At 33.7% G+C, this 72,089-nt stretch overlaps 2 non-coding genes and 1 pseudogene across 2 annotated transcripts; 2 read left to right on the plus strand and 1 right to left on the minus strand.

Annotated features, from left to right (window-relative positions):
* Positions 1-8,938: 8,938 nt before the first annotated feature.
* LOC127900183 (small nucleolar RNA R71) lies at positions 8,939-9,042 on the plus strand. The gene has a single exon (XR_008052197.1). It is a non-coding gene; the product is annotated as a small nucleolar RNA R71 (small nucleolar RNA).
* A 29,342-nt stretch (positions 9,043-38,384) lies between these two features.
* On the plus strand, positions 38,385-38,488 carry LOC127900133 (small nucleolar RNA R71). The gene has a single exon (XR_008052154.1). It is a non-coding gene; the product is annotated as a small nucleolar RNA R71 (small nucleolar RNA).
* A 15,904-nt stretch (positions 38,489-54,392) lies between these two features.
* Positions 54,393-59,226, minus strand: LOC127899865 (uncharacterized; annotated as a pseudogene).
* Between the last annotated feature and the right edge of the window lie 12,863 nt (positions 59,227-72,089).

Genomic DNA, 72,089 nt, shown 5'->3' on the forward strand with positions numbered 1-72,089 from the left:
GAACCACAGAGACTCCTCAGAACACCAAAAAGCTGCGAACCATTTAAAAATCGTCACAGCCCTACCACTGACATACCATGTCTGCCTAACCCAAATTCGGGAGTAATCTTCCTCCAAATGAAGCCTAATCAAAACATGGCGATTATCAAGCAAGGAGACCAGTGTACTTCCTTTTAAGCCTAAGGAAACAAAAAACTTTCTAATCACTTCTATTGGAGGGCGGCCAAAAAGAACTTACCTACTAACTAGAGACATCTTAAACAGTTCAGCTATGTTTGACACTTCAGCAGCAGTAAAATGGATAGCAGGCTCGCCTCGATCGAGGGTGCCCGTCTTAATAGATAAAAAGGATGAATCTGCAACAACATCATCAAAGAATTTAGAGGCTCTAGAAGCAGCATTAGGATCAAGGATAGATACAGGATTGACTACAGAAACATATGATGGCTAGGAGGTGGTATTGCAATTAGGGTTGAGAGGACTTGTGGTGGTGAAACGAGTTTGAGTGGGACCACGAATAGGAAGCGCACCACCAGAGATTGGCTTGTCTCGATTGAGGGTTTGAGAGACGTTACATGCATGGTGTTGCACAGAGACATTAGGCTGGTTCTGTGTAACATGGGTGGAGGGGGGATAACAAGGGTTCGGTGTTGTGGTGGAAAGCAAAGGCTGTGGTTGTTTGTGCAAAGGTGGTTGATAGGAGGGGGCTGGCAGTGGTGTATAGCCATTGGTGGCAGCTAACAGAGTTGCAGCACGGGGTTGGTTAGAGATATGAGAGTGGTGGCTAGGGTTTTAAGAGATCACGGATTGGTGGGCATCTGACGGCCCACTGATGACGTAAGAGGGTTCCAGCGGCTGAGAAACGCTGTCCAAGGTTGCTAGTACGGTGGCGTCGGCTGTTGAAATGGGAACACGCAAACTAGGGTTTAAGGCCGTGGTTGATTTAGTGGCTTGGGATGTCAGTAACGCTTGGGGATGCTCGTGGTGTGTCATTAAGAGTTGTAGCGGCGGCTGGATGGCATCGCCGATGGCTGGAAATCCAATGGCGGCTTCGGATGCGTTTTGAGTAGAAGGCTGCGAGCTTAGCGCCAAGGTTTTGCGGTTGTTGGGAGGTTAAAGAAGACGGGACACCATGGAGTTGGTTGAGGATATGGTCGGTGGCATCTGGGGGTCATCACCGACGGTAGCAAGTGTGATGGCGATGACGGGCGGTATTTGAGATCTTGGTCTCGGATTTGCTGTCTAAATGATAGACACTCCAACGATAAGTTGTTCAATGTATTATTTTTCAAAATGTTTGGACTATTGGATTCAAATCTAAGAGTCCCAAAATGGGATCCTGCATTTAAAGTGCGAGATTCTGCACTAGACCCTAATGATTATATGTTCTAATAAATCAATACTTCATGTTGATATGAAATGTCTTATATTATTAATGTTTTAGTTATGGATTCACACTGGAAATCCATTTTTCGAATCCTTTTAATCTCTAGTGTCAGATAATCTTTTGTTTTTAACCTTTTGAAGAAAATAAATTGTGGACAAAATTGGATTTGTTAGTGTTGTCTTTCATCAAAAATAAAATTTAATTTTGTCGAAAATTTTAATTTAATAAATGATAAATTTGATCAAGAAGATAACGGCTCATTAGTCAATATATCTGAGGATAGTTTAGGAATATTAAATTTTAGACAAAAATGGGTTTTAACTTTGACAATGAGTAAGGAGCTAACTGCAAGTTTTTGTTATACTAGGATAAATAATATAAATGAAAGAGAGAGTAAGGAGCTAACTGCAATTTACCAGTGATTAACTCACAAAAATATAAAATGCGGAGTATGGTGTCACCGGGCCACCATAGTCGGACTCGTTTATGGAATTTAATTTTTCCCTACATTTCAGATTTTACAATTTTTGAATAATATCATTGAAAGAAATTTTGATGAACACAATTGTAGATTCAAAAAAGTTCAAAGTATTATTGGTTTCTCATGTTTAAAAAGTAAAGAACTTGGTGTATATATACACTTGTTTGTACTTGTTTTTACCCTTATCTTTTTAAAATTTTCTTAGCTTCTTTTTATAAATATTCCACTTTCCTAAGTACAGTAATTCTAATGTCATTAATCTTTTATGCAAGAAGATGGTTTTCTTACAACTAAGACAAGAATATATATCTTTATTTTAGGAATATTAACCTTATTTCTTTGTTTTGAGTACTGATGTCAGATGAAAGGCTTAGTGATCACTTCATATTTTAATAGATTCCAAAAGATTTTGTAATATATAAAAATATTACTTAAAAAACTTATATTCAATGAAATTATCCAAATTTTATCGTGATAATTGTAGTGATATAAAATGAGATATAGATTACACAATAAAAATGAGGGAATGATGAAAATTTTGGTTGAAATAGGAGAGAATGAACATAGGTATTAAAGGGAAAAAAGCTTTGTCACAAATAATTCTTTTTATCCTTACTACTTAAATAATAATTTATTTCATCCATGTTTTTTAAACAATAGCTCAAATCATCCTTTCGTTAATTTATAATCAGTTTAATTTTATTGAGGGCAAAATATGATTTTAAGAATATACAAACATTTAAAAATAAACCTCTCAAATATAATTAGATAATATCTCTATATAAATTTAAAATTTATAGATAACTTAATGAATAAACAATGATAACACTAAATATGTAAAATATATATTTAGGAAAAAAATAAAAAGACATAAATTTAACAGGCACTAGAGTGGGTTTTATTTTTATTTTTTTATCTTTTAACTTATTCCTGACTTTAATATGATTACTTGTCCCTGATTGAAAAATTATTATAGATATATATATATATATGGTGTGTGTGTGTGTACACACACACACACACCATATATATTCACTACTACAAAACAGGACAAAGATGACATATAATACATGACAAGCATACTATTAATTGTCATATATTAGTTTAGATGACTTTTTTATTTTTATTTTTGGAAGTCATATATTATAAAATTATTTTTACTTGTGACATAAAAATGACTCACCACTAAATAAGAAGTTATCTTTAATTAATTAAAAGGTGACTCTTATTTTTAAAAGAGTAATGATAGACCCACAAACTCTTGTACAAACTCATGTGGCATGATAAGATTGGTTGAATTAAATATCACTTGGCCCACATGATTTGTTTTTATTATTTCATATTTTCATTCAACCAATGAATTAATTCCACGTCAGTTTGTACAAGAATTTGTGGCTGTATCATCACTCTTTTTAAAATGTGTCATTTATTTTGTAGTATAAAAATGCTACTTTCCGTCTTTATTTTCTTTGTCTACCGCGAAATATCATTGTCTCCCTATTTCAACCTCCATTCTTCTAGGACTTTCTTTCTCTGTAAAATTCCCCTTCGCCCATACAAAACATCTTCATATCTTCTATTTCAAAGTTCCAAACTCACTCTTAATTTCACTCATTATTTATATAGACCCAAAATCGTAAACCCTAACTGTTCACACATAGTCGAAGTCAAGACAAATTGAGAAGAAATCTTGAAGCTCTGGACCACACATGTTGGCAAGAAGATTATAAAGCTTGGGACCACATCACTATCAAGTAAATTGTTGAAGCATTCGGCTACCTTGGATATTGGATTTTAAAAATTTTGGTCCCCACATTAAGTTACTTTCTTTCCTTTTGTTTAATCATGTTTGTGAAAGAAAATGATAGATTGTTTGATTGTGGGTGGCCTACATGTGTTGTTTTTTTTTTCTTTTCTTTGTCTAATTTACTCTATTTGAATAGCAAATGTTGACAATATGGATGAACAGTAAAGTAATTTCTAGGGATTAATATTTTAGGGAAGTTACAAGTTTGGTCAAATCATGTCATGCTCCTTTGAAATTTAATCGGGTATCAATCTCAGAACCTCACGACTTCTATTCTTGTTCTTCATAATCGTCAACTTGACCTCTGTTGTGCAAATTTTAATGTACTCGCAAGCGCACAAATCTATTATAGTATAGACTAATGGTGACGAGTGTCGATCCCACAAGGAGATGGATTTTAATTATGTGTAGAATTAGTTTTGTAAATGGGTGGTTGGATTTGTGGTGGAAATGATTTGGAATATGCTAAAACTTAAATTAAAATGGCGAGAATAAATTCTAAAATTAGAATTGAAATGACAAGAATAAATTGAAGAGAATTCTATTGAGATGACGTACTTGGGTATCTGGATCCATATCAACATGCATCATGGGCTAAATAATCTTTGAACAATAAATGGGCTAGACCAACGAGAGCGTAACTTACCTGGGAATAGGTGCAAGCGAGAATTGAATAAAATTACTTTCTGACCTGGAGTGAACGATTTTCTCATAATTTGCTTATCATGGAAGACTTTCATTCGTTGCTTGTAAATCTTGGCATTTTCGTATGCATCATTGCAAATTTCTTCAAGTTCTGCCAGTTGTAATCTTCTTTCTGAGCTGGCTTGCTGCATGTCAAAGTTGAATTTCTTGATGGCCCAATACGCACGATGCTCGAGTTCCACAGGTAGGTGGCAAGCTTTTCCATACACTAGCCTGTATGGTGACATCCCAATCGGGGTCTTGAAAGCCATTCTGTATGCCCATAATGCATCATCAAGTCTTAATGACCAATCTTTCCTGTCTGGCCTCACCGTTTTTTCTAATATGTGTTTTATTTCTCGATTGGATATCTCAACTTGGCCACTGGTTTGCGGATGATAAGGGGTTGCCACTTTGTGTGTGATTGAATACTTTGTCAAAAGAGCTTTGAATGCTTTGTTACAAAAGTGGGCACCACCATCACTGATTATTGCTCGAGGGAATCCAAAGCGTGAAACAATGTTGCTTTTCAAAAATCCTATCACCACCTTGTGATCATTGGTTCTACATGGAATTGCTTCTACCCATTTCGATACATAGTCAACAGCAACCAATATGTATTGATGGCCAAAAGAAGGGGGAAAGGGTCCCATGAAGTCGATACCCCATACATAAAAAATCTCAACCACTAAAATTGTATTTAGTGGCATCATGTTCCTTCGTGTAATGCTCCCCATTCGTTGACACCTATCACATGAAGAACAAAAAGTGTAAGCATCTCGAAATATAGTTGGCTAATAAAAACCACATTGTAAAACTTTAGTTGCTGTTTTCTTAGCACTGAAATGGCCTCCACAAGCTTGTTCATGGCAGAATGAAAGAATATTCTGAATTTCATTTTCTGGGATGCATCGTCTAACAATTTGATCAGCACAATACTTGAACAAATACGGGTCATCCTAAAAGAAATTCTTTATCTCTGCAAAGAATTTAGCCTTGTCTTGCTTGGTCCAGTGCTCTGGAAGTTGACCTGTAACAAGATAATTAACTATATCAGCATACCATGGTAATACTTCCACACTCATTAATTGTTCATCTGGAAATGACTCATTCAATATTAATGGCTCTTGTAATTGTGTCAAAATGGAGACGAGAGAGGTGGTCCGCCACAACATTTTCTGTCCCTTTCTTATCTTTGAATTCCAAGTCAAATTCCTGCAAAAGTAACACCCAACGAATTAGTCTAGCTTTTGCATCTTTCTTTGTGAGAAGATATTTAAGAGCAACATGATTTGTGAATATAATTATCTTACAACCAATGAGATAAGATCGAAATTTCTCTAATGCAAACACTACTGCTAGCATTTCTTTTTCAGTAGTTGAATAATTCAACTGTGCATCATTCAATGTCATACTAGCATAATAAATAACATTGGAAATTCGATCAACTCTTTGTCCTAATACTGCTCCTACTGCATAATCAGATGCATCACACATGAGCTCAAATGGTAAGCTCCAGTTCGGGGGCTAAATGATGGGTGATGATGTCAACAAATGCTTTAATTTTCCAAACGCAACAAGACATGAATCATCAAAGACAAAAGGTACATCCTTAGCAAGTAGATTGCATAAGGGTCTAGAAACTTTGCTAAAATTTTTAATGAAACGTCTATAAAAACCAGCATGCCCAAGGAAAGATCTTACTTCTCTGACTGTTTTGGGTGAAAGAAGATTAGAAATGAGATCCACCTTGGCTTTGTCAACCTCAATACCTTTGCTCGAAATGATGTGACTGAGAACAATACCTTGTTTTACCATAAAATGGCATTTCTCCCAATTTAAGACCAAGTTCTTCTTAATACATCTCTGCAGAACTAGTGTTAGATGATGTAAACATTGATCAAACGAATCACCAAAGACAGAAAAGTCATCCATAAAGACTTCAAGGAATCGTTCAACCATATCAGAAAAAATGCTCAACATGCATCGTTGAAATGTAGCAGGTGCATTACATAATCCAAATGGCATTCTCCTATATGCAAATGTGCCAAAAGGGCAAGTGAAAGTAGTTTTCTCCTTATCTTTTGGTGTTATGAGAATCTGATTATATCCTGAGTAGCCATCTAGAAAGCAATAAAATTCATGGCCTGCTAATCTATCTAGCATTTGATCAATAAATGGTAAAGGAAAATGGTCTTTACATGTGACAGAATTCAACTTTCTATAATCAATGCATACACGTCATTCTGTAGTTACTCTAGTGGGTATCAATTCATTATCAGCATTCGTAACTACTGTGACTCCTGACTTTTTGGAGACAACTTGCACATGACTGACCCATGAACTATCAGAAATGGGGTAAATGATACCTGCGTCTAATAGCTTAAGGACTTCTGTTCTAACAACTTCTTTCATGTTAGGATTTAACCGACGTTGCATCTCCCGAGTAGTTTTAGCATTTTCATCAAGGTGAATGTAATGCATACAGTCTACTGGGTTTATACCTTTAATGTCTGCTATGGTCCATCCTAATGCCCCTTTGTGCTCTTTCAAAACATCCAACAATTTATCTTTTTGTTCGTCATTGAGGGATGCTGAGATGATTACCGGTAGAGTACTTTCTTCTCCCAAAAATGCATATTCTAATGTGTTGGGTAATGGTTTGAGCTCGAGTTTCGGTGGTGATTCTGATGATGGGATGAGTTTCTTCTCTAATAGTGCTAGTTGTTCAACTCTTGACTTCCATTTATTAGTATCCATAGATGGTGCTGAGTCAAGCAGGGCGTTGACCTCATCAACTAATCTGTCAATATCAAAATCCAAACCAAAGTGAGTTAAACATGTTTGTAAAGGATCATCACTAAGGTTTGAAAGAAAAATGTTATCAACTATTGTTTCTATTAAATCCACATCAACAATTCCATCATCTGCATTGTGAGGTTGTTTGGCAATGTTGAAGATGTTCAGCTCCATAGTCATGTTGCCGAAGGACAACTGCATATTTCCAGTCCTGCATTGAATGTGAGCATCCGCAGTTGCCAAGAAAGGTCGGCCTAGAATAATGGGGATGTGCTTCCTTGAATCCTGTATTGGTTGAGTGTCAATTACAATGAAATCAACAGGAAAATAGAACTTGTCTACTTGGATAAGCACGTCCTCCACAATACCATGAGGTATTTTCGTGGACCGATCTGCAAGCTGTAAGACCACTGGAGTTGGGTGTAATTCTCCCAGTCCAAGTTTCAAAAATACTGAGTAAGACAACAAATTTACACTAGCTCCTAAATCCAACAAAGCATTCTCAATTGTGTGGTTCCCTATACTACATGAGATAGTGGGGGAGCCTGGGTCTTTGCATTTTAAAGGAATTTTATGTTGGAGTATAGAACTAATGTTTTCTATTAAAAATGACTTCTTTTGAACATGCATATTTCTCTTTTTAGTACAAAGGTCTTTAAGAAACTTGGCATAAGATGGAACTTATTTAATAACATCAAGTAAAGGGATGTTAACACTTACCTGTTTGAAGATTTCAAGAATCTCACCTGTGGATTTTCCCTTCTTGCCTTTAGCTAACCTCTGGGGGAATGGAGCTTTCGGAACATATTCTCGTGGGTTGGTTTCTTTTTTCTCCTCCGGTGATGAGTCCTCAACATTCACAGGTACAATTTGATTTTCTTTTGTCACCGGCATCTCTACTTTGTTGTCGACTTCTTTTCCTTTTCACAAGGTCATGACTGCTTTGACCTCTCCATGCTGCTGTGGTGAACTGGTACTTGCTTCATGCACTCCTTTAGGATTAGGCACTGGTTGACTTGGAAACTTACCTTTCTCAACAGTCATTGCCAAGGTTTGAACTGAAGAAGCAAGTTGTCCCACCATCTTCTCGAGGCTTGAAACTGATTGGGCTTGTGAATTGAAGCCTGCTCTCAACTCATTTCGTAGTCCATCAATGGTGCGGTTCTGTTGCTCAATCGTGGAGTGAGTAACATTCTTGAAATTCTAGAATGCATCCTCCCATGGTCTGGGTTGAGAGTAGTTCTGGTTTTGATTGTATGGTATAAATGGTGGCTGAGAGGCTTGAGGAACTTGAGGAATTGGCTGCATTGGTGGAGCTGGAGCTGTTGGTCCATTATGTAGGAATCCTTGAGTCTATGAAAAATTAGGGTGGTCTCTCCATCCAGGGTTATATATGTTGGAGTATGGGTTGTAATTTGATGGCTTTCTCATTGCACCTATGGCATTGGCTTGATCTGGATATGAGTCAGGGTCATGTGGCTCTGTTGATTTAGCAGTCGATAACGATGCTATTTGCCGAGCAAGACCTTCAACCATCTCCTTGACTTCTTTGATTCCCGAAGTTGACTCGCCAATGTGAACCTCATTCACTCCTTTAATTCTTCTAGTATTCCTGAATGATCGACTCCGTTGTTGGGAATTATCCGCTTGTCGCTGAAAGAATTCCCAAATCTCTGATGCACTTTTTGACATTAGCTCTCCTTCACTTGTTGCCATTAGCCATTCTTGCACATTCGGCAATAATCCCTCCAAAAAGTATTGGCATTGGTGCCATTTCTCATACCCATGATGTGGACACTTAAAGAGTAGCCCATTGAATAGCTCCCATGTTTCAAAAAACTGCTCGTCCTCTCTCTGGGTAAACTCCGAGATTTCCCTGCGAATAGCGTTGGTTTTATGCACTGGGAAATATTTATTCAAAAATTTTGTTACCATTTGTTCCCATGATGAAATGCTATTAGCAGGTAAAGTATTTAACCATGAACGAGCTCTATCCTTTAAAGAAAATGGGAATAATCTGAGTTTAACATCATCGTCTGAAAAATTTTCATATTTAAAAGTTTGACAAATTGCATGAAAATCATTCAGATGATTATATGGGTCCTCATTTTCTAGGCCATAGAATGTTGGGAGACAATTTAGCACACTAGGTTTTAGTTCAAAACTCCTAGCAGCTACATTTGGGTATCTTATGCATGATGTGCTCAAATTAGCTAAAGGACTGAAATAATCCTTAAATGGCCTCTCCTGTGGTGCTTGTAAATCCATTCCAAATTTATTTTTAATGTGCCTGTGTGTGCGAAGTGTTTTTTCTAATTCAAGGTCTATAGGTTCAAGATTAGGTAATAATGACCTACGACCATGCATGCAAAACAAATAAAATAAAAATAAAGATGGGAACAAAACAAATAAAAATAAAGAAGAGGGAGAAATTACGATACTAACCTTATTGCGCTATTACAACCTTTCTATAAAAATACACAAAAATAAATACGTGAAATAAATTAACTAAAAATTAAATTAATAAAATAAAATAAAAATTACAAAGAAAAATAAATTGAAAATTAAATTACAGAATGTTAAAGAAGAGAAAAAGAAAAGAAATACTAACCTTTATATGTAGATTCACTCTTTTTTTTTCTTTTTTTTAATAACAAAAAAAAATACAAGAAAACAAATAAAAGAAATTATTCACAAAAATTAATTCTATTAATTAAAATTACTTACCTCCCTGGCAACGGCGCCAAAAACTTGTTTTGCAAATTTTAATGTACTCGCAAGCGCACGAATCTATTGTAGTATGGACTAATGGTGACGAGTGACGATCCCACGAGAAGGTGGATTTTAATTATGTGTAGAATTAGTTTTGTAAATGGGTGGTTGGATTTGTGGTGGAAATGATTTGGAATATGCTAAAACTTAAATTAAAATGGCGAGAATAAATTCTAAAATTAGAATTGAAATGACAAGAATAAATTGAAGAGAATTCTATTGAGATGACGTACTTGGGTATCTGGATCCGTATCAACATGCATCATGCGCTAAATAATCCGTATTAATGCCAATTAAATCATGAGGGGGGAATCCACACCTCATGAACCACGCTCTAATCAATATGGTGCTAAGGGCTTATCGTGCCAAATGATAATAACCTTGTACTAGAGGGCCGGTGAAACCAAGGCGGTACTAGACAAGATTAGTATTATTTGTCGACAAGAAGTCAAAACATCCACAAAAACTAGAGGGGAAGAGAAAATAAATTTACCAAATTAAGCCCATGACACATGTTGAGACTTCACCTTCAACCCAAGCTTGAAAGAAAATTAGCCACTCATAATTGAACTAGGAGCAAAATAGAAATTTATTAAAATAAGAAGAAAATACAAGATGAAGAGGGAATTATAGAAAACAGAGTCCAAAAATGGATTCAGAGGTATCAAATTAGGTGGGGGAGGCCCCCTTTTTATAGATACATGGAGTAAATCATGGCCAACGGATTAAAAACAGTTTGGAAGCTCAGGATTGCGCCACGTCATCAGTCAACAGTACGCGGTTTGACCACGCGGATGAACAGTAACATGGTTTGGTTGAAAATAATCCTGTGTGATGCATGTACCGTACGCGAGATTTTTCGTCCACTGATATGCTGCCACGTCACCATCAACAGTACATAAGAATTTTAGCCCAACAGGATCGTGACACCTCATCAGTTAATGCCACATCATCGGTCAATGCCACGTCATCGTCCGTCTATGTGAACAGTGTCGTGAACAGTAACGTATACAGTACCGTACACGTGAATAGTACCATACATGTGAACAATGCTATTTTTCCTTTTATGCTCCTCCTAAGGTTTTCGACCGTCCTGAGTTCAAAAGTGATGTCCGTTTTGTCATCTGATCTCTCGTTTATTGTGAAATGACTATGATGCCCCTAAAATACATAAAATACTTAATTAAAATAAAACAAACGGAATTAAATCAAAAGAAGGTTAAATTCATAAAAGTAAAGGTGTTAGTAAAGCTTGAAATGTAAAATGATGGTTTTCTCCTTTATAAATATGCATTTTCTAACACTCAACAACCTCTCCTCTTTCTTTTAATTGGATTATCTTTCTTTTCTTTTCCCCTTCTCTTTTCTTTCATCTCATCTTTTACAAAATTGGGAAACCAAAAACAACATGCGCCATGCGGGATTTGTTGCAAAATTATAAATATTTCAAATTCTTCAAATAACTAAAAATTAATTTATATACACACTTTCTTATTAAAAAATAATAAAAAAATAATAAAAAAGTAAAACTAACGGAGAATTAATAGAATGAGCCTTTATATAATATTATGTGATATTACAATGTTAATTAATCATTTCATCCTCTTTTCTTTAGCATCATATAGAATATTGTAAAATCTACCTATAATTATAATCATATTATTAGAATCAAAATAATTTTATTACTATAAAGATATTATAATTTAATAGATATAAGTATAGAAATTATTATTTTAACTTATTTATTTTTAATATAAGTAATATAGAAATAAAGACATTAAGTATATAATTTAATAATTAATTAATAAAACATCTTGAATCTAATATATGAACAAATATTAATAAGAGAAATAATGTTAGTTTTAGAAACTAATACATATTTTTAAAAAATTCAGATGTTTAGACTTGTTATCATATATATGCTTAGCAAACCAAAGTTGGTTGGTGTGAGTGGTTCGGTAGTCTCACTCCTTAAGAGAGGTCAGGGGTTCAAGCCCTGCTCTCGTATGGAGTCACCACTTTGGCCAGCACTTTATCCCTTACGGGTCGACCGAGTGCGAGCAGGGATTAGTCTGGGTTGTGGTATGGGCTTAAAGGTGCCTCCCACAGTTGGGGCCCACTCAGGACCACCTCGTGGTTCAGACCAATATATATATATATATATATATATATGCTTAGCACTTAATACAAATGCTCTCACCATAGCAATCCATTTTGTTGTGCTTTTGTGTTTAGTCCCTGGCACTTCATGTCCATTAAGCTTTGGTTAATTTATTATGCTATGTGCTTTAGTAAATTAATGTTTTTATTGATATTATTTTGATAGAATAATAATCTTAAGGTTCTATGTTTTACTTTTTCTCAAATTAGGATATAGATACTTACGAGGAAATTATGGAAAATATTTTAGAATGATATATTTATATTTTACATTTAGAATGGACAAATCTTGGATGTCTATGGATCGAAGATCAAAAGATTATGAGATTGGTGTTGAAGATTTAAAAATTTTGCAATAGTTATATTATGTCCATGTATGGAATGTGGAAATGTGAAACATCAGACTGTTGATGAGATTAGGGATCATTTGTATTTGAACGGTATAGACGAAAGTTACAATAATTGGATTTTGCATGGAGAAAAGCTTGTTAAGAAGCTATCAACTACTAGCAACACTCAATCTACAAGAGAATTTGAAACAAGAGCCTTTGAAACTGAATCTGTGGCCAGCACTGTAGAGATGATTCAAGGACCTTATGATCATTTTGAAAACAATCCTAAACAATTTGAGAATTTATTGGCTGATGCCGAGAAAAAGTTATATCCAGGTTGTAGTAAGTTCACAAAATTATCTGCATTGGTAAAATTGTACAGCCTAAAAGCAAGAAATGGGTGGTCAGACCGAGGCTTTTCAGATTTGTTGAAATTGTTAAGAGAAATGTTGCATGACAATAATAAAATGTCTTGTTCAATGTACAAGGCAAAAAAAACCTTAAATGCATTAGGGATGGAGTATGAAAAGATACATGCATGTCCAAATGACTGTATACTTTATAGAAAAGACTATAAAGATGTTGTTATATGTCCTAATTATGGTGTAGCAAGGTGGAAGTTGAAAAAAAAATTCAACTGAGATGAATATTGGTGTTCTAGCAAAGGTTTTATGGTATTTCCCACCAATCCCAAGGTTTTAAAGAATGTTTTGAAGTGTTGAAACTTTGAAAAATCAAACATGGCATGCCACTCAAAGGGAAACTGATGGACTATTACATCATCCTGTAGATACCTGATAAGTCTAGGAAATGAGAGTTATTACATCAATTCTAGACTTAAATCAAGATCACTTAGAGAACAAATAAGGTGTTTTTATTACATTTTGCTTGAATCAAAATAGTTTGTGCTAAAACCAGGTGCATAATTGTAGGTTTTCAGAAAGTCTTAATTTATGAGGGGATGTTGAGACATTAGATGAGCAAGAGGAGGAAAGAAGATGGCTGCAAAAAAAGTAAGCATAACTAGGAATAGTGCGGTATTGTTGCGGATGTCAGAGCAACCAGTGCTGTAGCAATCTGAGAGCAATGTGGGAGAAAATTTAGGCACGGGTCAGCTGCAAAAGTCGTGATTTTCATGTTTTCTAATTTAACTCATGCACGCCTATGGACTTTTATTTTTACCCTAGTTTGCAGTATAAAAGGGAGGCGTGCACCACATAGAAAGGCGAAAAAGGAAAAGAAAGATCATAATTGAAGAGTGTTGTTTCAGCAACATTGAAGAATCTTGTAGAAGTATTTGGATTTGTCTTTCACCGTGCTCAACTTATATTTATCTTCTTCCTGTGATTGTTTTGATGTATCCCGTGAACAATACATTTATGTTATTTTTCTCATTCAGAATATGAACTAGATTTGCTTGTAGTTGAGTGACAAACAATCCAATGGGTTCTTGAATGTTCTTATGTGTTGTTATGTCATTACTGTAGCATTTTACTCTAGTAGCTATTATGAATATAACTGTTATTTCGGTTGACCACCCATTTAATAGTTCCAGTCAAGATAGAGCAGCAAAAGGGCATGTCTTAGCGGACATTATTAGAGTATTACTTGATCTTAATTTAAGTTTCCTGGATTAAGTTATCTTGAATCCCATAAGGGCTATACTTGAAGTTAAGATTTGTGACACACTAGACATAGGTGTTCACCTTGTAGGGTGGAGAGACTAAAGATCATAATGTCATACCATAAGTAGATTAGCAACTGGTCATTGTTAATAGATTTAAGGGTATGAGACTTCCAATATGCGATAGTTGAGAATGCAAATTAATTATGCCTAGTGCTGCAGCACTTGGCGTAACAACTGGTGTTAACATGATGAAAAGTAGTCAGCCCATAAGGAGAGTTTGATCATTCAACTACCATAATCTCAATTGAATCTTAGACACATTTAATCTAGTTTATTTCATTACGGTATTGTTTTACTTAGTTTTCTCACAATCATCAATTACGATAGAACTTAATTTACAATTGTTAACTTTGGCCTTAAGTTGATTTGCACTATTGTGATTGCTGTAGTATTTCGAGTAACATCAATCTCTGTGGAGACAATCTTGAATATTCATTACTTTAATACTTGTTGTGTATACTTGCACATTGGCATTGGTAGCAATTGATTATAAAAATAACCAACAATACCCCAGCATGGAAACTAATAGATCACTTATGGCCTGATTTTGGAGCTGAACGAAGGAACTTGCGACTTGCATTATCTGCAGATGGGATTAATCCATATAATTCTCTTAGTAGTAGGTATAGTTGTTGGCCCGTGATAGTAGTGACATATAATCTTCCTCCATGGCTTTGTATGAAGAGGAAATTTATGATGCTGACATTGTTAATTTCAGGTCCTAAACAGCCTGGTAATGATATTGATGTCTACTTAGCTCCATTGATTGATGATTTTAAAATATTGTAGGAGATAGGCATTGAAGCTTATGATACTTATTGTCAAGAGTCTTTCACATTGAAAGCTATTTTAATGTGGATGATAAATGATTTTACTGTTTATGGAAACTTGGTTGGTTGCATTGTAAAAGGATATAAAGCATGTCCAATTTGTAGTGAAAAAACATGTGCAGTTCAGCTTGACCATAGTAAAACAATGTCTTATATCGGTCATAGAAGATTTTTACCACGATATCATCCATATCAGTTTCAGAAAAAGGCATTTAATAATGAAGAGGAAATTGAAATTGCTCTAGAACTGCTGAAAGGAGAGGAAATCTTGGCACAAGTTCAAAGATTAAATTTCTGGTTAGGGAAAAAAAAACAAATAGTCGTGCAACTGATATCAATGAAAAGTTTGCTGGAAGAAAAAATCTATTTTTTTCGATTGATTATTGGAAGTCTTGATATGTTAGACACACCCTTGATGTTATGCATATTGAAAAGAATGTGTGTGAAAGTCTTGTGGGGACTTTACTTGACATTCCAGGGAAATCAAAAGATGGTTTTGCAACTCGTATGGATCTAGATGAAATGGGTGTAAGGAAAGAATTACTACCAAGAATTGGCCAAAATGGAACAAAATTGCCTCCTGCGTGTTATACTTTGTCAAGGGAAGAAAAGAAAAATTTTTGTAAGACATTGTTTGAAAATAAGGTTCCTGATGGTTATTGTTCAAATTTTAGAAATCTAATCTCATTGCAAGATTTGAAACTCTATGGCTTGAAATCTCATGATTGTCATGCTTTGATGCAACAATTGCGTCCTTTAGCAATACGATCCTTGTTACCAAAACATGTTAGATATGTAATAACAAGATTTTGTGCTTTTTTTAGCAACCTGTGCAGCAAATTAGTGGATGTGTGAAAAATTAGATCAAATGCAAGAAGATTTGGTGAATATTCTATGCTTGTTAGAAAAATATTTCTTGCCAGCTTTCTTTGATATTATGATTCACTTACCAGTGCACCTTGTTAGAGAAGTCAAACTCTGTGGACCTGTTTACCTCCGATGGATCGATCAATTTGAGAGGCAAATGAAAATATTGAAGGATTATGTACAAAATCGGGATAAACCAGAGGGCTGCATTGCTGAATCATATATAGCTGAAGAGGCTATTGAGTTCTGCATAGAATACTTATATGAAGTTGATGAAATTGGCATTACACCTAAAAAATACAGATTTGATGTTGGATTACTTTTACCAAGTGGATGTGTTGTTAGAATAGATCGTAAATTGTGGGTGCAGGCACATAGATATGTACTAGAAAATACAAATGAAGTTCAGCCGTATATCATGTTAGTAACTATTTCCTTTATCTTATATATATTAGTTATATTTTCTGTAATAGTTATAATCATTATTATTTCATCTTTAAGATCTTAGAGAGCATATGGAGTTCTTGAAGAAGAAATATCCAGCAAAGTCAAAGAAGAAAAAGTGGCTACAAGATGAATATAATAGGACTTTCATATATTGGTTGCGTCAAAAAGTAATTAACTATATAGTTCATCCATAAACATTTTTTTGTTATTCTAAGATATTTGTGTATTATTTATATACATTTTTATTACTATCATATAGGTTGAAATTCAACTTAACGAATCAAGGAACAATATCTTGGAAGCCTTTAGATGGATTGCACATGGACCTCGCCTTGAAGTGATAAAGTACCAAGGCTATGAAATTAATGGTTATCGTTTTCATACTAAAGAACGTGATGACTTACGAGTTGTACAGAACAGTGGAGTCTATTTAGATGCAAACACATTTCAGATTTCAATTGCTAAAGATAAGAATCCTGTGGTGGCAAATATGTCATTTTATGGAGTTATACAAGAGATATGGGAGCTTGATTACAACAAGTTCAAGATTCCTGTATTTAAGTGTGATTGGGCTGAAAACAATCGTGTGATAAAAAAAGATGAGCAAGGACCTACGTTGGTAAACCTTAATAGGATAGGCCATAAAGATGATGGTTTTATTTTGGCTTCTCAACCGATACAAGTATTTTATGTTGAAGATCAACTCGATCCAAGGTGGTCTATTGTGATAGTGACTCCACGTGGGGAATATATGTATGATTCAAGAGAAGATCTAGGTGACATCATGTTAGAACATCAAAATTCTAGCAATTTAATGCCATCTGTTGAGTCATTTGATAAAAATGAGTGATAACGATTTAGCTTACATCAGAACTGATATCAATGAGGAAACATTGGTTGAAAACGTTTATTAGAAAACAAACATAAGTTTTTTTTCAACAAAGTTGGTGTATTGAATTATTATTTTAATGTATAGCATTGTTTAGCTTATGTGACCTGTTATTCTTCTATTAAATTCTCATCAATTTTTTTCTTTTCTTTTTCTTTAGTTATTTTGCAGCAGGTTTATAAAACATTGCTACAGAAATGAGTTCAACTGTCAAAAAAAGAAAAAGTAGAGGTCGAACGAATTTACCTCAGCTGGTCAGAAATAGAAACAATGGATAGAAGCTTATAGTCGAGTATAACAAAAGAGGACAACAACACGACAAGGTAGCAACATGATTGTTTAGCTTTTTAGGTGTCTTGGCACGCACCATGGTTCTAATTTCTTATAAAGATTGGAGCAAAGTGCCATCAGAGTCCAAAGAAAAGATATGGGAATGTGTAAAAGTATGTGTTTACAGCCCTTTTCCTGAAATAATACACATTTATTTAATTTGTAAAATTTTTTTAAACATGCTATGCATATTGCAGTTCTCTTTTGAGGTGGATGATGAGCTTCAAGGCAAATTCTTATCTTTAGCTACGAATAAATAAAGAACCTTCAAGAATAAACTCACCACTAAATATATCAAGAGATCTAAACATAAGCCAGAGGCACTGAAGTGCCTGCCTAAAATGTATGATTTTATCGAGCAAGAAGATTGGGAAGTTTTTGTACGTTATCGAACTTCTAGTGCATTTGAGGTATTAACTAACTTTTTTAATTAAATGTATGTTTGTCATTGTTTGTGTACTTACCTTGATTATTGAATGCAGGAAATTAGCCAAAAATATAGAGAAAGAAGGGCAAAAAATATATACAATCATTGCCTTTCAAGGAAAGGCTATGTGGGATTAGAGGATGAACTGGTATGTACACAAATATTTATATGTATGTATAACTTTCCTTTTCAGTCTATCACCTTAATTAAGAAAGTTATGTATGACTTTAATTCATTTAAATTTATATATAGCAACAAGCTGCTGGAAACAAAAAAGATATTAGTCGCTCTACCTTATGGAAAACAGCACACAAAAATAAGAAAGGTAGACACACGAACGAGGTCATTAGAGGAAAGGCTAATGAAATAGTAAGTTTATAAATATATGATTTTGAATAATTTAACATATGAACTAAAAAGTTGCTGATTTCTTGTTATTATTCAAATGTAGGATGAGATAACAAAGAAAAGTGAGGAAGGGGTTATAGCTACTGGTGGTAGGAATGATGTTCTAACAATAGCTTTAGGAACCCCTGAAAGTTCAAGTCGAGTAAGAACTGGAGGACGTTTTGCCACACCTTCTTCATACTTTGGAAGGAAAAAATGAAGTTTCTCATCCAACAATGAGTTACAAGAGCGTATAACTCAACTAGAGGAAAATTATGAGAAAATTTCACAAGAAAAATTTCTATTAGAGCAAAATGTAGGGAAGATTGTATAAGAACAAATGATGCATTTTTTTGAAGAATTCCGAAAGAATGGAGTCCTACCGATCCAGTCACCAAAAGTTCCCTCAGAAAAAGGCAGCTGCTCCAAAGAACCAAGAATGAAGAAAAAGTGCTCCAAGAAAAAACAAGTACATATGCAAAATGAGTGCTTCAAGAAGAAAAAAGTATACATAAAAAATAAGTGCAGTTCTATATTTTTTTTTAATTCCAAATCTCAAAGTTTAGATTTTAATCACTTATAATGCTATGATTAATACTTTACTCATAGATGATGCAGGGCAAATCATGTATGTTAGCAGTGGGCAGCATAAATAGTATTGTAACCAAAGGTACAATGTTAGAAAACAATGATCCTAATTCTACTATGCATGGAGTACCATTGGCAGTCACGGATGTTCGTGTGGCTATTAATATTGCAATTAAAGGGGATGCCTTTTTACCAAGGCCTGTCAGGGATGAGTTAGTTATTGTTAGCCATGCCATTGGATCCCATGTTGCGTGCCTAAGCAATTTGTCATCTTGAATGATTTTGAGGTATATATCTATAATTAATTGTTTGCTTTTGATTCGTCTTAAATTATTAATAATTTTTTTTTTATTTTGGAGTAGGGAATAGGGTATCAAACAAATAAACAACATTCGTGAAGTGTTGTTTATTTGTTTGATACACATAATTTATCCCGCAGCTGCCTAGAAAATTTTACAAACTGCAGTCAAATACAACTCTTGTAGCTAAGTAATGTTTCGAAGATAGAAATATGTGTATTGTAAGAAAATGATAGTAATGTTCATGCCGCGGTAGTTATTATTTCTGTCTTGCCACTGTTCAAATATCATTTTCCATTTAATATGTGGTCATCACAAAGTCAAAAACACCCCAAATCATATCCGAAATTATATTCTTGCTTAATGAATAGTGAACATTAACCCTTTGAAAAATTGCGTTGAAAGATTTAAAAAATCACATAGAGTCTAAGTATTCTACCATTATATGTCGCACTCGTGTATAAATTTAGCATTTAACTGAGCATATCATTGACGCCTATAATGTCTTATTCTTCTTTTTTTTTAGTTAATTAATTTCTGTTTTTGCTTGTAGATATCTCATACATATTTGTAGTTACATAAAAAAATCTATTGAGAATTGTAGGAATACAAAGCGCCAGCAAGAATAGATGCTCTTTGCAAGTACGCTCGCCGAGTGTTGACTAAAGTATTATTTATTGAAATTTATCCAGGGATCTTCGACAATGAACAAGTTGAATTATATTTATCAGTTGATGACATTGTACAATTTTGTGGCATGGAAAAGATTGGGGTCGCAACAATAACTTGTTACATGAAGTAATTTAATTAAATTACTTATTTTCTTGGCAAAATAATTAGTTATAATTTTTATTTATGCAGTGAAGTAATTATTACTTGTTTTCTGTAGGCATCTGTACGAAGTCTTGAAGGATCATCCCCTGGAACATATTTACAAATTTGATAATCCTTCAATCTTTTGTGATGAAACTGGAAATAATTACGAGACTAGAGCTCATGCAATGGTATTTAGAATGGAAATACTTGATCCAGAACAACTTATGATGTTTCCTTACAATACCAGGTTTGTTATTTTAGTAATTGTATATAGCATTTGGAGTTTATTCTCTTTTTCTTTTACAAAAATATGCAAGGCTGATATTTATCATTATATATAGCAAACATTGGATGTTGATTGTTGTGGATCCGCACAAATTTATAGTATATGTTTTATTCACTCGGTCATGAACCTCGCCCTAATTTGAAGAACTTTGTATCACTATAAGTTATTGTCATTTTTTGTCAATTATAATGCATTTATTAAAACATGCTTGACTAAATGTGTATTTAATTATGTATCTTAAGTGCTTTCAAGATTTTTGTAGCAAAAATGGGAAATACGAATCGGAAATCCTTTGTTTGGAAAAGGGTTAAGGTATATGAAATTGTACATATGTATGTTCAATTTAAATTTATTTACATATGTAGATGACATTAATTAGTTCAAAATTTTTGTGTAGTGTCCTTAACAAACTACAAATGTTGAATGTGGATATTATGTCATCAGATTTATGAACGAAAGCATTGAAAACTAGGCCGATTCAATAAAAAACTTGGTAGTTATCTCCTTATCCTTTTAAAATTTATAGATTTCATAAGGTTGATGCATATATTAATGTTGACTATTTTGTGCATGATATATAGTTTGTTGGACGAGATAGTTTCACTCAAAAGGATATTGATAAAGTAAGAGTGGAGTGGGTAGAGTACATATGGCATAACATTTTTCGCTAAATTTTGTAGCACAATGACTTTGCGAGGTTAGTAAATGAATAGGATTATTATTTTTATCTACATCTTTTTTATTATCTTTGTTTCGAATAAGATATTAAAAAGGTTATAAAATTATTTCAATTATTTTGATTTTGTAATTAAGGAAGGTTCATCAAAAGGTTTCACTCTCCAACTCCCTTTGGCTTTGGCATGATTATTGGGGTAGCCAACTTGGGGAGGGGGGTAGCTGCATTTTGTTGTTCTTGTGAAGAATGTAATACGGTTCTATTTTAAGAAAAAAGAGATATGGATATCTAGTTACTTTCATTTGGAAATTATAAACATAAAGATTATTTTTGGTATTGTTTGTCATGTGCCAAATTTATATACGCGTATTGCAATTCCTTTACCATTTATCGACCAAATGCTTGATAGATTAGCAGGCCATGAATTTTATTGCTTTCTAGATGGCTACTCAGGATATAATCAGATTCCCATAGCACCAAAAGATCAAGAGAAAACCACTTTCACTTGCCCTTTTGGCACTTTTGCATATAGGAGAATGTCATTTGGATTATATAATGCACCTGCTACATTTCAACGATGCATGTTGAACATTTTTTCTGATATGGTTGAACGATTCCTTGAAGTCTTTATGGATGATTTTTCTGTCTTTAGTGACTCGTTTGATCAATGTTTACATCATATAACACTAGTTCTGCAGAGATGTATCGAGAAAAACTTAGTCTTAAATTGGGAGAAGTGCCATTTTATAGTAAAACAAGGTATTGTTCTCGGTCACATTATTTTAAGCAAAGGTATTGAGGTTGACAAAGCCAAGGTGAATCTCATTTCTAATCTTCCTCCACCTAAAATAGTAAGAGAAGTAAGATCTTTCCTTGGGCATGCTGGTTTCTATAGACGTTTCATTAAAGATTTTAGCGAAGTTTCTAGACCCTTTTGCAATCTACTTGCTAATGATGTACCTTTTATCTTTGATGATTCATGTCTTGTGGCATTTGAAAAATTAAAGTGATTGTTGACATCATCACCCATCATTCAGCCCCAAATTGGAGCTTACCATTTGAGCTCATGTGTGATGCATCTGATTATGCAGTAGGAACAGTATTAGGACAAAGAGTTGATAGAATTCCCCATGTTATTTACTATGCTAGTATGACATTGAATGATGCACAGTTGAACTATTCAACTACTGAAAAAGAAATGCTAGCAGTAGTGTTTGCATTGGAAAAATTTTGATCTTATCTTATTGGTTGTAAAATAATTATATTCACAGATTATGCTGCTCTTAAATATCTTCTCACAAAGAAAGATGCAAAAGCTAGACTAATTCATTGGGTGTTACTTTTGCAGGAATTTGACTTGGAATTCAAAGATAAGAAAGGCATAGAAAATGATGTGGCAGACCATCTCTCTCATCTCCATTTTGACACAATTATGGAATCATTACCATTGAATGAGTCATTTCCAGATGAACAATTGATGAGTGTGGAAGTATTACCTTGGTATGCTGATATAGTTAATTATCTTGTTATAGGTCAACTTCCAGAGCATTGGACCAAGCAAAGCAAGGCCAAATTTTTTGCAGAAATAAAGAATTTCTTTTGGGATGACCCTTATTTGTTCAAGTATTGTGCAGATCAAATTGTTAGTTGATGTGTCCCAGAAAGTGAAATTCAAAATATCCTTTCATTCTGCCATGAACAAGCTTGTAGAGGCCATTTCAGTGCTAAGAAAACAGCAACTAAAGTTTTACAATGTGGTTTCTATTGGCCAACTATATTTCGAGACGCTTACACCTCCTGTTCTTCATGTGATAGGTGTCAACGAATGGGGAGCATTACACGAAGGAATATGATGCCACTAAATCCAATTTTAGTGGTTGAGATTTTTTATGTATGGGGTATCGACTTCATGGGACCCTTTCCCCCTTCTTTTGGTCATCAATACATATTGGTTGCTGTTGACTACGTATCAAAATAGGTAGAAGCAATTCCATGTAGAACCAATGATCACAAGGTGGTGATAGGATTTTTGAAAAGCAACATTGTTTCACGCTTTGGATTCCCTCGAGTGATAATCAGTGATGGTGGTGTCCACTTTTGTAACAAAGCATTCAAAGCTCTTTTGACAAAGTATTCAATCACTCACAAACTGGCGACTCCATATCATCCACAAACCAGTGGCCAAGTTGAGATCTCCAATCGAGAAATAAAGCACATATTAGAAAAGACGGTGAGGCCAGACAAAAAAGATTGGTCATTAAGACTTGATGATGCATTATGGGCATATAGAACGACTTTCAAGACCCCAATTGGGATGTCACCCTACAGGCTAGTGTATGGAAAAGCTTGCCACCTACCTGTGGAACTCGAGCATCGTGCATATTGGGCCATCAAGAAATTCAACTTTGACATGTAGCAAGCCAGCTCAGAAAGAAGATTACAACTAGCACAACTTGAAGAAATTCGCAATGATGCATACAAAAATGCCAAAATTTACAAGCAACGAATGAAAGTCTTCCATGACAAGCAAATTATGAGAAAATCTTTCACTCCAGGTCAGAAAGTGTTTTTATTCAATTCTCGCTTGCACCTATTCCCAGGTAAGTTACGCTCTCGATGGTCTGGCCCCTTTATTGTTCATACTGTTTTTTCACATGGAGCAATTGAAATTAAGGATCCAAAGAACGGTGTCACGTTTAAAGTTAATTGTCAAAGATTAAAGCCATATCTAGAGTACCAATCACATGGAGAGGACACCGAAATAAATTTAAGTCACCCACCAGATTTGAATTGAATTTTTCTTTCTTTTCAATGATTTGATTTTTTTTCTCTTTTTATTATTCTTTTGCTAATTGAAATTATTTTTGCATAAGTGTGTTTGTTTAACCATTAAGTTTTCTCTTATCATTGTTAATCATGAGTGTCATAGCTAAACAGTTCCTCCTGAACATTCTTAAACCACTTCAACGTGTAAAATCTCATCTCAAAAGGCAGATTCGATTTTGTAAGACACATCGTATTTGGGCTTTGTAACCACCAGAGTTAGTATCCTATGTTGAGGATTTAGAAAGCCAACTCAGAGACATTGAGAGATGTGTCTACAACATCCAGTTGGAGCTTGAGGTAAATTCAATAAGAGGACGATTTTAATTTTCTTTGTGTGTTTTAATTTGTTTTTCTGTTTGAGTTCTTTAGTTTGTTACCCCGGTGAAGTGGTGGATAACGGTACTCCGTGACAATCAAGTCGGTTACTTCAGTTTCCCATAATAACTAATATTCTGAGGTGAAGGTATGGACAGAAACGAGATTCTAGCAAAACTTCACAATCGATTCCCTTCACTTCCTCAGAATGCCCTCCTTACGATCTATAAAGCTCGGTCCGAACGCATGCGATTACTCATGAGGAATAACATACCTGCTGACATCCGTTGGTTAATCGAGGCGAAAGTACGATTGGCAGGTGAGTTACCTCCAAAATTTATTGCATACATGCCTAGTTGTGGTAAAGGAAATTATGCAAGAAAACGACGAGCTTAAAGAATTTATGTTGCTAGTCATAAGTGTGCTAGAATGAGTTGCGATAAAACCCATGTTCTTTAGGAATGGTGTCTGAAAACAGGGAAGATAAGATTCAATTCATTAGGGATGGCTTGAATAAGGAGTCATTGGATGATATCCTTTTGCCTCTTGAAACGCATCCCAGTGGATATGTGCAAGGAGCGATTCTCTAGTTATGGTCATTATTCCAGAAAGAGCATGCAGGATATAGTCTCGGGAATCTGACTATAAATGACCATGTTTTCCAGTTTATAAGAAAACTGGATGGGAAGCCTATCCTCGACCCATAGAGGGCGTTCAAGCCATTTCTGGATGTAAAACCAGAGGAAGATGTGAGCCACAGTCGCAACTACCTGTAAATATCCTTTTACTTCACTGTTATTTTATTTCACTGTTGTTTTATCATTTGCATTATTGTCTTTAATAATTTTATTTTTATTTTATCATTGTTTTTTTTTCTTTTTACTATTTCCTTTTTGACTCGCGAGCCATGTGCTTTACGCCTTATTTGACACTGACATGCTACCTCATACACAGCTGTGACCCACTGTCACCAAGATTCTTAAATGTGATTTTTTTGTCAAGCACTTACAAATTATTTTTGAGAAGTATCCCAATGGCAGCTACTCCCAATAGACAATTCAAAAACATTTGTGTGCTTTCTGGATTTAACTATGGCAAACATAAAGAGTTCGTTGAGGCAGCCATAGATCTTGGTCGAAGCATAGCAGAGAGAAAATTACACTTGGTGTATAGAGGAGATAACCAAGGGTTATCAAAATTGGTCTCAGAAGCTGCTTTTGTTAGAGGAAGTCAAGTGTTAGGCATCATCCCAAGAGCTCTAAAACCTTTGGGCAGTTTGTCTGACTCATCGACTAGAGAAGAGTTAGTCGTCTCAGGTATGCAAGAAAGAATAACTGAAATGCTTAATCATGCTAATGCTTTTATTTTCCTTCCAGGAGATCTTGCAACACTAGAGGCATTTATCACACTAGCATCTTGGGCCCACTGCACATTCACCAGAAACCCATCGGTTTGTTAAATGTCAATAACTTTTATGATGGCTTTATCGCATTTCTTAACCATGCAATAAAAAATTATTTCATTCCTTCCAATGCGAAAAAACTTTTTATTTGTGCTCACACTGCTAATGAGCTACTTGATCTGTTACAAGCTTATAAACCAGAGCCAGGCCCCTAGACCTTTGTGTTAGAGTGTCCAAATAATGATGGTAAGAGTAGCCGCAGTAAGAAGTACAAATTAAATTTAACTCTCCGCTTGTAAATATTTTCTTCTATGTTACACCACTCAGGTGATGTCTTCTAAACTCTACTTATTTCCTTTAAAATATTGAGGAAAATGTTTCGTTCTGGTTGGGCGGAGGGAATAGTCGATAATTGTGGAATCTTGGTTAAGTTTTTACTGATTTGTTGTTGTAGAAACTACCTGTTGCTAACTTTTTGTGTTGAAGATGGCTGAATATGGAGTGTAGTGACTCTAGAAATGCATCTTCATCGTTTGAAAAAAAAATTCAGACATTTTCTTTTTCTTTATTAAGTTTTGATGTTCATTTTTCTTCTTCTTTTTAATTTCTCCTTTATAAATATACATTTTCAAATTTTTGAGTTGAAGATGGCTGAATATGGAGTGTAGTGCCTCTAGAAACGCATCTTCTAAGTTAAAAAAAAAACATTTTCTTTTTCTATCATTTTAAGTGTAACTTTTCTAATTAGTTTTTCTGCATCATTTTCGCATTTCTGCATGCATATTTTCATTTCATGTTTAGAATAGGTTGGGGGGTATAATGTTGTTTGAAAAAAAAAATTATGTGATTTGTTTTAACATTGGATGACATGATTAATTTCAAATTTTAGTATTTGTATTATTTTTGGTCTTAAGTGATGTTACGCTATGTTTGCTACTCTACATGTTGATGTCGGAGACAAATATGAGTTGCTTGAAGGGATGAACATGTCATAATAAGTACCAAGTGAGTTTTTGAGCCTATCATTTTTCTTGAAGAGTAACCATTATGCCCATTCTTTATACAGCTTAGCAGTTTATTATTTTATACACGATCTCTAGATTTCTTTTGAGTTAACCCTTAAAAAAAAGAAAAAAATAAAAAAAAGAAAAAATGTGTGTTGCTACATTTGGAGGCCCATCTAACTAGTAAATATGGAAGATTATTTAGAGCTCTAAAAGACGATGGAAAGGCCATCTTTGATCCGTTTGAGCCTTTTTAGCCATCCCTTTTATGAAATATCCATAGTTAACCCTTTTGAGCCTTTTAAAAAAAAAAACATTTTCTTTGTCAAACTTATCATCTTGACCCACTCCGATTTGGAGTATTACCTAATATCTTACACGTTCCATCACCTATTTATGTTTGAGAAAAATGTAAATAATTATTTTGTTCAATCAAGTTGTGCCAAACAAAAAAAAAATTGTTGGTTAAAAAAAAAGAGAAAAAAATAATAACAATAATAGGTGAAATCTACCTTGCAACTTCCAAAAAAAAAAAGAAATTCTTTGCATTTTTCTCAAACATACACTTTGTTTTCCTTATTTTCCTTCTTTGTTAGCCATGTCCTTAGCCTACGTTACGTCCTAATAAAAGTCTTTCTTGATTTTAGGGAACTATAGTCTGAAGTATAAACTAGTTGTATGGGCTAAAAAGATGTAGTGGTGCACAATAAAAAAAAGATAAATAAATTGGGTTGACTAGCATTTTTGTTTGACTTGAGATCGTATTATTTCTAAGCTGAAGGCATATTTCTTTCATCTTGGTGAGAGTATGTGATATCACTTCTTTATTATTTCCTCTCTCAATTACCATTCATTAGAGTGACTATTTTATTGGGTTTAATTTCTTTGTGAGAGTGTCACTATTTCCAGTGAGATTTTAGGGTTTAACACGTCATTCTTGAAAAGAGCTGTGACAAAGTCTACTGGGCTGATTCATGTGGATGGTTGATGTGGGTGTGATGTTTCTTTAGACTAGAGATAATGCTTATACTTTTATTTCATTACTATCATTTGTCTGATCGAATAAACATGATTGTTTAAAAAAAAAATCATTTTGGATTTGAATTTTGTTTTCGCTTTATTTGCTAGGGACTAGCAATAAGCTGGTTGGGGGGTGTGTTGAGTGTTAGAAAATGTATATTTATAAAGGAGAAAATCGTCATTTACATTTCAAGTCTTACTAACACCCTTACTTTTATGTATTGAAGCTTCTTGTGATTTAGTTACGTGTGCTTTATTTTAACTAAGTATTTTATGTATTTTAGGGGCATCATAGTCATTTCACAATAAACGAGAGATCAAACGGCAAAACGGACATCACTTTTGAACTCAAGACGGTCGAAAACCTTAGGAGGAGCATAAAAGGAAAAATGACATTGTTCACATGTACGGTATTATTCACATGTACGGTACAGTCTACGTTACTGTTCACGACACTGTACATAGACGGATCGATGACGTGGCATTGACCGATGATGTGGCATTGATTGATAAGGTGTCATGATCCTGTTGGACTAAAATTCTTATGTACTATTTATGGTGACGTGGCAGCATATCAGTGGACTAAAAATCTCGCGTACGGTACATGCATTACGCATGATTATTTTCAACCAAACCGTATCACTGTTCAAGCTGAGTCAAACCATGTTACTGTTCAAACTGCGTACTGTTGACTGATGACGTGGCACAATCCTGAGCGTCCAAACTATTTTTAATCTGATGGCTGTTGTGCAAATTTTAATGTACTCGCAAGCGCACGAATCTATTATAGTATAGATCAATGGTGACGAGTGTCGATCCCACGAGGAGGTGGATTTTAATTGTGTAGAATTAATTTTGTGAATGGGTGATTGGATTTGTGGTGGAAATGATTTGGAATATGCTACAACTTAAATTAAAATGGCGAGAATGAATTCTAAAATTGGTATTGAAATGGCGAGAAGAAATTGAAGAGAATTCTATTGAAATTACGTACTTGGGTATCTGGATTCGTATCAACATGCATCATGGGCTAAATATTCCTTATTAATACCAATTAAATCATGAGGGGGGAATCCACACCTCATGAACCACGCTCTAATCAATATGGTGCTAAGGGCTTATCGTGCCAAATAATAATAACCTTATACTAGAGAGCCGGTGTAACCAAGGCGGTATCTAGACAAGATTATTATTATTTGTCGACGAGAAGTCAAAACATCCACAAAAACTAGAGGGGAAGAGAAAATAAATTTACCAAATTAAGCCCATGACACATGTTGAGATTTCACCTTCAACCCAAGCTTGAAAGAAAATTAGCCACTCATAATTGAACTAGGGGCAAAATAGGAATTTATTAAAATACGAAGAAAATACAAGATGGAGAAGGAATTACATAAAATGGATCCCAAAAATGGATTCAAAGATATCAAATTAGGGGGGAGAGGCCCCCTTTTTATAGATACATGGAGTAAATCATGGCCATCGGATTAAAAACAGTTTGGACGCTCAGGATTGCGCCACGTCATTAGTCAACAGTCCACGGTTTGACCACGCGGATGAACAGTAACATGGTTTGACCCGACTTTGAACAGTAACGCGGTTTGACCCGGATGAACAGTAACGCAGTTTGGTTGAAAATAATCCTGTGTGATGCATGCACCGTATGCGATATTTTTCGTCCACTGATATGCTGCCACGTCACCATCAACAGTATATAAGAATTTTAGTCCAACAGGATCGTGACACCTCATCAGTCAATGCCACATCATCGGTTCGTCTATGTGAACAGTGTCGTGAACAGTAACGTATACAGTACCGTGCATGTGAATAGTACCGTACATGTGAACAGTGCCATTTTTCCTTTTATGCTCCTCCTAAGGTTTTCGACCATCCTGAGTTCAAAAGTGATGTCCGTTTTGCCATCTGATTTCTCGTTTATTGTGAAATGACTATGATGCCCCTAAAATACATAAAATACTTAATTAAAATAAAACACATGTAATTAAATCACAAGAAGGTTAAATACATAAAAGTAAGGGTTGTTAGTAAGACTTGAAATGTAAAATGACGGTTTTCTCCTTTATAAATATGCATTTTCTAACACTCAACACACCCCCCAACCAGCTTATTGCTAGTCCCTAGCAAATGAAGCGAAAATAAAATTCAAATTCAAAATGATTTTTTTTTTTAAAATTTAGAAACACTCGCGTTTATTCAATGAGATTAATGATAGCAATCAAATAAAAGTATAAGCATTATCTCCAGTCTAAAATAACATCACACCCACATCAACCATCCACATGAATCAGCCCAATAGACTTTGTTATAGCTACTTTCAAGAATGACATGTCAAACCCCAAAATCTCACTGGAAGTAGTGACACTCTCACAAAGAAATTAAACCCAATAAAAATAGTCACTCCAATGAATGATAATTGAGAGAAAATAATGAAGAAGTGATATCACATGCTCTCACCAAGATGAAATAAATATGCCCTCAGCTTAAAAATAATACGATCTCAAGTCAAATAAAAACTGTTAGTCAACCCAATTTATTTATTTTTTTTATATGCACCATTACATCTTTTTAGACCATATAACTAGCTTCTACTTCAGATTATAGTTCCCTAAAATCAGGAAGGACTTTTATTAGGATGTAACGTAGGCTAGGGACATGGTTAACAAAGAAAGGAAATAAGGAAAACAAAGTGTATGTTTGAGAAAAATGCAGAGAATTTTTTTTTTTTTTTTGGATGTTGCAAGGTGGATTTCACCTATTATTGTTATTTTTATTCTTTTGAAACAACAACTTTTGTTTTGTTGTTTTTTATTTTTTGCTTTTTTTTTGGTATAACTTCACTGAACAACATAATTATTTATATTTTCTCAAACATAAATATGTGATGGAACTTATAAGATATCGGGTAATACTCCAAATCGGAGTGGGTCAAGATGATAAGTTGACAAAGAAAATATTTTTTTTTTTAAAGGCTCAAAAGGGTTAACTATGGATATTTGATAAAAGGGATGGCTAGAAAGGCTCAAACGGATCAAAGATGGCTTTTCCATCGTCTTTTAGGGCTCTAAATAACCTTCCATATCTACTAGTTAGATGGGCCTCCAAATGTAGCAACACACTTTTTTTTTCTTTTTTTTTATTAAGGGTTAACTCAAAAGAAATCTAGAGATCGTGTATACAATAATAAACTGTTAAGCTGTATAAAGAATGGGCAAAAGGGTTACTCTCTAAGAAAAATGATAGGCTCAAAAACTCACTTGGTACTTATTATGACATGTTCATTCCTTCAAGCAACTCATATATGTCTCCGACATCAACATGTAGAATAACAAACATAATGTAACATCACTTAAGACCAAAGATAATATAAATACTAAAATTTAAATTAATCATGTCACCCAATGTTAAAACAAATCACACAAATTTTTTTTTTTTAAACAACATTCTACCCCCCAACCTATTCTAAACATGAAAGGAAAATATGCATGCAGAAATGTGAAAATGATGCATAAAAACTAATTAGAAAAGTTACACGTAAAATGATAGAAAACGAAAATGATTTTTTATTTTTATTTTTAAAGAAGATGCGTTTCTAGAGGAACTACACTCCATATTCAGCCATCTTCGACTCAAAAGTTGGAAAATGTATATTTATAGAGGAGAAATTAAAAAGAAGAAAAATAAACATAAACACATAATAAAGAAAAAAGAAAATGTCTGAATTTTTTTTTTCAAGTTTTTTTTTAATTTTTTTTAAACGATGAAGATGCGTTTCTAGAGTCACTACACTCCATATTCAACCATCTTCAACACAAAAAGTTAGCAACAATTAGTTTCTACAACAAAAATTAGTAAAAACTTAACCAAAATTCCACAATTGTCGACTATTCCCTCCCCCCAACCAGAACGAAACATTGTCCTCAATGTTTAAAAGGAAAGAAGTAGAGTTTAGAAGACATCACCTAGGTGGTGCAACACAGAAAACAATATTTACAAGCGGAGAGTTAAATCTAATTTGTACTTCTTACTGCGGCTACTGTTACCATCATTATTTGGGCGCTCCAACATAAAGGTCCAGGGGTCTGGCTCCGATTTATAAGCTTGTAACATATCAAGTAGCTCATTAGCAGTGTGAGCACAAATAAAAAGTTTTTTTACATTAGAAGGAATGAAATAGTTTTTTATTGCATGGTTAAGAAATGCGATAAAGCCATCATAAAAGTTATTGACATTTAACAAACCGATGGGTTTTTGGTGGATGTGCTGATGGGCCCAAGATGCTAGCGTGATAAGTGCCTCTAGTGTTGCAAGATCTCCTGGAAGGAAAATAAAAGCATCAGCATGATTAAGCATTTCAGTTATTCTTTCTTGCATACCTGAGACGACTAACTCTTCTCCAGTTGATGAGTCAGACGAACTGCCCAATGGTTTTAGAACTCTTGGGATGATGCCTAACACTTGGCTGCCTCTGATAAAAGCTGCTTCTGAGACCATTTTCGATAACCCTCGATTACCTCCTCCATACACCAAGTGTAATTTTCTCGTTGCTATGCTTCGACCAAGATCTATGGCTGCCTCAACGAACTCTTTATGTTTGCCATAGGTAAATCCGGAAAGCACACAAATGTTCTTGAATTGTCTATTTGGAGTAGCTGCCATTGGGATACTTCTCAAAAAATAATTTGTGAGTGCTTGACAAAAAAAATCACATTTAAGAGTCTTAGTGACAATGGGTCACAGTTGTGTATGAGGTAACATGTCAGTGTCAAATAACGCGTAAAGCATGTGGCTCGCAAGTCAAAAAGAAAACAGTAAAAAGGAAAAAGCAAACAGTAATAAAATTATTAAAGACAATAATGCAAACAATAAGACAATAGTGAAATAAAATAACAATAAAGTAAAAGGATATTTACAGGTAGTTGCGACTGTGGCTCACATCTTCCTCTGGTTTTACGTCCAGAAACGGCTTGAACGCCCTCTATAGGTCGAGGGTAGGCTTCCTATCCAGTTTTCTTATAAACTGGCAAACAGGGTCGTTTATAGTCAGATTCCCGAGACTATATCGTGCATGCTCTTTCTGGAATAATGGCCATAACTGGAGAATCGCTCCTTGCACATATCCACTGGGATGCGTTTCAAGAGACAAAAGGATATCATCCAATGACTCCTTATTCAAGCCATCCCTAATGAATTGAATCTTATCTTCCCTGTTATCAGACATCATTCCTAAAGAACATGGGTTTTTATTGCAACTCATTCTGGCACACTTATGACAAGCAACAGAAATTCTTCGAGCTCATCGTTTTCTTGCATAATTTCCTTTACCACAACCAGGCATGTAGGCAATAAATTTTGGAGGTAACTCACCTGCCGATCGTACTTTAGCCTCGATTAACCAACGGATGTCAGCAGGTATGTTATTCCTCATGAGTAATCGCATGCGTTCGGACCGAGCTTTATAGATCGTAAGGAGGGCATTCTGAGGAAGTGAAGGGAATCGCTTGTGAAGCTTCGCTAGAGTCTCGTTTTTGTCCATACTTTCGCCTCAAAATATCAGTTATTATGGGAAATTGAAGTAACCGACTTGATTGTCACGGAGTACCGTTATCCGCCACTTCACCGGGGTAACAAACTAAAGCACACAAACAGAAAAACAAATTAAAACACACAAAGAAAATTAAAATCGTCCTCTTATTGAATTTACCTCAAGCTCCAACTGGATGTCGTAAACACTTCTCTCAATGTCTCTGAGTTGGCGTTCTAAACCCTCAACATAGGCTACTAACTCTGGTGGTTGTAGAGCCCAAATGCGTTGTGTTTTACAAAATTGAATCTGCCTTTTGAGATGAGTTTTGACACGTTGAAGTGGTTTAAGAATGTTCAGGAGGAACAGTCTAAGTAAGGTACTCATGATTAAAAACGATAAAAGAAAACTTAATAGTTAAACAAACACACTTATGCAAAAATAATTTCAATTAGCAGAAGAATAATATAAAGAAAAAAAAATCAAATCAACGAAAAGAAGAGAGAAAAAAAAATCAATTCAAATCTGGTGGGTCACTCAAATTTATTTCCGTGTCTTCTCCATGTGGTTGGTACTCTAGATATGGCTTTAATCTTTGACCATTAACTTTAAACGTGACACCGTTCTTTGGATCCTTAATTTCAATTGCCCCATGTGGAAAAACAGTATGAACAATAAATGGGCCAGACCAACGAGAGCGTAACTTACCTGGGAATAGGTGCAAGCGAGAATTGAATAAAAGCACTTTCTGACCTGGAGTGAATGATTTTCTCATAATTTGCTTATCATGGAAGACTTTCATTCGTTGCTTGTAAATCTTGGCATTTTCGTATGCATCATTGCGAATTTCTTCAAGTTCTGCCAGCTATAATCTTCTTTCTGAGCTGGCTTGCTGCATGTCAAAATTGAATTTCTTGATGGCCCAATATGCACGATGCTCGAGTTCCACAGGTAGGTGGCAAGCTTTTCCATACACTAGCCTGTAGGGTGACATCCCAATCGGGGTCTTGAAAGCCGTTCTATATGCCCATAAGGCATCATCAAGTCTTAATGACCAATCTTTTCTATCCAGCCTCACCGTCTTTTCTAATATGTGCTTTATTTCTCGATTGGATATCTCAACTTGGCCACTGGTTTGCGGATGATACGGGGTCGCCACTTTGTGTGTGATTGAATACTTTGTCAAAAGTGCTTTGAATGCTTTGTTACAAAAGTGGGCACCACCATCACTGATTATTGCTCGAGGGAATCCAAAGCGTGAAATAATGTTGCTTTTCAAAAATGCTATCACCACCTTGTGATCATTGGTTCTACATGGAATTGCTTCTACCCATTTGGATACGTAGTAAACAGCAACCAATATGTATTGATGGCCAAAAGACGGGGGAAAGGGTCCCATGAAGTCGATACCCCATACGTCAAAAATCTCAACCACTAAAATTGGATTTAGTGGCATCATGTTCCTTCGTGTAATGCTCCCCATTCGTTGACACCTATCACATGAATAACAGAAAGTGTAAGCGTCTCGAAATATAGATGGCCAATAGAAACCACATTGTAAAACTTTAGTCGCTGTTTTCTTAGCACTGAAATGGCCTCCACAAGCTTGTTCATGGCAGAATGAAAGGATATTCTGAATTTCACTTTCTGGGACACATCGTCTAACAATTTGGTCTGCACAATACTTGAACAAATACGGGTCATCCCAAAAGAAATTCTTTATCTCTGCAAAGAATTTAGCCTTATCTTGCTTGGTCCAATGCTCTGGAAGTTTACCTGTAACAAGATAATTAACTATATCAGCATACCAAGGTAATACTTCCACATTCATTAATTGTTCATCTGGAAATGACTCATTCAATGGTAATGATTCTGTAATTGTGTCAAAATGGAGACGAGAGAGGTGGTCCGCCACAACATTTTCTGTCCCTTTTTTATCTTTGAATTCCAAGTCAAATTCCTGCAAAAGTAACACCCAACGAATTAGTCTGGCTTTTGCATCTTTCTTTGTGAGAAGATATTTAAGAGCAGCATGATCGGTGAATATAATTATTTTACAACCAATGAGATATGATCGAAATTTTTCCAATGCAAACACTACTGCTAGCATTTCTTTTTCAGTAGTTGAATAGTTCAACTGTGCATCATTTAATGTCATACTAGCATAGTAAATAACGTGGGGAATTCAATCAACTCTTTGTCCTAATACTGCTCCTACTGCATAATCAGATGCATCACACATTAGCTCAAATGGTAAGCTCCAATTTGGGGCCTGAATGATGGGTGATGATGTCAACAACTGTTTTAATTTTTCAAACGCCATAAGACATGAATCATTAAAGATAAAAGGTACATCCTTAGCAAGTAAATTGCATAAGGGTCTAGAAACTTTGCTAAAATCTTTAATGAAACGTCTATAGAAACCAGCATGCCCAAGGAAAGATCTTACTTCTCTGACTGTTTTGGGTGGAGGAAGATTAGAAATGAGATCCACCTTGGCTTTGTCAACCTCAATACCTTTGCTCGAAATGATGTGACCGAGAACAATACCTTGTTTTACCATAAAATGGCATTTCTCCCAATTTAAGACCAAGTTCTTCTTGACACATCTCTGCAGAACTAGTGTTAGATGATGTAAACATTGATCAAATGAGTCACCAAAGACAGAAAAATCATCCATAAAGACTTCAAGGAATCGTTCAACCATATCAGAAAAAATGCTCAACATGCATCGTTGAAATGTAGCAGGTGCATTACATAATCCAAATGGCATTCTCCTATATGCAAATGTGCCAAAAGGGCAAGTGAAAGTAGTTTTCTCCTGATCTTTTGGTGCTATGAGAATCTGATTATATCCTTAGTAGCCATCTAGAAAGAAATAAAATTCATGGCCTGCTAATCTATCAAGCATTTGATCAATAAATGGTAAAGGAAAATGGTCTTTACATGTGACAGAATTCAACTTCCTATAATCAATACATACACGCCATCTTGTAGTTACTCTAGTGGGTATCAATTCATTATTAGCATTCGTAACTACTGTGACTCCTGACTTTTTGGGGACAACTTGCACAGGACTGACCCATGAACTATCAGAAATTGGGTAAATGATACCTGCGTCTAATAGCTTAAGGACTTTAGTTCTAACAACTTCTTTCATATTAGGATTTAATCGACGTTGCATTTCCCTAGTAGATTTAGCATTTTCATCAAGGTGAATGTAATGCATGCAGTCTACTGGATTTATACCTTTTATGTCTGCTATGGTCCATCATAATGCTCCTTTGTGCTCTTTTAAAACATCCAACAACTTACCTTTTTGTTCGTCATTGAGGGATGATGAGATGATTACTGGCAGAGTGCTTTCTTCTCCCAAAAATGCATATTCCAAAGTGTTGGGCAATGGTTTGAGCTCGAGTTTCGGTGGTGATTCTGATGATGGAATGAGTTTCTTCTCTGATGGTGCTAGTTGCTCAACTCTTGACTTCCATTTATTAGTGTCCATAGATGGTGCTGAGTCAAGCAAGGCATTGACCTCATCGACCGATCTGTCAATATCAAAATCCAAACCAAAGTGAGTTAAACATGTTTGTAAAGGATCATCACTAAGGTTTGAAACAAAAGTATCATCAACTAATGCTTCAATTAAATCCACATCAACAATTCCATCATCTGCATTGTGAGGTTGTTTGGCAATGTTGAAGATGTTCAGTTCCATAGTCATGTTGCCGAAGGACAACTGCATATTTCCAGTCCTGCATTGAATGTGAGCATCCGCAGTTGCCAAGAAAGGTCGGCCTAGAATAATGGGGATGTGCTTTCTTGAATCTTGTATTGGTTGAGTGTCAATTACAATGGAATCAACAGGAAAATAGAACTTGTCTACCTGGATAAGCACGTCCTCCACAATACCACGAGGTATTTTCGTGGACCGATCTGCAAGCTGTAACACCACTGGAGTTGGGTGTAATTCTCCCAATCCAAGTTTCATAAATACTGAATAAGGTAACAAATTTACACTAGCTCCTAAATCCAACAAAGCATTCTCAATTGTGTGGTTCCCTATACTACATGAGATAGTGGGGGAGCCTGGGTCTTTGCATTTTAAAGGAATTTTATGTTGGAGTATAGAACTAACGTTTTCTGTTAAAAATGCCTTCTTTTGAACATGCATGTTTCTCTTTTTAGTACACAGGTCTTTAAGAAACTTGGCATAAGATGGAACTTGCTTAATAGCATCAAGCAAAGGGATGTTAACACTTACCTGTTTGAAGATTTCGAGAATCTCACCTGTGGATTTTCCCTTCTTGCCTTTAGCTAACCTCTGGGGGAATGGAGCTTTGGGAACGTATTCTCGTGGGTTGGTTTCTTCTTTCTCCTCCGGTGATGAGTCATCAACACTCACAGGTACAATTTGATTTTCTTTTGTTACCGGCATCTCCACTTTGTTGTCGACTTCTTTTCCTTTTCGCAAGGTCATGACTGCTTTGACCTCTCCATGCTGCTGTGGTGAACTGGTACTTGCTTCACGTACTCCTTTAGGATTAGGCACTGGTTGACTTGGAAACTTGCCTTTCTCAACAGTCATTGCCAAGGTCTGAACTGAAGAAGCAAGTTGTCCCACCATCTTTTCGAGGCTTGAAACTGATTGGGCTTGTGAATTGAAGCCTGCTCTCAACTCATTTCGTAGTCCATCAATGGTGCGGTTTTGTTGCTCAATTGTGGAGTGAGTAACATTCTTGAAATTCTGGAATGCATCCTCCCATGGTCTGGGCTGAGAGTAGTTCTGGTTCTGATTGTATGGTCTAAATGGGGGCTGAGAGCCTTAAGGAATTTGCGGAATTGGTTGCATTGGTGGAGCTGGAGCTGCTGGTCCATTCTGTTGGAATCCTTGAGACCATGAAAAATTGGAGTGGTCTCTCCATCCAGGGTTATATGTGTTAGAGTATGGGTTGTAATTCGATGGTTTTCTCATTACACCTATGGCATTGGCTTGATCTGAGTATGAGTCATGGTCATGTGGCTCTGTTGATTTAGCAGTCGATAACGATGCTATTTGTCGAGAGAGACCTTCAATTATCGCTTTGACTTCTTTAATTTCTGAACTTGACTCGCCAATGTGAACCTCATTTACTCCCTTAATTCTTCTTATATTCCTGAGTGATCGACTCCGTTGTTGGGAATTATCCGCTTGTCCCTGGAAGAATTCCCAAATCTCTGATGCACTTTTTGACATTAGCTCTCCTCCACTTGTTGCCATTAGCCATTCTTGCACATTCGGCAATAATCCCTCCAAAAAGTATTGGCATTGGTGCCATTTTTCATACCCATGATGTGGACACTTCAAGAGTAGCCCATTGAATCGCTCCCATGTTTCGAAAAACTGCTCGTCTTCTCTCTGAGTAAACTCTGAGATTTCCCTGCGAATAGCATTGGTTTTATGCACTGGGAAATATTTATTCAAAAATTTTGTTACCATTTGTTCCCACGATGAAATGCTATTAGCAGGCAATGTATTAAGCCATGAACGAGCTCTATCCTTTAAAGAAAATGGGAATAATCTGAATTTAACATCATCATCTGAAAAATTCTCATATTTAAATGTTTGACAAATTGCATGAAAATCATTCAAATGATTATATGGGTCCTCATTTTCTAGGCCATAGAATGTGGGGAGACAATTTAGCACACTAGGTTTTAGTTCAAAACTCCTAGCAGCTACATTTGGGTATCTTATGCATGATGTGTTCAAATTAGCTAAGGGACTAAAATAGTCCTTAAATGGCCTCTCCTCTGGTTGCAAATCCATTTTATTTTTAATTTGTTTGTGTGTGCGAAGTGTTTTTTCTAATTCAAAGTCTATAGGTTCAAGATTAGGTAATAATGACCTACGACCATGCATGCAAAACAAATAAAATAAATAAAGATGTGAACAAAACAAATAAAAATAAAGAAGAGGGAAAAATTACGATACTAACCTTATTGCGCTATTACAACCTTACTATAAAAAAAAAATAAATACGTGAAATAAATTAAATAAAAATAAATTAATAAGATAAACAAAAAAAATTTCAAAGAAAAATAAATTGAAAATTAAATTACAAAATTTTAAAGAAGAGAAAAAAGAAAAGAAATACTAACCTTTAAATGTAGATTCACTTTTTTTTTCTTTTTTTTTAATAAAAAAAAATACAAGAAAACAAATAAAAGAAATTATTCACAAAAATTAATTCTATGAATTAAAATTACTTACCTCCCCGGTAACGGCGCCAAAAACTTGTTATGCAAATTTTAATGTACTCGCAAGCGCACGAATCTATTATAGTATAGATCAATGGTGACGAGTGTCGATCCCACGAGGAGGTGGATTTTAATTGTGTAGAATTAATTTTGTGAATGGGTGATTGGATTTGTGGTGGAAATGATTTGGAATATGCTACAACTTAAATTAAAATGGCGAGAATAAATTCTAAAATTGGTATTGAAATGGCGAGAAGAAATTGAAGAGAATTCTATTGAAATTACGTACTTGGGTATCTGGATCCGTATCAACATGCATCATGGGCTAAATATTCCTTATTAATACCAATTAAATCATGAGGGGGGAATCCACACCTCATGAACCACGCTCTAATCAATATGGTGCTAAGGGCTTATCGTGCCAAATAATAATAACCTTATACTAGAGAGCCGGTGTAACCAAGGCGGTATCTAGACAAGATTATTATTATTTGTCGACGAGAAGTCAAAACATCCACAAAAACTAGAGGGGAAGAGAAAATAAATTTACCAAATTAAGCCCATGACACATGTTGAGACTTCACCTTCAACCCAAGCTTGAAAGAAAATTAGCCACTCATAATTGAACTAGGGGCAAAATAGGAATTTATTAAAATACGAAGAAAATACAAGATGGAGAAGGAATTACATAAAATGGATCCCAAAAATGGATTCAGAGATATCAAATTAGGGGGGAGAGGCCCCCTTTTTATAGATACATGGAGTAAATCATGGCCATCGGATTAAAAACAGTTTGGACGCTCAGGATTGCGCCACGTCATTAGTCAACAGTCCACGGTTTGACCACGCAGATGAACAGTAACACGGTTTGACCCGACTTTGAACAGTAACGCGGTTTGACCCGGATGAACAGTAACGCAGTTTGGTTGAAAATAATCCTGTGTGATGCATGCACCGTATGCGATATTTTTCATCCACTGATATGCTGCCACGTCACCATCAACAGTATATAAGAATTTTAGTCCAACAGGATCGTGACACCTCATCAGTCAATGCCACATCATCGGTTCGTCTATGTGAACAGTGTCGTGAACAGTAACGTATACAGTACCGTACATGTGAACAGTGCCATTTTTCCTTTTATGCTCCTCCTAAGGTTTTCGACCGTCCTGAGTTCAAAAGTGATGTCCGTTTTGCCATCTGATTTCTCGTTTATTGTGAAATGACTATGATGCCCCTAAAATACATAAAATACTTAATTAAAATAAAACACATGTAATTAAATCACAAGAAGGTTAAATACATAAAAGTAAGGGTTGTTAGTAAGACTTGAAATGTAAAATGACGGTTTTCTCCTTTATAAATATGCATTTTCTAACACTCAACAATGGCCATGATTTACTCAATGTATCTATAAAAAGGGGACCTCCCCCCCTAATTTGATATCTCTGAATCTATTTTTGGACTCCATTTTCTGTAATTCCTTCTCCATCTTGTATTTTCTATGTATTTTTATAAATTTTTATTTTGCCCCTACTTCAATTATGAGTAGTTAATTTTCTTTCAATTTTGGGTTGAAGGTGAAGTTTCAACATGTGTCATGGACTTTATTTGGTACATTTATTTTCTCTTCCCCTCTAGTTTTTATGGATGTTTTGACTTCTCGTCGACAAATAATAATAATCTTATCCACATACCGCCTTGGTTTCACCGGCTCTCTAGTACAAGGTTATTATTATTTGGCACGATAAGCCCTTAGCACCATATTGATTAGAGTGTGGTTCATGAGGTGTGGATTCCCCCCTCGTGATTTAATTGGCATTAATAAGGAATATTTAGCCCATGGTGCATGTTGATACGGATCCAGATGCCCAAGTACATCATTTCAATAGATTTCTCTTTAATTTATTCTCGCCATTTCAATTCCAATTTTAGGATAATCTAAGTCACTTTCACTACAAATCCAACCACCCTCATACAAAATTAATTCTACATATAATTAAAATCCACCTCCTTGTGGGATCGACACTCGTCACCATTAATCTATTCTACAATAGATTCATGCACTTGCGAGTTCAATAAAATTTGCACAACATATATATATATATATATATATATATATATATGTATATATATGTGTGTGTATATATGTGTGTATATACATATGTATATATATATATATTGCATATTCTTTAGTGTTATTTTTGTTTCTTTAAGTTATTCTTAAATTTTAAATTTATGTAGAAAGTCATATGCTAATTAACTATTCTTGAGATTTTAATTTACATCTATTTAACTAAAAATCATATTTTGCCCTTGAAAAATTATACATTAAACTATGTGTAAATTCACATAAGGGTATTTTCTACTACTGTTTGAAAAGTAGAGATAAAATAGGTCATTGTTTAAAATATAAGAATGATATGGGCTATTGTATCGAACCCCAGGGTAAAAAAGACATTTTCCCATATTAAAGAGAATAGAAGAGAAAGATAAAGTATTAATGAGAGGAATACTAATAAAATTAATAGTTTATTATTTAAAAGGTAAAGGTGAAATAAGCTATTGTAACAAACCCTAGGAGTAAAAAAATATTTTCTCATATCAAAGAGAAGAGAGGAGAAAGATAGAGTATTAATGAAAGGAATACTAATAAAACTAATAAATCATGTCATCAAGTCTTGACCTTTAATTTTTTTTTCTGATCCACTAATTAGAAAATTGTGATTAAATTTGTGTATAAAAATTGTATCCCTTGAACCTACCCTTATATTTATAATTTATTTGTCATTATTGTCTAATTGCATAAAGTAGAAAAAAAATAATGGATTTTTCAATGTTTGATCGGAAAGAAAGAAATATGTTTCGATAAGTAACCTAGTTTGCCAAATGTAAATTTTTTAGTCTCTTCTGTTTAAGATAATCCTTTTGATCTTGGTTATGTCCAAGAGATTCTCATGCTTACACTTGCATGTCTAGTAAGTCAGATGGAAATTTAAGTGAAATCTCGAATTCTTTTACCAAATCTTCTTAGGTTGCTTGCAAAGTTATTTTTCAAATTTTATTATACTTGCAAGTGCATGAACCTATTGTAGTATAAATTAATAGTGAAGAGTGTTGATCCCACAAGGAGGTAGATATAATTATGTATAAGGTTAATTTTTCAATTTTATATGTAAATTGGTTGGATGTGAATTCTGAATAGTACTGAAATTTAAATTAAAAAGATGGTAGGAATGAATTAAAGATGAAACAATTCAAATTAAATACCTGAGTCTCTAGATTTACACTCAACACTTTACCATGATCTTAATATTCCTTTCTAGCTTTAATTAATTTATGGGGGAGATCATTTTCACTCTTTATAATCCTCATTCTAATAAATATAGTATCAAGCACTCAATGTTCCAAGGGAAAATAATCTTCCACTAAATGTGGTGTCAAGCACACGTTGTGCCAAGCAATAATAATCTTACTGTCGACAATATTGTAAGACCGTCCACTAAACAACATAGATGCATTCTTAGTTATGATCTTACTCTGAGGAGCCAATACACCGTGTAAAAATTAGATAAGATTATTATTGTCTATTAACGATGAGTTAAAATAAGCCAAATAAATTAGAAAGAGAGTTAATAAATTTACCGAATTAAACACATGGATCATGTTGACGCTTCACCTTCAACTAAATATTGAAACTTGATTAGCCACTCATATTAAACTAGGAGTAACAAGGTAAAAATAAGATGAAAGAGAATTATATGAAATGACGATCAAATTTGGATTTAGACCATCGAATTAGGGGGGCAGTCCCCTATTTATAGATACAATTGGTAAATCATGGCTATTAGATGAAAACAACTCGAATGCTCAGGAGTGCACCACGTACCAAGCTTTGATTGGATAGGACACGTCACCAAGACTGCGATTCGGTGAATTGGATATGACGTAAACACATTTTTTCATGTTGCCATGTCACCAGTTAAGGCAAAAATCAACTAGCATTGATTGAGTGTATTGCATGTATCGTAAGCTAATTTTTTGGCCCAATAGGATACTATCACATCATCAGTCAACGCAACAGGATGTTGCCACGTCATTGGACAGTGCCATGTTAGCTCGGCCAACCAAAATCCTAAAATTATGATTTTGCCTTTTATGAACTTCTTACGATTTTGAGCTATTCTAAGCTAAAAAATGGTATTTGTTTTGCTATTTGATTTTAATCATGAAATGACTAAAATATCCCTAAAATACTTAGATTATAACAAAATACACAATCAAAGTTTAAAGGGCTTAAATACATAAAAGTAAAAATGTTACAAGACTTGAAGTGCAAAATAAGGATTTTACCATTTTTAAATATACATTCTCTAACACTTAACATAAGTTGTTATATTTCTTAAGAATAAGGCATAAGGGCACATTCTTGCATTAAAAGCAGATGGTTATAGGAATCAATAAACACAAAAATTATGATTCTTTTCATTATATTGATACATAAACGAGTATTAACTGTTTTGTACTTTGTCTTTTACATTAATTTAGAAGATCTTATTAATCTTTTGATTGAAAACCTTTTTTTCCACAATAAATGCTTTTGATTTAATGTCTTTCTATAAAATATTTGTTTGGAAATCTAAAAGCTCACTTACTAAGCTGAGTTATTGTCACTATGTATCTCTTACTTGAACTCTAATAATGGTGGCAAAAAACATATTGACAGCTAGCAGATAGATCTATGTTAATAGGACTAATTGTACTTTAGATGTTATTTCACGAGTAGGGTGGGCGGATAACGTTTTGGATACTAAATCCATCACATAACCTATTCTTATTTTCTAAACTAATCTTAATGGGAAAATCTAGTCAAAGACAAAGAATACAGTGCACATGTACCAATTTAGCAATTAAAGTTATTTTCTCATTAGAATTACACTCCTTAACCAGCGTTCCCTTTGATGATCAACTCGATAGTTTGTTTAAATGGCACATTTTGATGCCATGTACTATATTATCAAATATTGATGTGGCTAGAGCTTTAGTAAATGTATTTGTAAAATTATCTATGCAATGTATCTACTTGATATTGATCTTCTTATTTTGTTAGGGCACATGAATGTAGAAGAACTTCAGTGAGATATGCTTTGTTCTATTTCTTTTAATATATTTCCCCCTTAGTTATTTTTCATATATCATCATTGGGATGTCCGCACTTCAAGATTATTTATTAGCACGCTGGATTTATTGGATGATGGACTAAGTATACGCATTCTCTACTTGTTTCATGCAGCACAAAGATCTCAAAGTGATTGGAGCACGTAGATATAAGACTTTACTTCATAGATTTTCAAGAAATCACTGTTCTACTTTAGCAAAAACATATTTTGTCTATGAACAAGGTTTATAAGAATAAATAACACGCATATGTATAACCAACAAGACCTAGATTTATGGTTAGTGTCAGAATTATGCCAATGATGGGCTAGTTAGCCCAACAAAAGAAAACATTTAGAAGTTTTTTTTAATAGAGTTTCATATGACTATTGTAAGTCTAATCGAACTCCAAGAGTTATGAAGTATTTTAGTTAAGTTACTTAGTTTACTTCAATCACTCTTATTAGCTTTTATATAAACACACTTATTGTATCTAAAGTAAATGTGTGTAATAATATATTAGAGAATCCAAAGATTGAAAACAAGAGAAAAGGCGGTGGGCTCTTACAAAGAGATCTAAGGGGATTTTCTTTAATTATGATTATCCTCTTACCATAGGCATAAAGTGGCAAGAGGGTTTTCCATGAGATTATCCTCTGTCTTTACAGTGACATAACCTTGTTGTGTTTTACTTTACATTCAAAGGTCAAAAGATATGCTTTTGGATCTCTCATTAATTGTATGTTGAATATGAATGAAAATCAATTTTAGTATCAGAGCCAGATTAGGTTATATTCTGTTTTGAATGTATTTGCATCAGACATGCCATGTTCTTTGATGAAATATGTTTTTGGTGTGTAGAACATAGTTTAATGGTATGTAATGAATCACTCATCATTAGGCCTTGATTTTTGGTTTACAATCACATGAATAAATGTAGATTAAATCTGGATTTTTGTATAAATTGATATGGCCCAACTTATGAGAAAACAAAAACCCTAATTCATGAACCTGTAGGATTCGCTTACTTACAACTTTTGATACAATCATTAATTCTCTATAACTTGATGTCATTAGAAAGAATTGATATGGCCTAGCTTATGAGAAAACAGAAACCCTAATTCATGAACCTGTAGGATTCGTTTACTTACAACTTTTGATACAATCATTAATTCTCTATAACTTGATATCATTAGAAAGAATTGATATGGCCTAGCTTATGAGAAAACAAAAACCCTAATTCATGAACTTGTAGGATTCGTTTACTTACAAATTTTGATACAATTATTAATTCTCTATAACTTGATATCATTAGAAAGATTATTAAGAGATCTTTCCAATGATACATTGTGCGCATAATTTTGAGTTATATGGAGAGAGAACAAGCCAATTGAATTTCTAGTTTGAAATTTAAAAATTTGGATAATGCATAAGATGATGAATAGTGCTGGATCCACCATATCACCCACCATGATGGCGCGTGAATCACAGTACTATACTATATCAGAAACCAATTAAGATATAAAATTAGCGCAATATTCTAAGTCGAAAGGTCATCAGTTGTCACTAAACAATTACTAACAATAGGTCCGTGTATTATAGCCTTAGTCTCTGCAAGTAGAACAAGTAAAACACTGTAGAGCTAGCTGGTTAAACCAAGTGAGCCGATGTGCCAGTGTGAGCGATTTAAACCAGCTTGCCGGCTTGGTCAACGCATCATTGCTTGGTTGCATTTGACCCACTTTTGTCTTCGGAGAGTGAGATACATGTGCTATCTTCTTAACTTCTATTTTGGCGCTATTTATGGTAACGATCTTGTAATTTTATCGTCTTTTATTTTGTGATCTAGAAAACATTTATTGCTTATATTAAATTTTTTTGAATTAAATTCTTTTGAAGATGTTTAAATAAAACAATAATTTAAAAGTGAGATAAAATTTGAGAAAAATAAATTTTTAAATATTTTGAGATGCGATTGATAGTGTTATGCTTCTATGAGATCTGTTTCAACACGATAATATATGTGCTCTCCTAAAAATGCATATTGGTAAATTATCTAATACTTGTTGAGATAATTTATATTGTTTGTTTTAAGACAAGCATGATTGTTTTATTAATCCATATGATGATCATGATGAATTGATTTATGAATTATGTTTTTATGTCAAATGTAATCATTTTAATGAGAACACAAGAAGATTAAAATTTATTGGGATTTATAGGGTAGTATTGTTAATGTATGATATATCTAGAAACATTTGGTTAAAAAGACGATAATAATCTAAGAAAATTGGGTATTTAAGTGGGACTATTAGACCCCACCGATTTCCTAGGAAAATTTATGGTGTATTATTCACATGAATAAATGTATGGAGGCTACTTTATTCCCATTATATTTATAAATTCATAGTGAGAGTTCGAATATTAAGATTCATGAATAAATAATAATTGAACTAAATGTTTTGAGCAATAAAATATAATTACGTTGATTTAATGTTTGGAAAAGATGATGATTGAAAGCCTCGTAGATTTTTTTATTCCAATCCTCATATGAAATTTTCATTAATTTGGTATATGGTTGTGGCAAAATATATTAAATGTGTATCAAATGAATACTATATAACATTGATTGAATTTATTTTATGATTTGGAATTAAATCATGAGACTCTAAATAAATACTAATTTTGAACTGGTGCATACCACTTCTCTTTAGAAGATAGGAGCATTCTCTCATCTTATTGCCGAGTAACATATTTTATGAGCTTATTAATAAGTCCAAGATGTATTAGGTTGCTCATAAAATAGAGCTCAAATATGCTAGACACATTGTAAATGTCAATATTAGGTCCAGGCAATAAAATGTCCAACCCCAATAGTTGGGACAATATGAGAATTTATATAATGCATAACCTTAAGGATTTGAAGAGTGGTGCCAATAGACTACTAGAACTTCTAATCAAATATACATAGAAATGGGCACCTAGAGACAGCTAATACTTTTAGCAAACATCATGTGATTGATACTTGTTTGAGAAAATAAGTGCATAGAACCAGTAATGCTTTCTAAATCAACTTAACAAGAAAGAGTTTAGCTTGTGGAAAGCTTCAAGCTTTGAGCATAAGAGAAAGGGTAATCTTTCCTAGTGGGAGTTTAGGACTCAATCCTCATCTCAGCAATCTAATGATAGAAATTGCCAAATGAGGCAAGCATGCTTAGAAAATAGAAGGACAATACATAGATGCTTACTCACCATGTATTTCAATTACTCGCTCGTGATTGCATTGAACAGAAATAGACTAAGTAGCCATGACTTGGGACCAGAGATAACAAAAAGGTTTTGAATTTTTGTTCTTTTGTAATTGTCAAAGGAAAGGAAAGGACAAATGGAAATATACTCGTTGTAGAACTTAAGAGTATAAGCACCTGCAAGTTGGTATTGCGCGGTCCTTATTTTTCCAATGACAAATATACAACAAAAACTTAGTCTTTATCATTAACCATCTAAGATTTTTACTTTTGAGTGTTTTTTAACCACTTTTGAAAAGAGGTTTTATGAAAAGTTGAACATTATGCATCATTTTGTGGTGATAATGTACATATTAAAATTTGGCATATTGGACTGAGACAAATGGCTAAGTTCGCTAGAAAGAGAACATTGGGCTCACTCGCTACAATGATAAAGCATATATGGAATAGTTGTTTAATATAGAAGAATAACTTGGAAAATAGTAAATGTCCATTTTGACACTTATAGTAAAAAGAATGTAAAGGCTAAGAATGAAGCCTTTAGTGATTACATTTATGCATATATCAAGTTTAATCTAATCTTTATGATCTCCTATAAATCAGTTATATTACGTTACTTCAGGTTTTTCTTGAATATGGTAAGGAATAAACATGAACCGAAATATGCATATCTTTCCAAGTAATTCAGAGCACTATATATAAGAAAGATATAGATAGATAATTGATGATTCTTATAATAACGCACTACTTGGAGTAGTGGAAATTAAGGGATAAGGCATTATGAGAATTGATAAAGTAATAGTAGCACATAAGTTTTTCCAATATGTTATTTGGAGATACTCTATTTAATTGTATCTTAAATAATTAACTAATTTCTCATATAATGAGTCACTTAAGTATTCCAGCTATAGGTAAAGTTACTTCAAAATTCAAAATTCAAAATTCAAAGAAGCAAATAAAGCACGTGTTTAATGTTAAATGAATGGCTAAGATAGTGGCTGGATTCTAAAACCACAAACTTGAAAATTTTGAATTCCTAAGCGTCATAGAAGTTGATAAAGATATATCCTAAATTTTGATTTGGATTATCCTTTTTATGATATCACTTTTGAGTTAAGAATTGAGTATAGGTTAGATTTACTAAGAAATCTTGATTCTAGTATGAACAAACACCTAATGGGACCAGATAACTCAATTCAATGGAATAATTGAAAAAGAATCATATATTATCTTTTAGAGACTGAAAGGAATTTCTTAACAATTATTTCATATTGTGGTGATAAGTTAGGATTATTTATGTAGAGCTATCACTCTAAATGCTAATGAACTATAGATAAAAGCAATTATTAATAGATAAAGTCATTAAATGACAATTATGTCCGAGTCACAGTTGGTCAATTATTGAATAAACCATTACAAAGAATAAGGTTGTGCATGTGTAAAGCGATAGGCATAAGTACAATATGGACTGTTAAAAGTTATATCTAAGGAGTTTAAATTAGAAAGAAACTTTTGGCTAAGAGGTTTCTCTAAGGCAATTATTTCTAGTCAACTTTCACATGCATTCATCGTCATATCAATAGATGTAATTAATGCATCTCAGTAGAAAATCAGAGGAAGAAATATATATATGGAACAAATACTAGGTGTTGTTGCTAAAGCTTTTAAACGCATAGTTGCACGCTCGAAATAATGTTGCCAAAACTTTTAAGCTCATAGTTTACTTGCTCAAAAGAATTTTATTAAAGATTTTGAGTGCGTAGACTGTATGCTCAGAAGGCTTTCGCTAAAGACCTTAAGCACATAGTCGGGTTGCTCTAAAAAGTCTATATATCTATATTGTCTATGACATTCTCTTAAAAATGGAATCTTAATTTTCATCAAGCCTTATTTATTTACAAATATTGGATGATTTAAGATAGCCAATACATTTATACTTGTAGATGATATTTTTAGATGACTAGAAATTAAAGAAAAAAGATCTTGTCAAAACCATTGGTATTGATTATCCAATGAAATATGGGCAAAGCTACTTATATTTCAGGAATTTAAATACAAATAGAATCCTTTAAGAAATTTTTAACAATATCATAAGAGTGATATTTAGATTAGAAACATCCTTAAAAGATTCAAAATGATAAATTGAAAGCTAAATGGATACTCTTGTAGATATGAAAAATGTATGGCCTTGAAGAGTCCTTTACAAAAAAATAAAATGTCTAGTGCTCTTTATTTCAATGCCAATAATGGTCTCAGGTACACTGAGATGCACAACACTTGATATGTGCTATGAGATTGATAAGAAATACTAATCGAATCCTAAATAAAGCATTGAGTTTGTTAAAGAGGTATTTAGCATACTTTTATGGCACTGTGAACTACACTTTGTATCTATGAGAAATTTGCGCTTGGATACCAACAAGTATGGCAATCTAGATGAGTGAAATTTAACCTCAAGATAAATGCACATATCTTAGGAAAACATTAGTGCTATTACATGCGATATTAAGATAATAAACATGCATGGCTTTGTCCATAACGAGGATATTTCTATACGCATATTTTGTTTAGTAGTCTTTATAATATCTTGAGATAATCATAAATACTTTGAGACTAATGATTGGAAATGATAAACCAAACAAAAAGGTTTTACATATAGAGGACATTGATGTACCATATTGATAAACAAAATATTGCAGTTTTATAATATATATGCATACACAATATGGTATAGATCAGTAGAAAGGTGTGAGTAGAGATGTTTAGTGGTACAAGCTTGACCTATTATCGATTCGCAGGCTTATTGTCATATATTAAGAATGTCATTGCTAGATATTCTTATAACACCAAATTGTTAACAATGAAGTACCCAATTAGTACTTAAAATGCGTAGTTAGCATAACCACATATATCAGGTTGTAAAAAGATATGTCGCCAGGTTAAGACAAGCTATCTTACACGAGAGTTCGCCTCATTTGCTATAGCAGCAAGCTGGGATGAGACATATAGAATTACAAAACAATTAGATATGTGGTATATTGTCTTGGAGTTATGTAATTCTAAATAATGTGTCGCCTCAACTAAGTCAAGATGAGGTCACATTAAGTAAGTTATTAGACCAACTACAATACACTCCATTTTCATGGAAACTTGACTTAAACTAGATATAAGTTTAACACCTTGTGAAGGAAAGTTTATTAAAATTCAAGCCAGGCACTTTTAGTGGCGACTAAACAACAATATGTACAGTGAATAATTAGACATATGCTCTTTATTAAAATATAATTCATTATAACTGTGATTCATATCATGCGCGCTTATTATGGTCAATAGGGAAAATGAGTGAAGAAAAAACTTAATGAATCCTTACTTCCTTATTATGTAAGTTCCTTCGAGGTAAATATGAACCTTGGTTGGTATCCTTAGTCACCGTCAACTATATTTTGAGGTAAAATATTAATGTCTGCTACTTTAGAATGTTATCTATGGCTCTGATGTTATGCTGCTTGTGAAAAATGTCTAAGAAAGCAATTGGTTTAGAATTTTCAAAATGTGAGTAGAATCAAAAGTTTTTTTTTCTTACATCTGACTAGTGTATTCACCAGTCGCCCAGTAGTAATCCATATAGAGATAGTTACAATTGTGGATATATAGAGCTTATTGAGTCAAGCATATATTTACTAAGGGATAAAATATGTTTAGATTGAAGTAATAAAAATAAAATCTAGGATACATAAAGAACAAATTTTCTAATCTCTTGCATTTGTTTACAATTAATATTTCTTAATATTTTAGCTCCAACTTGTTGTTCATAGGTTACATGTTGCATTTGCCTATATGATATTGTATTTAAGGCTTCAAACCTTATTACTCTCGTTACTTTGTTTATAGTGTCACCTATCACGTGCGAGAGAGATGTTGGAATTGGCGACCCATAATAGGGTAGATTGGCGCTTCTATATCAACATACCTATTGTATCTAAAATAAGTATCTAAGAGGATTTTATTTAATTATGATTATCCTCCAACCATAAGCATATAGTGGCATGAAAATTTTCCATGAGATTATCTTCTATCTCTATAGTGACATAACCTCATTGTGATCAACTTTTGTAATTAGATATGAAAATTTACACTTCTAGATCTCCCACTAATTTTATGTTGAATATGAATGAAAATCAACAATTAGTTTATTAGAATAAAATAAACCCAAATAAATAGTTCCACAAAGATAAGGAAAAATATGTTTAACACCATCCTAATGTTGTCTAGTTAGTTTAAAACTAAATATGTCTAGTCTAGTACATTGGGCTAAATACATTAGAGCGACGTTCAACTATGGTAATTTAGGACTAAGTACTTGTTCATCATCCTTTTTGGGACAAAATAGGTCTTTCTTAGGACAAGAATTAGACTCTCATTGGGGTACTGAATGGGTAAGCTTTATTCATATTGAAGCATTTTAATATCTTTTTAGTATACGATGGAAAAAGATACGATGAGACATGTGCTCGGTCTATATCTCTAAGTAGTATCTAGTTGTTTCTCAAAATCTTTCATTTTAAACTCTTTTTTTCAAATAATCAGTAGTCTTTTGGAAATATCTGAGAATTGCAATTAAATTCATATCTTCAACATAGACTGCTATGATAGCAAATCAAGAATTTAGCTTATTTATAAATATGCAAGGACAAATAAGATAATTTACCACTACAAAAAAAAAGTGGTTTATATGTCCTTTGTTTTGCCATCACATATGACCTCTTGTGACCTCTTTGAGATGGCAGGTAGCACTGACATATATGAGTCTCCTAGAGTTTATATTACCAGTGACATGGCATCACAAAGTGTCTTTTGTGACTGTGAACCTACCACCACGAAAGATAGAATGGGTCACCATATTTTATGATGACTTTAAGCAATCACATAAATAACTAAAATTGAAACCTACAAATAGAGCTTTAAGTAGTCACATAAACAATTAAAATTGAAACATGTCAGAAACCTTTAAGTAATCACACACACTAGTAGAAAAATGGCCTTCTTTGATACTATTTCGGTATCAGTAACGGTTTTTAGTGACACCGAGTTTAATGTCACTGATCATGGTGCAAGAAATTTTCTAACATATATTTTTTGTATCAACGATTCCACGACACCTTAGTATCAAAGAAATGCCTACATTGTAACATCATATACGCTTTGATGTTACAGTGTCAAACAATTTCTGATTCGATAATATCAAAATAATTATGATTCTATACAGTCATGCAGATAGTGATTCTATGGTATGAAGCATGTTTTAATGCGCTAGTATCATTTGTTTTGTGATTTAAAAATATTAATATTTGTAGATGCTAAAATGGTGTTAATAGATTTTGCAAATTTGAAAAAATAATAAAATTTTCATTATTACAATTACCAATAGCCTAAAATTAAAGCCATTAAACAACAATTTTCAACAATAGTTATGGAACAAATGTTGGATTCAAAACCCAATAATATTTCATTTAACAAATTCCATCAAGCTCCATTCTACATTTAACAATCAACATACAATTCACCAAATTGGTTCAACAACCGAATTCATGAAATATAGCTTGAATGGCATAATACTAGCAAAAACCACAGTTAATTTTGGAACAAAGAAAACATCTTGTTTTGGCAACAACTTTAATAGCAGTTAATAAGGCAAATAGATTAGAATAAGAAGCAGCAGCAGCAACATTGCTCTATCCCTCGGCCTGAGTAGTAGCAAACCATTGGAGGTAAATGCATCAAAAGAAAAGGCAACAGCAGCATTGCTATCTTCAATTGCCTGAGTAGCAGTAGCAATAAGAGACAATCAGACTTATGATTAATTCCAACAAAATCAAACCAACACAGGCACATTGCAGCACATTAATCATGAACCTTTCCAATTGCAGATTATAAATACCATCCTCTATTTCCTTGAGTTGTCTTTCTAGATCTTTCACCTGGGATAATAACTTTGGTGGTTGTAGATCCCAAATGGGATGTGATTTACAAAATTGGAGCAATTTCCTCAGGTGAAATTTTACATGTAAAAGCATTTTAAGATGATCGAAAAGGAAATTTCTCATGGAGGTACTCATGACAAATATAAAAATTTGGTGAGCTAAAACACAATTGTCAAACAACACACAATTAAAGACAATGCAATGCACTCCATTCAAGACATGGGAAAAGGAAAAAAAATCAAACAATTCAAACGATAAAGTAACAGTAAATCAAATTCACAAAAAGTTAAAATGAAAAGGCTTAATCAAAATTTGGTGGGTCACTCAAATTGATTTTGGTATCTGCTTCACGTGGTTGGTATTGCAAATATGGTTTCAATCTTTGGCCATTAACTTTAAATGTGACACCATCCTTCGGATTCTCGATTCTACGGCTCCATATGGATACACATTTTTACAACAAATGGACTATTCCACTTTGACTTTAACTTCCCTGGAAATACATGAAGACGAGAATTATAAAGTAACACTTTTTGTCCAATTTCACATGTTTTCCGAAAAATTCTTTTGTCATGAAAAAATTTGGTTCTTGCCTTAATATTTCTAGAACTCTCATATGATCATTCCTTAATTCCTCAAGTTCATTTAATTGCAATTTACGTATATTACCAGCATCATCAAGATTTGAATTAAAAGCTTTAATGACCTAAAATGATTTATGTTCAAGTTCAACTGGTAAGTGGCAAGATTTTCCATAAACAAGCCGATAGGGTGACATTCCTAAAGATGTTTTAAAAGCAGTACGATATGCCCAAAGTGCATCAATTAGTCGAAGAGACCAATCTTTACGATTTGCATTAACTGTCTTTTCTAAAATTTGTTTTATCTCCTTATTTGCTAATTCAACTTGACCACTTGTTTGAGGGTAATAAGGGGTAGCAACTTTATGTGTAATTCCTTATTTCTTCATTAAGGACTCAAATAGCTTATTACAAAAATGCTTACCTCCATCACTGATAATGGCTTGAGGTATTCCATATCTGCTCAAAAGATTTTCTTTTAAAAAGCGAATCACAATCTTGTGATCATTGTGCCGACAAGGAATCGCCTTGATCCATTTTGAAACATAATCAACAGCAACAAAAATGTATACAAATCCAAATGATGATGGAAAAGGGCTCATAAAATCAATTTCCCAACAATTAAATATTTCAATGACAAGGATGGGGTTTAAAGGCATCATGTTTCGCTTTGAAATAGACCCTACCATTTGACAATTCTTACACACTTTACAGAATGCATGTGAATCTTTAAATAATGTAGGTCAATAAAATCCACACTGCAATATTTTTGCAGCTGTCTTTTTTGAAGAAAAATGGCCACCGCATGCTTCAGAATGACAAAATTGAATGACCTTACTTACCTCATCGTTTGGTATGCATCTTCGAAAAATTTGGTTAGAGCAGTACTTAAATGGTTATGGATCATCCCAATAAAATCTTCTTACTTCTGTTAAGAATTTCTTCTTGTCCTTGGAACCCTAGTCACATGGCATTTCACCTGTTGCAAGATAATTAACAATATTAGCATACCAAGACATTTTGTTTATAGAAAATAAAAATTCATTAGGGAAATAATCATTGATGGGTGTTGTTTCAATTGAAGACTCATTCGTAAGTCTTGAAAGATGATCTGCAACAACATTTTCAGCGCCCTTTTTGTCCTTGATTTTCAAGTTAAATTCTTGAAGTAGCAAAATCCATCGTATCAACCTTGGTTTGGCATCCTGTATTGACATTAAATATCTCACAGCAACATGATTAGAATAAACAATAGTGGATGAACCAATTAAATACAAACGAAATTTATCCAATGCACATATTACAGCAAGTAGTTCTTTCTCAGTTGTAGTGTAATTCATTTGAGCACTATTAAAAGTTCTACTTGTATAATAGATGACAAAGGGCTTACCTTCCTTTCTTTGACCTAGAATAACACCAACAACATAATCACTAGCATCACACATTAGCTCAAAAGGTAAAGACCAATCAGGGGGTTGCATTATCACGGCAGATATCGAAAGAGAAGTTATTTTTTCAAAAGATTGTTGACAATCTTTAGTCCATTCAAAATGTGTGTCTTTTATTAGGAGGTTACAAAGTGGTCTAGATATAGCACTGAAGTCTTTTATAAACCTCCTAAAAAGGAACAAACTTCTCTAATTGTCTTTGGTGAGGGTAATTTTCAAATGACTTCAACTTTGGCTTTGTCAACTTCAATTCCTTTTGAAGACACAACATGGCCAAAGACAATTCCAGAAGTGGTCATGAAATGACATTTTTTCCCAATTTAAAACTAGTCCTTTTTCTTTGAACCTTTCCAAACTTTTTTTAGATTATCAAGACATGTATCAAAAGAATTACCAAATACTGTTAAATCATCCATAAAAACCTCTAGACTATTTTCAACCATGTCACTAAAAATGCTTAGCATGCACCTTTGAAATATTGCAGGAGCATTACAAAGTCCAAAAGACATTCTCCTAAATGTAAATGTTCCAAATGGGCATGTGAATATGGTTTTTCTTGGTCTTCTAAGGCTATAGAGATTTGATAATAGCTAGAGTAGCCATCAAGAAAGCAGTAGTAGGGATGTCCAGCCACTCTTTCGAGAATTTGGTCTAGAAATGGAAGGGGAAAATGATCTTTTTTAGTGGCATCATTTAATTTTTTGTAATCAATGCACATGCGCCAACTAGATGGAATTTGTGTTGGGATTGGTTCACCTTTTTCATTTTTTACAACAGTTATTCTAGATTTCTTTAGTATTACTTGTGTTGGACTTACCCATTTACTATCAGAGATAGGGTAGATAATTCCTACATCCAGTAGTTTAAGGACCTCATTTTTTACCACTTCTTTCATATGAGGGTTTAATCTTCTTTTGTGGTTGACGGGATGTTTTGGCATTTTCCTCTAAGTGTATTCAGTGTGTGCAAATTAAAGGATTAATGCCTTTTATGTCTTTTAAAGTCCAACTAAATGCAGTTTTATGCTTTTTTAGTACAGATAACAACTTACCTTCTTGATCATGTGTGAGCTGGGAATAAATTACCACTGGATATGTCTGCTGTTCTCCAAGATAGACATACTTCAATTCTTTTGGTAAGGGCTTTAATTCGAGCTCTGGTGCTTCCTCTTCGTTTGGTTCTTCAGGTTGTATTGTATCTTCAAAGTTTGATTGGTCATCGTCACCTGCAAGTACCTGCATAGAATCAAGTGTAGAACATATGTTAGCAGTATCACAATTTAATTCCTTACTTGATTCAAAAGAACCAGCAAAATAAATTTCCACAGAGTTTGTAAAATTCTCATCCTAAATAAGTTCCTCAATGATTGGCTTGATGAGATCAATCTCCTCATTCTCGTTATCATCATCCTCTTGGTGGTGAGGTTGTTTACACATGTTAAACACATTGAGTTCCAATGTCATGTTACAGAAAGATAAATTCATTAATCTATTCCTGTAATTAATCAAAGCATTAGCAGTAACTAAAAATGGTCGACCCAATATAGCAGGAATTTGTTTGCATTCATTAGCAATTGGTTCAGTTCCCAAAACAATAAAATCCACAGGATAGATGAATTTATCGACTCAAACTAATACATCTTCAATTATTCCTTTTGGAAACTTAATCGATTTATCAGCAAGTAAAATAGTGGTATAAGTTGGTTTTAACTCATCGAGATTGGGTTGTTGGTATACTGAGTAAGGAAGCAAATTAACACTGGCACCAAGATCAAGTAAAGCATGTCCAATTTTATGATCCCCAATAGTGCAAGAAATAGTTTGACAACTAGGATCCTTATATTTCAAAGTACTATTGGTTGAGAGAATGGAACTTACTTGTTCTGCTAGAAAAGCTCTCTTTTGCACCTTATGTTTCCTTTTCATTATGCACAGATCTTTCAAAAATTTATTATAAGAAGGTACTTGTTTAATGACATCTAGCAGAGGAATGTTGACCTTTACTTGTTTAAAAACTTCGTAAATTTTTGGACTATAGTTTGATTTCTTCAGCTTGATTAGTGCTTGAGGAAATGGAGGTACAGGAGGAGAGTTGGTTATTTCTTCATGGGTTAAAGGTTTGACAGACTCTTCTCTATTTTCTGAACTTGAATCTTTACTAGTTTCAAGAGGGTCCACAATATGTTTTTCAACCACTTTACCACCACGAAGGGTTATAACCAATTTGACTTGACTCATATTTTGGTTTCTTGAATTTCCCATTTGAGGATGTTGTTGACCCTTGGGGTTTGGTTTAGGTTGAGCAGGAAACTTTCCTTTTTCATGGTTAAGGTTTGCATCGTTTGGTTATTAATCGACTAACATCTGCTCTAACCATGTGTCTTCCAGAGTTTTTCTTGGTGGTGGGACATCTAGTGGGTAACTTTGGGAGTTTTAGAAATTTGACACAGAGGAACTGATTGTGAAGGTTGTGCATGATTGTTATTTCTCCAACTGAAATTTGGGTGGTTTCTCCAACCAAAGTTGTAAGTTTGGGAGTATGGATTTGGATTTGGCCTTTTGAAATTGTTAACAACATTTAATTGTTCGTTTAAACTTTCTCTCAAAGCTGGCAAGGTTGGACAGTCCTACGTAGAATGGTCAGTAGAATCGCAAACATAACATGAAATATTTTGAACAGACTTTACATGATCATTCTTTTTTAACTCTAATGCTTTGACTTTTCTAGCTAATGATGCAAATTTGGCTTGAAAATTATGGTCTTCCTTAAGGTTATGCATGCCTCCACCAGATGGAGATGACTAGGGTTTACTTGATGACTCATAAGACCCAATTGTATCCCAGTGTTGTGCATTCTCTGCTATATAGTCAAGATAATTTAATGCATCTTCAGGACTTTTATCTTTAAACTCACCATTACACATCATTTCAACAACTTGTCTACCTTGGGATGTTAATCCTTCGTAAAAATAAGACACTAATCTCCATGTTTCAAAACCGTGGTGTGGGCAAATGTTAAGTAGTTCTTTAAATCTATCCCAACATTGGTAGAGGGTTTCTCCCGATTTTTAAGTGAAAGTGGTGATTTGTTCTGTGGGGTGGGAAGAATTTTTTCAAAAATTGTGCTTGCATTTCATCCCAAGCTCTGATGGATCCTGACCTAAGATTTTGTAGCCATGTTTTAGCTTTATCCTTTAGTGAGAAAAGAAAAAACTTAAGCATGATTATATTCATGCTACAATTTTGATCAGTACATGTGTTACAGACTTCCTCAAACTCCCTTAAATGCAAATATGAATTTCAGACTCAAAACCATGAAAAGTATGAAGAAGTTGAATGATGCCAGGTTTGAAATTAAAACGTGACGCATCAGGAGGGAAAACTATGCATGATGGTGACCCTGTTCTAGTAGGATGCATGAAGTCCCTAAGGGTCCTAGGCTGTTCATGAAGATTTTGCAAGGCTTGGTCATTTTTGTGCTCCAAAAAATTTTCAGCTCCTATGTCAGCCATATCTAAGGGTGGTGAAGGTGATCTTCTAATTAATCTACCATTATTTGTACCAGACCAACGACGTATGCAATGCTAATGAAGTGTGCTAAACCAATGATGCATAAAACGCTAAATGAAAATTGCAGGAAAAAAAATTGGAAATTAAATAAGCAAAATAAATGTAAAATAAAAATAAACAAACTGAATTAAATAAAAAAATAAATTAGGCGGTGAAACCAGCCATAAACAAAGAAATTAAAAGAAACAGTTTAGGCAATATTTTAAAACCAGCCATATAATAAAACATAAAATTAAATAAATTAATGTACAAGAATAAATAAACTGAAATTAAAATGTTTGGCGGTAGAACCGACCATTTAAAAAAAAATACATAAATTAACAACATTTAAATAACAGTCAGGCGGTAGAATCGACCATTTAAAATAAATGCGGAAAGTAAATTGCAGAAATTTAAAGAAATAAATTTGATTTGGGGATTGATTTGCAAAGGTTTCTGGGTTAAGATGAAGTTTCTCACAAATTTTATGGATAATGTTAAGGTTTAAAAAGAAGAGGGGTGCTGACTGAAGTTTTGTAAAAAGAGAATAAAATAGAATCACGGAAAGATAGTAACGAAAAAAAAATAAAAATAAAGTAAAGACAAATTAACACCAAATTTAGAAAACTCCCCGGCAACGGCGCAAAAACTTGACACAACTCAAAAGTGTATTACTCCTAAGTATAAGAGTGTCTAGTTATAATATAACCCGGTGAGTCCGAGGTCAAACCACAGGGAATTTTAAATCTAGTAGTCAATTTAAAACTAAGAAAATTAATTGTGGGGAAAAGAAATTATTTGAAATCAATTTTAAAATATGCTAAGGTTCGGGATCCACTCTCTGTATTCAAACTATAATTTTAATACTCTCATTTATATTTTGCCCTCACTTTTACTAGTTAATTATTATATCATTGAATTTTATGTGTGTGGATAAATATGAAATAAAGTACCTAAAGTGCCACACTATATTAATGTGTCGACATTATGTCAAAATACCATACAGATCCAAAGAAATTTATAAATTAACATGACATAAAAATAATTAGAAAGGAATAAAATAAACTTAAAAACTCATTTGAGAAAATAATAAATTTTATAGTTTGAAACATTGAGCTTCACATTTCACCTCAACTTAGTAAAATTAGCCACTCATAGTGAAAGAAAACACAACACTCCTTTTATTTGATAAACTTTTGAAATATATTACAAGAAAAATTGATACAAAAGAAAACAAGAAAAGAAAAGAAAGAAAGACAGAAATTCTTCAGTTCCCTCTTGGCTACAACTCTCTCTCTCGGCTTCAACTTTTTCTCCCCTCTCTGGCTTGCATCCCCTTGCCTTTTATAGGCAAGGGAATCATCTTCTTTTCTTTTCTTTTATTAATATTAATATTTTATTTTATTTTTATATTATATATACATATTGGATTGTGTGATGGTCAGGCGGCATGATGGCCTCTTGACCATCACCAACATGCTTGCCAATGCTTTTGTTCTTTTTTTGTTTTTTTTGTTTCTATTATTTTTTATTATTAGATCTCCTCAATTGTACTCCAGTAGCGCTTCTTTCTTCCCGCTTTCAATTCCAATTCCATCTTTATTCTTGAAAAAATATTTACAAGATAAAAATTAACATTTTGCAAATTAATTTAACATAAAAATATATTTGGGGAGTATTAAGATAATTTAGAAATGATGAGCGCATTAATCGACACAATAAGTGCAAAACTAATAATTTTATCCTTATTAAATGTACACTTTTTATTGTCAATCACTGGTCCACATAATCGGACTTGGTCAACAAGATGCACCGTTAAGTGGACCATTATGTCAAAAAAAGAAGGTTGGAAGAATTGCTCAAACAAGCACATGGTGACGTAATGTTGTTTTTCCAGTTTTTCAAGAGATTTTGTTTCTAGCACCTTACTACATAATGCATTGAAGTAAAAGCACATCCTAATGATAGCTTTTCTAACATTTTCTGGCAAACAACCACGGATTGCTAAGGGCAGCAATTGTTGCATCAAAGTGTGGCAGTCATGAGATTTAAGACCTTGAAGCCGACAATCATCCAAGTTTACAAGACTCCTGAAGTTGGAAGAATAACCTTCTGGAACTTTGGTTTCAAACAAAGTTTGACAGAACATTTTTTTCTCTTTTTTACTCAAGGTGTAAGGTGCTGCAGGTATGGAATTTTTATCATTTTCACTAGGAATTAATTTGCCCCTAATATGTAATTCAATTAGATCTCTTCTAGCCTTGACCCCATATTTCATCTTTCTAGATTGATGAAGTAATGTGCCATAGATGCTCTCACAAACATTTCCTCAATGTGCATCACATCTAACACATGGTGAACTAATAAATGTTGCCAATACTCTAAATAAAAAAAAATTGATTTTCTTTTGAATAATTTGTCAATATCATTATCACAATCATCACGCTTTCGCTTGCTGCCTCTATGCTTACCACTCTTATAGTTAATACCATCTACCTGTTTTAAAATTTCTTGACCAAACAAAGTTTTTGGAGGTTTATCTCACTACAACAAAAACAGTATGTGATAGCATCTGAAAAATGCTACCAAAAATGAATGGTAGCATTTTGAACAATGCTAAGTTAGCCGGTGTAACTAAAAGTATTACACATTAGTAGCATTTTTTACATGCCACAAATATGATACATAGCATTGAATTAGTGGAATGCAATTAGCTTTTGTCGCTTTAGGTGAATGCTATCATTGTTCAAAGAGAGCATTTAGAAAACGCTACCAAATCGTGTACAGTTCCCTTGCAAATCTCCAACATAACTTTTATAAAATGCTATAAAAACATTAACATCATGCTATCATAGCATTTCAATGCTCTTCATTCAATTCATGAATTCAATAAATCATTTTAGTCATTCTATTGATTAAAAAGAAATTATTCTTCATTCAATTCATTAATTCAATACATCATTTTAGTCTTTGGTGACAAAGAAATTATACATTATTCGTTGATAAAATAAAAATACTTAAACATCCATAATCATATATTAAACTTTCAACTACAACATTTACAAAAAATAAGTATGCAACTATCAGACTTCTACACTTTCTAGTGACCTTTAAACAAAATATTAGATATTATCTTCAATTTCTCCTCACTCTTCAATACATTTTTGCAGAATATCCTTGATCACCTGCATTATGAATTTAAAAATAAATAAGAATTTTATTCTGTTAATAAAAAAGAAACAAAATAATGCCTCCTTAACAAACTTTTCCCATATAAGTAAATTAGGAAAATTAAAGTGTACTTAACTTCAAATCACGCTTACATTCATCCAAACCATCAACTTTGACATACAATCCATAAATGCTAGGTCATTAAGGATATAATAAGTATATGGAAAAAGGATAAAAATAGCAATACCTAGTACAAAATGAAAATCAAATGTTGTAATAAATCAACTCAAACACCAATAAAGAAATTCTATAACTTTATTTTGTAATTCGCTTGGAAGCCATTTTATTTTTCTTCACATTCCATCTACCCAATTAATCTTCTGCAGGAGTTTGTACCTATGTTAGACATAAATTTAAGAATATGAGCGAACTACACAAATGTAAGGAGCAATTATGATAACTTATTCATGCCTTTGTATCAATTAAATATCGCCTTATGCAACAATTTTTTCTTCTTATTTTTAGTACTAGTGCATTTAATTTAACCTACAAGAATTATGTATTAATGCTAATCATATAAACAAAACATGAGGCTATCACGGATTTTGAGAGACTTTTGAGAACTTTTAGCATCTAGTCCTTTTGTACGGGCACAATCTAAATAACCAAGCAATATGGGCTTATTGATAATCTTGTTTGTGTCTAATGACCACTTTAATAAGTTAAATTCAAGTTTTCTAGCTTAACAAATAAAACCCAAACACTACCAAGAACAAATAAATTTAGATTAATTTAAGTCTTCATTTAAACAAAACAAAAAGAAAACCATGTGCATGAGACTAAATAAGTGAAGATAAATCTTCACTTATGGATCTCACTTAAGCATCAATTAGTTGGAAAAATGCAACAACAACCATTACCCTAACCATAAATAATGAGACATCATAAAGATCTACCTCAATTGAAGTCTTCCCTCTTTTAAAATGCCAATGCAACCCATAAATGTTGTAGCTCAGGACAAAATTCTGGCTGTTAAAGATCTGCAAGTTCTAATTAAATTAGTACATATTCTCAAACTTAGAAACTACACAGAAGTTGTAGTGCCAAGTTTTTAGAAACTGCACATCAATCAACTCATTTCTTTCTTTCACAACATCACAATATTGATGTAAAACTTTATCTATATGCACTGTCTAGCTGGAAACCGACAGAATGATTCTCTAATCACCCTCCCTAAAGAAATATTTACTAACTAAAAAGAAATAATTAAGATGAAAAAAAACCTATTATGTGATCGATATACAAAATTTCGGATTGTTAATGCATAAATGAGATTTTTCATAGTTTTTGATATATTACTTCTAAATGTAAGAAAAACAAATGAACCAAACATATAAGAAATTGCTCCATATAAAATGGAATCAACATAAGAAATCTTATAGTGACAATTGAAAACCCTAAATTTGGTAAATTAAATTAAAAAATTAAAGCTTACATGTAAATATTCATGTGAAAGATTTGAGGGAAGACCCAACAACAACAAGCCTTGAGACAATAAAGAATTAAGGATCAGAACTTTTTCATTTTGAGAGATCTAGCTACTTAAGTTATAAAATCAGGCAAGGGGATCATCATTTACCATCGACCGGTGCCGTTCTTGGTCGCCGAAGCCAATGGCAAAAACGGCACCTGAACCCAAGAGGAGAAAGATCAATCAGCCGCCCCCCCCGCCGGATTGTCTCTTCATCTACCGCAGATAAAGCCAGAGATGTACCATCAACAAGTCATACAATAGTTCCAGTGGCTCAAACTAGTGAAATTAATGTGAGGATTCAAAAAGCAAAAAATTTTGCAGTAGCACAAGCACAGCAAGAGGGCTGCACCGGAAACTTCAAAATTTTTGATTCACCATTTGGGAATTTTCTTATGCCTGTAATTCCAACTAGAAAAGAACTAGCTAGATAGTTTCATAGTTCTTATCTTTAGTACTTTGTAAGCAGTTAGGAGACTGAATGCCATAGGTTCACAAGCTTGTAAAAAAAAAAAAGGTTATAAAATCAGGCAAACAAAAGAAATTGACAAAAGCAGGGGATTTTAGGCGGAATCTAGAGAAAGACAGAAAAAGAAGGGATGTAGGCTTTAGATGTCCTATTATAATATTAAATTTTGGGAAAAGAGAGTGCCCGCGTGTTTCTAATCTTGGCGGTAGATTTATTTACTTGTTTTTTTCTTTTCGCAGCATTTTTTAAATGTTACAAAGGTGTGTTTTTTCGTAGCATTTTAAAAGAGATACGTTTGTTAATGTAATATATGACATTTAAAAAAAATGTTATTAATAAAATATAAAATGCTATAAAAAGTAAAATGTTATTATTAATGAAATATAAAATGCTATAAAAAGTAAAATGTTATCACTTAGATATTTAATTATAGCATTTTTTAGATTGTGTAATAAAAAATTGACATTTTATAGCATTTTGTAATAAAATGCTATTACATAATGCTACTAAAAGTGATTTTTCTTGTAGTGTCTCTTTCTGCCTTATTATTGAAAACCTTCTTCAGTGATCTAAATGAGTGGTCATGTGGCAAAAATCGACGGTGCCCTGAAAATACACATTTTTTACTATGTGTAAGCCACTGTGACTTTTTGTCTAGGTCACAGACTGGACAAGCATAGTAACCTTTAACAGTACAACCTGAAAGATTCCCATATGCGGGAAAGTCACTAATAGTCCACATCAAGACAGCCTGCAAATTGAAGGTTTGCTTTTTAAAAGTATCATAAGTTTCTACACCAATATTCCAAAGACTTTTCAAATCATCAATTAAGGGTGCTAGGTAGACATCTAGATCATTCCTTGGTTGTTTAGGTCCATATATCAATAAAGACAACCTAATGAATTTTGTCTTCATGCACATCCATGGAGGAAGATTGTAAATGACCAACATAACTGGTCGGCAACTATAGGTAGAACTAAGAGTGCTGTGTGGATTAACCCCATCAGTTGAGAGAGCTAGATGAAGATTTCTAGGTTCTTGGCCAAAATCAGGCCACTTAGAGTCAACTAAATGCCATACTGGTGAATCTGCTGGATGGCAAAGTTTGCCATCTCTAGTTCGGTGAAAAGCATGCCAAGTTAAGTTCTCGGCAGTTTGGGGTGATTGAAACATAAGTTTAAATCTAGAAATAGGAGGAAAATACCACTACTTATTTTGACATTTTTTTATTTTTCCACTTAGACTGTCCACAAGTAGGACACTTATTCAAATCTGCATACTCTTTGCGGAACAGAATGCAATCATTCTTGCATGCATGTATTTTCGTTGTTTTTTTGGCCTCATACATCGACTTCAGAACATTATTCTTTTTTGGAAACATGTCAGAAAGAACTTCTAACAAAGCATTAAACCCTTGGTCAAACCACCCATACTTCCCTTTCACATTATACAATTTCACTAACCTTGACAACTTAGAATACTTTGAACCCAAATACCAAGGCTTCTCAGCATCCTCAAGTATATCCCTAAAACACTAAGGATTTTGATCACATTGTTCATATGCATCATGGATCATGTCCTCAACATTACTGTGATCTTGGAACCTAAATTCGTGATTTTCATAATACTTTGGGCAACTTGCAGAGGCTGCATTTGAATCAACCTATCCATGTTTATCCTAAACAATATATGTTGGCAAAAAACCATTTTGAAATAAATGACCCTTTATTCGTTCAAGAGTATGGAACTCTAGGTTGCAACACTCATTACAAGGACATCTAACTAATCTACGATATTCAGAATTAAGCGTAACAAAATTCACTAACCCCTGCACTCCATCTTCATATTCTTTGGACACTCTTGCTGACCATATCCAAGATTTATCCATTTTAACAAGATACCTGTTAATGTAAAATTTTATTTAAATGAAACAAATAGTGAAATTAAGTTGCCATGCATCATTCTCAACATACACTAAATTATTAAATTAAGCAATCACACGTCATTCCCAACATACACCGAATTGTTAAATTAAGCAACCATGCATACCTTTCTCACAAGTAAAGCAACAGAGGACAAAATAAGACATTTGATGTCAATGAATCCATTATCATAAGTCACCAATGTATAGCTAAAGTGAAAATGTATCTATGTTAAACATGTATTCATACCTTCAACAATGAAACACCTTCTCGTAATTTTGTAGAAGATTTTAGCATAACAGCAAAACAATAATTTATAAAATTGAATTAATCGAAGAAACTATCTGCCAACCACATGCAAACTATGACAATATCAATACTTTTATCAGTAAATATATTAACCATGGTCAGAAAGGTAAATCAAACTTCTGTATCTTAGAACCAATATTAAAAACATCTTTAAAAAATCAATGTAGATTGTATTCATATAATACCAGTTTGAAATGACAGACTGATAAGTTTATAACATAAATTGGAAAGAAACAATGAAAACACCGCAACCAATAGATACAGTTCTCATAGTATATCCAGGATGACCAGGAAGATAAACTAAATTTCTAGATACTACAGTCAAATTCACAAAATCTTTAAAAATTCAATACCAAGGCTATTCATATGATTCCAATTACAAATGAAAGACTGATAAGTATGAAAAAATCAGAGCCAATAGATACAGTTTTAGAAGCTTATCCAACATGGTGAGAAAGGTTAATTAAATTTCTACCTCTTATAAGTAATTTTAGAAAATCATTGCGAATTCAAAATGCTATACATATAATACCAGTTGCAAAATAAAGCTTAATTAATGTATAATTTAAAATAAAAAGAAAATAAGCAAATAGCTTATCCTTAGTACAATAATCAATAACTCATACATTTTGTCAAATACCTTACATGCACAATTTTGTATCATCTTCTTTTGAAAAATGTTGTTTTAAATTCTACCCGCACAAATACAATACCCAACAAGAGAAAAACATGTAAATGTAAAAAAACAATACTCAGCCTAAATTGGATAAAATAAAAAATAGAACTAGCTCCAAGTGTTTCAAATTGATGTTGTCTATTATTGGGCATGGTTATTTTGACGAAAGATTGAAGAATAAAGTAACAGATAATCATAAGTTTGTTTATTAGTCAATACAAAATAGGAATTGATACATAGACAATGAAATCTATCTCTCTAGAATCTAATGCCTCCGCTCTTTAAAAAATTACAGCAAGTCCAAAAAGAACCCAATGCCTGGTCTCTTTCAAGAATCTGTAGAAAATAGTTAGTTGAAAAAATATAAGTAATATTAAATACAACCAATGTCCATGAATAATAAGAATGACTTTGGGAAGGATTAAGAAGAAATCATTAGACTGTGATATCCATGCAGTTCAGTACAATGATTTTATACTCTTCTTTAACCTTGATCAATTGAGTTTAGATATCTAAAGTTAAAGCAATAGTGTAACTCAACAAAATCTAATCAAGTAAATGCATAATGAGATTCATTTCATGCTCTAAGTTCGCATATCATCACGTTTATTTAAGAAATGTTTAGCAAACAAGTAATTGAGAGCAAATATATATCAAGTAATCAACTAATAAAATATTTAGAATTAGACAAAATATAAAAAAGGAAATATTAAAAATACAAAGTTACCTATAACTTGAGGTCGTAATTAGAACTAGCAGCTATATTATGATGATGCGCATTGGATGTGTATGGAACCTATTAACAAAAAACACATATTAAGTAGATTGCGGTGTAAAAGATTATATTAGTTAAAATAGTTATACCTGATCACTTATGAATTGACTCATCCCTATCATCACAATAGTTGAAATAGTGCTGTAAAAATGAACATAGTCTATCATACTTGACCTGCATGTCACTAATTCGAACTTACCATAACTAGATTGCAAATCAAGATATTTAGATTGCAAATCACTATATTTGGATTGCAAGTCATTGTATTTGGATTTTAATTCTTTGCTATTCGACTGGAGAAGAATTAACTTATTTTGTAACATTTGATAACTGTGAGTCACATTTTGACGTGAGACGTATGAAGTTGATGGACTTTGACCATAAGTTCAAGCATATCCATGGCCATCAATTCTCATCACTTGAGTGAATACTTGCTCTCTCATAAATTGTTTTTGTTGCTTAATGGGTATTTTATACAGATTTTCATTGAAATGACCTTGTAAATTGATAATGTTGAAGTGTGAGCTCTGAAAATGATTTCCAGAGAATCATACGACATGTCAGCTCATGGTTGTACTAGCATATGACATGTAGGTTGTGGTTATTCAAAGCCATATGACAATGTTACTTGGTCATCTATTTATAGATAAGTAAAGCACGTGATCGTCACATGTTTTCACTTATCAACACGACCTATTCAGTTTTCATTTTGGAACCTTCATTAAATGTGAAAAAAACATGTGGCTCAGGGGCTGTTATATTCTATTACAAGGGCGGGAAAATTCTGGGTTTTGGTTACAAAAGTTAGCTGACTAGTGGGGGAACTTTCTAGGGTCTCTTAAGCGTGTATATATAGCCTTAAAAGAAAAGAGATCAACATGTGTGAAGCTTGTAACTTTGTCCTTAAACTTGTATCTTGTTCATGGTGACTGAATAAAGATTGTTGCTCTGTTCTTTAATGGATGTAGGCCATCTCCAAGTCGAACCACTTTAATTATGTTCTTCTTTGATTGGTGTTTTTAGTTTTACTTCTGTTTCTTTTGTGATTACTTGGTATTTCTTTAGCAAATATCAGAGTATTTAGCTAATCTTGGGGAGTCTTGATTGATTAACTTTGATCAAGGTCTAACAAATTGGTATCAGAGCCCAACAACTCTGATCTTTGATCCAAGAAATGACAATTTCGAAGTTTCAAGTAGAGAAATTTACTAGAGAGAATGACTTCCACTTATGACGACTTAAGATGAGAACATTGTTAGCTCACCAAGGGCTTGAAGAAACATTAGGGGATCCAAGATCTGAAAAGAAGCCCAGCAGGCTCAGTGATAAAGAAATGCAAGATGCATTGGACAAGGCTCATAGTACCTTAATCTTGAGTCTGGGAGATGGAGTTCTGAGGGAAGTGGGGGATCAAACAACTGTTGCAGGCCTCTGGAAGAAATTAGAAGACCTATATACGAAGAAATCTCTAACCAAGAGACTATGCACCAAGAAGAGGTTGTATACATTGCAAATAGATGAGGGTAGCTCTCTGGCAAATCACATTGATAACTACAACATGATCATTCTATAATCTTGTTATCATTTGTCCCACCTTCCTATGAACATTTTATAGACACGTTGTTATATAGAAGGCAATCAATAACCATGGCTGATGTAAAAGATTCTCTTAGTTCTAAATAGGTTACAAAGAAGTCAGAAACAAAGGATGGAGAAGGCTTAACAGCAAGGGGTAAACTAGAGAAGAAGGATTTCAGTAACAAGAACAAAAAACGCAGCAAGTCTAAGTCAAAGAATAAAAATCTGAAATGTTTCCAGTGCCACAAAGATGGACATTTCAAGAAGGACTGTCCAGAAAGAAAGAACAATGGAAAAGATGGACCCAAAAATAATGAAAATGTTGTTGTTGCATTAGAAAAAAAAAGGATGATGATAGCTATGACTCAGCTGGTGTTCTTCTGGCCACTGGAACTCAAACCAATGGTAAGTGGGTGTTAGATTCTGGATGCACTTATCACATGTGCCCTGATAAAAATCTTTTTTCCAGTTATAGACTTTTTAATGGTGGGGAAGTCATGATGGGAAACAACTCATTTTGCAAAATAGTTGGTCTTGGAACCATTAGGCTTAAAATGTTTGATGGGGTGATTAGGGAATTAAGTGAAGTTAGGCATGTTCCTGAGCTAAAAAGAAACTTAATATCCCTAGGAATTCTTGATAAAATGGGTTGTATCATTAAAATGGAATCTGGTGTTATGAAGATAATTAGATGGTCTATTGTGATAATAAAGAGGGCAAAAAATAAGCTTGTATGTGCTGTAAGAGACAACCATTTTGGGGATGTTAGTGTCTCAACAAGTCAGAATCTAAACAAAACACTAATGTGGCACATGAGATTGGGGCATATGAGTGAGAAGGGGATGAAGATCTTAGAAAGGCAGGGAGTCTTAGGGGATGATAAGTTAGGTCCTGTTGAGTTCTGTGAGGTATGTGTCCTAAGTAAATCCTCTAGAACTAGCTTCAAAACTACAGTGCATAAGACCAAAGGGACCTTAGATTATCCATTCTGATCTGTGGGGACCAGCACAGACAACTTCTTTAAGTGGAGCTAAATACTTCATATCCTTGATTGATGACTATTCTAGAATGGTTTGGGTGTATCTCTTGAAGGGTAAAAATGAAGTCTTTAAGAAGTTTAAGTTGTGGAAAGCACTGGTAGAAACACAAACAGGTAGAAAAGTCAAAAGGCTAAGGACTGATAATGGATTAGAATTTTGCAATCAATAGTTTGATGATTTCTGTGCTCAGAATGAAGTTGTAAGACACAAGACAGTAAGGCATACTCCATAGCAAAATGGACTTGCTGAGAGGATGAATAGAACTTTCATGAACAAAGTAAGGTGTCTACTAATTCACTCAAAACTTCCTCATTCTTTATGGGCTGAAACTCTGATGACAGCTTGTTACTTAGTCAACAAAAGTCCATCCAGTGCCATAGACTTTAAAACACCTATAGAAATGTGGTCAGTCAGAGCTGCAAATTATTCTGATTTAAAGATATTTGGCTGCCCAGCATTTGCACATGTGAAGTAAGGAAAGCTTGAGCCTAGGGCTCTGAAATGTGTTTTTCTTGGATATCCAGAAGGTGTGAAGGGCTATAAGCTTTGGTGTATTGATCTAAAGCCACCCAGGTGTATAGTCAGTAGAGATGTGGTCTTCAATGAACAAGAAATGCTTAAGAGCTATACACAGAAGCTTGAAGACTCAAACAAGGACACCAATTTATTGAAAGATCATATTAAGGTGGAGCTTACTAGAAAATCTGGGGATACAACTTCATATGAGACATCAGAAGATGAGGGAAGAGATGTAGATAATTCTGATGAAACTTTAGAAAGTCAAACAACATTGCAGGATTATTAGCTGGCCAAGGATAGTGAAATGAGAGTTATAAGGGCACCAAAGAAGTATGCATATGCAGATCTGATTACATATGCACTAACAGTAGGTCATGGACTGGACTATGATGAACCTAAATCCTATAAGGAAGCTATTTCAGGGAAGAATGAAGACCAGTGATTGGAAGCCATGAAGAAAGAAATGGATTCTTTGAATAAGAATGACACCTAGGTACTTATGAGAAAACCAGATAAGAAAAAAGTGATAGACTGCAAATGGGTGTTCAAACTCAAGCAGGGCATCTCAAGAGTGGAACCAGTGAGATTCAAAGCTAGACTTGTTGCAAAAGGATTCACTCAAAATAAGGGCATTGACTTTACTGAGGTATTTTCACCTGTAGTGAGGCACGCCTCTATAAGAATCATCATGTCACTGGTGGCAGTAAACAACATGCACTTAGAACAAATGGATGTAAAAACAACATTCTTATATGGGGAATTACAAGAGCATATTGTAATGGCACAGCCTGAAGGCTTCATAGATGAATCAAAGGCTGACTGGGTTTTTCATTTG

The sequence above is a fragment of the Citrus sinensis genome, chromosome 9, assembly GCF_022201045.2.
Source record: "Citrus sinensis cultivar Valencia sweet orange chromosome 9, DVS_A1.0, whole genome shotgun sequence".
Taxonomy (NCBI): domain Eukaryota; kingdom Viridiplantae; phylum Streptophyta; class Magnoliopsida; order Sapindales; family Rutaceae; genus Citrus; species Citrus sinensis.